The following is a 68,450-nucleotide window of genomic DNA, read 5'->3' as shown; positions in this document are numbered from 1 at the left end:
CAGCCACTAACACAGAGACTGCCAGGCGCAGTGGTGCACGCCTGTTACCCAGTGGCCTGGGAGTTGGGCCAGCTTCAGCAACTCAGTGAGCCCCTGATCAAATTAGTGAGACCCTGTCTCCAAATTAAAAACAAATAAGGGCTGGGGACGTGGCTTAGTAGTAAAGCACCCTGGGTTCAATCCCCAGTACCAAAAAAAAAATAATAATAATCCCACAGATGTGGACACCTCCCTCGCAGACCTTGCCCATAAGCCACGGCCCTGTGGAAAGTTTGCTGTTCATGGAAAATGCCCTCAGCCGCCTTGTGCTGGGGACTCTGGACAGACAGTGTTCCATGAGGCAGGACTTACTGCAGGTGACCTGGAGAGGTCCAGGGCTCAGAGAGGGGCCTCAAGGCCAGGGTGCAGCCTGCGCTGGACCCTGCTCTCCAAAACCCAACCTAACACTGCACCCTGCTTGCAGGGTCTGCGGGTCTGCCAGCTGCTGTGGGCCCCTCCCCAGGGTCCTGTACTGCATTTGTGAGCTGCCAGCTGTTTCAGGAACACACGGTGTGACTGCTTGGGCTCTGGGCAGGGCAGGACAAGGTGACACGGGGAGAGCACACCTGGTTTGTAGCAGGCACAGGTGCAGGCGCAGGCTGAGCATGGCAGGACTCCGGCCTCGCTGGTCTCACACTCTCACCGAGCTCTGGTCTGACCAGATTCGGTTCCTGCTTTGGGTCACAAACGGGTCAGGTGAACTCACTTCTGGTCAGTAAATTCCGGGGTGGGCCTACGCTCGTCGTGGGAAGTGGCCCACATGGTCATGTTGTTCTGGGTCTGCCAGGAGTGGGCACAGCGTACAATTCCAATGCCCGGCTCGCACTCGGGACCTTCAGTATTGTGCAGGGGTGAAACTTTGCTAAGCCCCCAGGTTGTCCTGAAATGACCCCAGTGTGTCCTGGCAATTTCTCCTGCTCAGAGCAGGCGGCACCTGGAGCCAGGCCGAGCAGCAGGTGGACCTAGCAGGGAGAGGCCAGGTGTGGATCCCTCAGAAAGGACTGATCCCACTGTGCCCTGGTGCCACACCTCTGTGCCTCCCAGCCTGCAGAACAGGACCCGCCACCATGCCATGCAAACCAAATGCCCACGTTGGCGTGTGGCTGAAGATCTGGAGGCTCGGTGGAGGAGGCTGGGGCATCCACAGGGACACAGCGGTCAGACTGCGTGGGGAGGAGGGGCCGCCTGCCGCACGGCTGCCCTGGCAGGCCTGGGCACAGTTCTCGAAGGTCCTTCTTACCTGAATAGCTCCGTCTCTTGTGAGAAGGGAGATCATGGTGGGTCTGTGGACATCAGGGGGCCGTCGTGGGGCTGCAGGCTTTTCTGAATTTGATACAAACAATTAAAAAGCCAGTCTGACTGACTCAGCCACATCCTGTGACGGGCCATGGTCTCCTCTAAACCTTAACCCACTGGGCAGCTCTGCCTGGGCCCTGGCTGGCGGCCTGCTTGCTAATGCACACGGTCTGTAGGTGACCCTACGGACAGGCTGACCCACCGACCCGCCCTGGGAAGTGGTGTCTCCCCCACACCCCAGAATGTGGCTGGACATCCTGGACAGGCCATCCCTTGGGCCTGTGTGGGCAGCCCCAGGGCATCTGTTCTCTGCAGGCCTCAGTAAGGGATGCAGAGACAGCTGGTGGCTGGGAATGTGGCCACTGCTCGGCCGTCAACCCTCCATAGCCACGGTCACTTTGTAGCACCCCCTCTGGAACCCTCCCTGAGCTGGTCAGTGTGGCCCTGCCTGGTCTGCACAGAGGGGCTCTTCCTCTTGGGGTCGTGGGGTCCCTGTCCCTGCGTGTGGGAACTGGGGCTTGCCTGTCTCCCCCTCTGCTGGCTTTGGGGCCCTCCCTGGGAACCTTCTCCACGGGGTCCTGGGGTGAGACTGCTTGGGCCCGACAGTGTTGGTTCCTCTTTTAGGCTCCTAAGGCAGACAGGAAGTCAGGACGTCATTTTAACTAAATGTCTGCTGCTTTTTCCTCTTAGAGGTCGGGTTCTGTCGCGGTTCTCCACGGGGCGGCTGGTGGGTGCTTGTCAAGGACCACTCTGGTCCACACGAATGTCCACCAAGGGTAAGGCCCACCGCAGAGCAGCCTCTGCCTCCCGGAGGCCCAGGACCACATTCCCCCAGCCCAGGACCCTGCCCCACAGGCAGACGGGTTGGTGCTCGTTCTTGAGTGGACAGCCCAGCTGTGCCGGGGACGAGGCAGCAGCCTGCCTGGAGCAGACCCACGTGAAACGCCAGGCAGGTGCCACGCTCATGGTGCTGAACTTCAGTCCTGACTCTTCATCATGAGAACCCAAGCCAACTCCCTACACAGGGCGTGGTGGCCTCCCTGTGACCCAAGCCTTGGCCCTGCCCCAGCCTGGCCTCCGTGACTGAGGCTCTTCAGTGTGCCTTCGGGGGCTCCTGCTGCCCCAGGGAGGCTCAGCAGGCCGTGACTCCGTCAGGAGTGGCGCCTGCCAGCCGTCCCCCGGCCGTGTGCTCCGACTGCCCACAGGAAGCTCCAGGCCTGGTGTTCCAGGGCCCAGCTGCACTCCACACACCCACTCTGTCCCCTTCCCTCCTGGTCCCTGCAGAGGACAAATTAAGGTAAAGACTTGGACTCGGTTCCCCTCTTCCTAAACAGGCGCCATGATGCAGGGGAAGCCTTTCTTTTCCTTTCAAATGAGGTAGTTTTACCAGAAAGCGAACAGAGAGGCTAAGCATTCATGAAAGCAAAAGCCCAGCCTTCGGGGACTTGATGAACCCGCAGGTGGAGACCGCGGCGTCACTGGAAGTCTGAGGTGCTGCATCCTGTGCCGATGGCCTGGCGGGACCTTGGCGAGGCAGCAGTGGGGGAGGGCACCATGGGAAAGTCCCCAGTCTCACACAGCAACACAGTAGCATCCAGTGACCCTCTCTCCCATAGCAGGTGGTCACAGCAGCCAGACCTGGACCTCCAGAGCTATGGCCCAGTCCACCAGAGCCACCAACCTGGTAGTCCTGGTTTCGGTGGTTGCCGTAGCATCCCAGGGTCACAGACCCGACACAGCACACCCCTGCCTTGTGGCCCCTAGGAGTGCAGCTCAGAGCCCCAAACACGGAAGCCCTCAGGCTCCGGGCCTCCAGGGCCCCGCAGCACACCTGCCCTCTTCCCAGGGGCTCCTCCCCGCACACCCGCCCTCCTCCAGGGGCTCCTCCTTGCACACCCGCCCTCCTCCAGGGACTCCTCCTTGCACACCCACCCTCCTCCAGGGGCTCCTCCCCGCACACCCGCCCTCCTCCAGGGGCTCCTCCCCGCACACCCGCCCTCCCCCAGGGGCTCCTCCCCGCACACCCGCCCTCCTCCAGGGGCTCCTCCCTGCACACCCTCCCTCCTCCAGGGGCTCCTCCCTGCACACCCTCCCTCCTCCAGGGGCTCCTCCCCGCACACCCGCCCTCCTCCAGGGACTCCTCCCCGCACACCCGCCCTCCTCCAGGGACTCCTCCCCGCACACCCGCCCTCCTCCAGGGACTCCTCCCCGCACACCCACACTCCCCCAGGGGCTCCTCCCCGCACACCCGCCCTCCTCCAGGGGCTCCTCTCCGCACACCCACACTCCTCCAGGGGCTCCTCCCCGCACACCCACACTCCTCCAGGGGCTCCTCCCTGCACACCCACACTCCCCCAGGGGCTCCTCCCCGCACACCCGCCCTCCTCCAGGGACTCCTCCCCGCACACCCGCCCTCCTCCAGGGGCTCCTCCCCGCACACCCGCCCTCCCCCAGGGGCTCCTCCCCGCACACCCGCCCTCCCCCAGGGGCTCCTCCCTGCACACCCGCCCTCCTCCAGGGGCTCCTCCCCGCACACCCTCCCTCCTCCAGGGGCTCCTCCCCGCACACCCGCCCTCCTCCAGGGACTCCTCCCCGCACACCCGCCCTCCTCCAGGGACTCCTCCCCGCACACCCGCCCTCCTCCAGGGACTCCTCCCTGCACACCCACACTCCCCCAGGGGCTCCTCCCCGCACACCCGCCCTCCTCCAGGGGCTCCTCTCCGCACACCCACACTCCTCCAGGGGCTCCTCCCCGCACACCCACACTCCTCCAGGGGCTCCTCCCTGCACACCCACACTCCCCCAGGGGCTCCTCCCCGCACACCCGCCCTCCTCCAGGGACTCCTTCCCGCACACCCGCCCTCCTCCAGGGGCTCCTCCCCACACACCCGCCCTCTTCCAGGGACTCCTCCCGGAGCCTGATTCCTAGGGTGCCTGGTACCGGTGTCTGTCCTGAGGGTCCTACTTCACTGACAAGAGTGGAGGGATGGTCAAATCAAGGCCCTGTCCTCCTTCAGTCCATGTTGCTCTGACAGTTGGTCTAATTTCCAAAGTGACCTTTTCTCTGAGGTCTACCAGGGGCTCTACGCCTAGGCTCTGCGGTCTGCAATCAAGTCTGCATCAGACTCTCCCTCGGGGCCAGGGCTGCTGACCCCTGTGGCCGGGGTGCAGGTGGCCTAAGGCTCCTTGCTGTTGCTGGTGTGGGGCTGTGGGGGTGGGTGGCCGTGGGTGGGAGGTGGTGGCATCGGGCAGAGCAGGGCTGGACGGGGCTGGGTGGGCCCTCTGGATCTGAGGCCGGAACCCAGCCGGGGGGCAGAGCTGGGAGCCTGCTGCACGCGGTATTCCCCAGCTGTTTCCTATGGATCGTGCCTGGTCAGTGTTTTTGCTGCTGTGACCAAGAGACCTGACAAGAACAGCTGTGGAGGAGGAAAGGCCCATTTAGGGGCTCAGGGTTTCAGAAGTCTCCGTCCACAGACAGCAGGCTCCATTCCGTGGGGCTCAAGATGAGGGGGACATCGTGGCCGCAGAGTGAGGTGGAGGGAAGGGGCTCACATGATGATCAGGAGCAGAGAGAGGCTCCGCTCGCCAGATACAAATCTATACCCGTGGCCCCCCGGGCCCTCCTCCTGCAGCCACACCCCTGCTCCAGTGACCACTCAGCGAGTCCCATCAGGGACCAATCACTGGTGGGGTCAGGCCCACAGCCCAGTCATCTCCCCCAGACCCTCCCACGTGTTTCACACACAAGCTTTTGAGGGACCCTCACATCAAACCATAACAGATTGATTGATTGATCATTGATACTGGGAAGTAAACCTCGGGGTACTTTACCCTGAGCCATGTCCCTCCCCCTGGCCCTTCTCAGTTCTGAGTCAGGGCCTCACTAATTTGCCTCACTCAGTTGCTGAGGCTGGCTTTGCACTCGCGATCCTGCCTCAGCCTCCAGAGCGGCTGGGGTCACAGGTGTGGGCCACAGCACCCGGACGCCATCTGTTTTAGTCGGCTTCTTCATCACGGTGACCCAAAGGCCCAGGAGGGCCCTGAAGGAGGGAGACGCGTCTCGGCTCACAGCGTCAGAGGTCTCCATGGTCGGCTGACTCCACGGCTTCGGGCCTGACCTCGTGGCAGAGGGTGTGGTGGGGACAGCAGCTCAGGACATGGCCACAGGGGACAGAGCGCTCTGCCCACCAGGGACAAAATACAAACCCCAGAGCACACCCCAGGGACTCTCCAGGACCCCACCTGCCTGCAGCGCCCACCCAGCAGGTCCTCTGGGGTAACCCGGGCGTCCCGCCCTGACGTCCTGCCCGGTCTCGCATGGGCTTCCGGGCAGCTCACAGCAGCACCACACCCCTCACGTTGCGTGGCCTTCGTGGCCAGCACTGGTGTAGCAGGCCTCGCTGCCTGTACTTCTCCCGCAGGGACTTTCCTCTGAACCTCAGCTGGCCACGTCCATCCTCCCTGGGATCAAAGAAATCTCCTCACAACTCTGCACTGTGGTTCATGTCCTCAGGGGGAGGCTGGCCCTGCAGGAGGCCTCCCCAGGGTGAGCACTTCCCCTCCCAAGGGGGGTGGTGGCAGGAGAACCCCCTCCCAGGCCTTGGCCCGCCCGTGGCACTGAAGACAAGCGGACCTGGAGAAGCAGCTGCTGGATTCTCGTACCACAGACCCGCCTCCACCACAGCTTCTCACCAGAGCCCAGTCGTCACTCCCCCGATGAAGACCACTGGGAGACTGTCCAGGAGGCGGCCAGCAGGGCACCTCCACAGCCACCCCAGGGACCCCAGGATTTGAGAGCTCGCTGTGGATGTCTACCCCAGGGGCAGGGCAGCAGGGATTTCTGACCCTTGGAGTTGGCACAGTGCTGACCAGAGTTCCACAAAAGGCCACAACCCTCGGCTCCTGGCATCGCTGGCTGATGGAGGTGGCCGGGGCGGGTACCAGGACAAGATCACTCCCTCATCCAGCAGCGCGGCCGCCTCCTCTTTAGCAGCCCTCTTGTTGAAGGACGGCCGGAGGGAGGTAAGGCAGGCCCAGAGTGATCCCCAGGGAGCCAACTGCGGGAGTCCCAGCCCACCTATGGGCAGAGTCAGGAGGGGCAGAGCCCTCTCTTGAGATGCCAGGCCTGGCCAGTGTATAGAACCACGGCTGCCCTCCCGGGGTGCAGCCTCTGTGCCCACACCCAGCTCCAGGACCCTGCTCCATGACACTGGTGGGTGGCACACTCAGGGCCATCAGGGCTGGCTCTGTCTTGCCCTGGGCTGGACCACCCTGGCCCGCCGTGGCGCCACCTTCCTACTGTGTGCTTCTGCACCCCTACTGTGGGCAGGGCAGTGCGGCTGGCGCAGGAACCATGGACGTCCTCCAGGGGTGGGGCTTTCCAAGGTAGAGGGCAGTGGAGGGCCCCGGGGCCAGCTTCTTTCTGAGCTCTACACGATGATGCCAGGGGCCCAGGCTCCAGGTTCCAGGCAGGTCCCAGGACGTTGCCTGTGCTCGGCTGTTAACCATGCCCCCTCCCCAGCCCCAGCGCTGGCTGTGGCAGGTCCTCTCCGCCAGGCCCCTGAGGCCGCAGGGCCTGCCTGCCCTGCCCACCCCGGCAAGGAGACCCGGGGAGCAGGGACTGTGCTGTCAGAAACAGTTGGGCTGCACCCCAGCTGCTGCCTCAGAGGCCAGCGACGTCCCCTGTGTGACCACCCACTGTCCCCTGGAGCAGAGCCTCAGTGCAGGGGCCAGGCCCTTGGAGCAGTCACAGGGACACAAGGCCGGCCCTGCCCAGATTCAAGACAGCTGGGCTGACAAACGCTGTGGGCGAGGGCACAGTTGGCACCTCGCATCCCTGGTGTGGGGTTTCTGGAGGTCAGGGCGCCGGGACCAGCCTGGCGACCCCAGAGGAGGCGCTAACAGCCATGTTGAGGCCCGGAGGGGCAAGGGTGGCCAGTGGCCTCTCACAGAGTGCTGGGCCATCCCCAGGCACCCTGGGGCAGCCCTCGGAAGATGAGAGGAGAGGGAGGGCTCAGGTGGCAGGGCCTGCGGGCAGCAGGGAGACGATGACCACTCTGCCCAGAGCCCAGGGTCCAGGCAGAATTCAGAGGCTCGGGCGAGAGCAGCCATCGGGGCCCAGCTTGCCATGGTGAGGAGGCAGGAACACCCGAAGCCAGACTCAGGCTCCCTGCTGACTGTCACCATCCTGTCCTTGGCCCTCAAGCCTCTCTAGGGACACCCGGGTCTCCTTCGGGACAGGCCAGCGGGGCTCAAGGCTGAAGGGAGGCCCAGCTTCCCAGAGCCCTCGGTCACGCCCAGCTCCCCACAGCCCTTCCACCCCCAGCAGCTCCTGTGCTTCAGCCCGGAGTCGACCTGCCATGATGAAGACATCGTCACCTCTTTTTGCAATACTGGGCAGGTGCTCTGCCCCGAGCTGCACCCCAGCCCGTTTTTATTTCATTTTGAGAGAGGGTCTCACTAAGTTTCTGGCCTGGAACTTGGGATCCTCCTGCTTCAGCCTCTGAGTCATGGAACTCAAGGCGTCCCACCGCACCCGGCTACCTTATTCTTTCACAGTGGACACACACTCCCTAATGCTTCTGGTGAAGTGTGGGTGGCTCTGTCACCATGCTCTGTGACAGGCTGCGAGCACAAGTGTGAGGTCTTGTTCTGCCTGGGTGAGAAGTGCACCCCTCACACACCTGTTAGCACCCGGCGACCGTGGACGTGACACACAGGCCCTGACCATGGGGACTGTTGGGGGGCTCTGGGCAGGAGAAGGGCGGGCATTTGCCCACAGCCAGGGGTCAGACCTGTGTCTCAGGGGAAGCCACGCCTGGCTCACCTGGAAGGGCACACGCACACACAGGTGTGCCCCCAGCAACAGCGGCCTGCTGTATCCATTCTTGACAGCCACACGGAGGCCGCCCTGGGAGGCTTGGCCAGGGCTGATGCCTGTCATGGAGTGGCCTGTCGGGCTGCAGAAACTGGCACTGGACAGGAGGCCTCACACTGTGGAGTCCTCGGGGGGGGGCGGGGGGACTCTGAGGGGATTGCTGCTGGAATGTGACAGACCTCGTGGCTGGCAGGGGACCTCGGCCTCCACTGGGCAGCCCCTCCTACAGGACTCTGATGGTCACTGGGGTGCAGCCCACATCTGCTGCTCGTGTGTTTTTAGTGCTGAGTGGGGAGAGGAGAGGGTCAGGTCCCTGTACCCAGCGTAGCAGCAGGTCCAGGAGGCTCCTCGTCCGGGCAGGTGGGCCCTGGAGCACACCACCTTTGTGTCTCTTGAGGAGAACGATGGCGCCTTTGACAAAACAGGCCAGATCCAGTGTGCTTTCTGCAGGGATCCCAGAGGAGAGCAAAGTCCAGTGGGTCTCCCGGGGCTTCCAGCATGGCCACTTCCCGCCCGCACGCACGCACACAGGTGTGCACACACAACGCACACTACACAGGAGATCCTGGCAGGGCGGCAGCTGGCAGGCCCTGGGTCAGGTCTCCTGCAAACAGCCTCAATGCTCCGGTGGCCACAGAGGTCATCCTGGAAGGGCAGGTGCGCGTTCCTCCTTCCAAACCAAACGCCCTTCCTTGGCTCTCAGGAACCCCTGTGCCCCGCGAGGCCTGTGCCTGGTTCCTGGTTTGGGAGGAGCCTGGTGCTGAAGCGCAGAGGCTCAGTGGGCTCCTGGGCACCTGTGCTGCTGCCCTGTTGGGAAGGACCTCGCTCTGGGTGGGGCAGTGTCTGAGGCGTCTCCCCAGGGTCAGCCTCCTGGGCCCCTCCTGGCCAGGTGGATCCTGTCCTGGCAGACAACATGGGCAGGTGGCTCACTGTCCCCTTTGTCACCAAGCTGTGTATGATGTCCACCCAGTGGCACCTGATAGAAGCCCTGTCCCCGTCCTGGGCAGTGAGTTCCTGTCAAACAGGGTCTTGGAGGGAAAGAGAAGAGAGGGACGTGAGGCGCTGGCACCTCCTTTGGTTTCTCGCAGTGCTGGGGACAGAACCCAGGGCTTCTACGAGCCAGGCAGGCACCCTGCCACCGACCCGGGCCCAGCCTTCCTTCTCCTCCTGGAGGCAAAGAGTCCCCAGGACCCAGGAAGACCCTGGAAACTGAGGACGGCTGCTTCAGGAGGCAGCTAACACCACGGGTGGCCCTAGAGTTCTAGCAAGTTCTGTTCCAAGATGACCTGGAGTTGCTTGGCACAGCCTGGGGTTCCCTGCAGAGCCAGCCATCACACAGCTCAGGTCCCTGGGCCCCGGGTAAGAGACCCAGGTCAGGAGACCTGCAGCCACCACCTCAGGTAGAGCCCCTGGCCCCTGGTCCAAGCTCCTGCCTGGGGCTGTAGCCCACGGCACCGAGCTCTTTCTAAGCCCGGAATCCACCTCTACTGCTGCTCCTGAGACCAGGGTCACCAGGTCCACAGGGCCACAGCGCTGCCTGCAGGCCACGGTCCCAGCTAGGGAGGGGCCAGGGACACACATACTCCAGGCAGTGCAGGGGGTAGGGAAGGACCCAGGGTCATTGGCTGGGCCCTGCCGTGTGTAGTTTGGAAGTTTCTGTCACGTGTGGTATCAGGAAGCGCACACAGGGACAGGTCCTGGCGCTGAGGGAGCCAACAGGAAATGCCAGGTGCACCTTTGGGATCTCCCCGCATTTCCAGGACCATCAGGCGCTAGGGCAAACAACTGAGGTTCTGAGTGCGTGAAGGTGCCCCAGCCGTGCCCGCCTGGCGGCCCCTCGAACTGTATTCTCTGGGGGCAACTCACCTGTGGGCTCTTCCTCCTACTGCACGAACCTTGCACCTGTGGGAGGAGTCAGAGAGACCCAGGTGGCGTGGAGGCCGGGCAGGCACTCTAAAGACCCCCGTGGCCCGAGCGCACAGCAGCCCCACCCTCTGCCCAGACATTGCCCCAGGTCTTGCCCTGGGCAGGGAGTAGACTCCCAGGTGAGGGGCTCCTAGGCCTCCTGCTTTTGAGGGAAGATGCTCTTTCAGGGCACGTGTGTGTCCTGGCTCAGGGGCCCTGTGACAGCCTGCCTGGGACAGCAGGGGGACTGTGGGCATGGAAAGTGTTTCGGGTGGCCACACACTGGGAACCCCTGGAAGCAGCTGCCAGGAGGCTCTTCCCTGGGGCTAATACTGGGCTCCACTAACCATCTCCCCTTCCTCTGCCCTCCTGGGCGAGCAGGCAGGGCCTCTACGTGGCCATCGGGGCAGTACTGTGGCCTGCAGCTTCTGCGACTCCATCTCACCCTCGGGATCTCTCCTCCTGCAGCACAGGACCCAGCCAGCCAGCCTGGCCAGTGACTTGGTAGCCGCGGTCAGCCTTCCCAGAAATCAACCCCATCGCAGTCTCTAACTTGGAATCCGTCATTCCCCATGCAGCTGGGAGGGGGCGGCTTCCAGGCTGCCCCTGGGGTTGGCCCTATCAGGAACACAGCCCCTGAGAGATGACCGGCCTCTCACCCACCTCCTGGGGGCTGGGTAATGCTTTTAAATGAAACCCACATTTCCGCATTCTGGAAGTGGACAGCTGGGCCTGGTGCGCACCTGTGTAGCTGCGACGGGGACACCTGGTTCTGCACAGGCAGCCTGTGGCCACAGCCACGATCACCATCACCAGCAGGATGGCAAGGGCGCTGAGGACGGCCGCACTCCCCGCCTGGTGGGGACGCGCTGGGCTGTCTGTCACCATGGCTGGGGGGTCCCAGAGGAGACACTAAGAGTGAGCCCTGCAGGGGAGTGCTCCCAGGGACCGGCACCGGGCGGTCAGCTGTTCCTTACAGTGGGGCTCCCCGGCAGGCCCAGCCCTGACACAGGGCCCTAGAGGGGCTTCTTAAATGGAGGTGAAATTCACGTTTCACGGACCCTTCCACAGTGGGCGGGTCAGTGCTGTCCAGTGCTCATGGCAGGGGGCAGCAGCCTTCCAAGGAAACCTGGTACCCACAGGCAGCCCCTCCTGCTTTCCCCTGTGCCCCACCCCTGGCCCCTCCACTCCCCTGACGGAGCACCACCTGCTCTGGGTCCTTTCTGTGAACGGACCATACCACGTGTGGCCTCTGCGGACCAGCTTTGGCCACTCGGGCACGATGTCCTCGGGGTTCACCACATGCAGCCTGTGTCAGCACCTCATCCTTTTGACAGCTAAGTGACACTCCGTCATGTGATGGCCACAGTGTCCAGCCAGCCATCTGTGGTGGGTGCTTGGGGCCCTGTGGCTGTTGTGAACATGCTGGGCATCCACAGGCACTCGCCTGAGTCCCTGTCCTGGGCAGATAGGAAATGGAACCGCTGGCCACCAGTCTGCCTTCGTCAGCAGTGCATGAGGCCCTGCCCGCCGTCCTGGCCCATCAGAGGGTGGTCCTCACAGGGAAGTCAGCCATGCCATCCAGGGGCGCTGGATACAGATGCCAGTGTGTCTCCAACACCAGAGATCAATGCCCTCAACCACAGGTTGCCCTGAATGTGACTCAGGGTCACCTAGAAGCTTTGTAACACTGTCTTAGTGGGGTGGCACACTCCTATAATCCTAAAGACGAGAGAGGCTGAGCAGGAGGGTGGCAAGTTTGAAGCCAGCCTGGGCAGCACCCTGTCTCACATTAAAAAATATAGTCTATAGTCCCAGCAGCTCAGGAGGCTGAGGCAGGAAGATCACGAGTTCAAAGCCAGTCTTAGCAACTTACCAAGTCCCTAAGCAACACAGTGAGATCCTGTCTCTAAATAAAATACAAAATCGGGCTGGGGATGGGGCTGGGTGGCAAAGCACCCCTGGGTTCAATGCTCAGGACTATAAACAAAACAAAACAAAAAAACATTGTCCTGCTGCCAGATGCCAGGGTCCGGGCTGGGCTCCAGGTGACCCACTGTGCAGCTGAAACTGAGCTTGCGAGAACCCTGGGCTCCACCTGCCCGGGCTGCCTGGCAGGAGGCAGCGGCCAGAAGCTCTTGGTGCTGCCCTCATCCTGCTCCAGGGGGGCCCAGACCGTGCGCATGAGGCCAGGGGCTGCAGCCGGATTCTGAGGGAGGAAGGAGGAGCCTGCTGGGTGCTGGTGGTCAGGGCCGCTCCACCAGCTTGGGCCTGGGCAGCCCAGGCCCCACTCAGCGGCCTGCACTGCTCTGACATTCACCTGCATTTCCACTTTCACTGATCCTGCAGGTTACGTAGCAGATCCTGTGGGTGGCACCCCTTTCCTGCAGCTGGCAGGGCCCACAGAGTCTAGGCTGCAGCATCTCCCACCTCCACCTTCTGTGTCCCATCTGACAGTGGTGACAGGGACACAGACTGGGAGAGCCTGCACTCCAAGCACAGGAGGACCTGGCCAGCAGCGAGGCCCAGCCCAATTCCCCGTGTGGGGGCTCATTCTTCTCAGGGGCCTCAGGGGCATGTGCCCGGGGCAGAGCGCTTGGGGCTGCACAGGGGTGGCTCCACCCTGGCCAGCTGCTGCCTAGTTTTGTGGCTTCTGAATTGTCACACAGTCCTTTCGGAGCCTCAGTCCCGCTGGCCACGCAGCTCTGCAGGTGAAGCTGAAGCTGGGGAGGACAGGGCAGCGTCCTCTGCTCTGAAACTGTGGGTTTCCCAGTCACCACCACCTGCCCTCACCTTCCTTCCTCTCAGCCACCTTTCTGACGCCACTGCACGGTCCCTGTAGGGCCTCTCCAGTCCCCACAACCCCCTGCCCGGGCCTCACCTGTCCCCGTGAGGTTCTGGTGCAGAAGCGCATTCTCTATGCAGCAGCCGACGTTCACGCTGGGCGCCCAAGGGATCCTCAGGACGCTGACCACATCGTACAAGCCCCGCTGGTTCAGGGAGACCGTGTCGTTATGCAGGGCCTTGTCCAGCTGGCTGTTGTCCGTCTTGTTGATCCAGTACACGCTGGGCCTCGGGTAGCCGTCTGTAGACACTCAGGTGAAGGTGAGCTCCTGCTCTGCAGAGGGGCGGCTAGGCGTGCTGACCACCGGCATGCTGTAGTTGGCTGCAGGGGAGGGAAGGGGGGTGAGGGAGGCCAGCTTCTGCACCTCAAGATGCGGAGGGTGCAGGTGCCAAGGGCCAGGGCCGGGGAAGGTGGCCCCTGTGGCCCACCCTGGTAGAGCGGCCAGATCAGGGCTGTGGTCTGAGCTGCCAGCACAGGCCTGCATGGACACCCAACTGGGGAGCCACTGAGCCTAGCAAGCAGTATCCTGTACCTAGGGCCAGTTCATACCCCTCATTGGATCTAGTATTTCTCACAAGTGACACTGCCGTCTCCTTGCTGAGCTGTGCCCTGACCGTGGTTATCTTTAAAATTTCCTTGAATTCTGCTGGACGTAGTGGCACATGTCTATAAGACCAGCAGTTTGGGAGGCTGAGACAGGAGGGTCACGAGTTCAAAACCAGCCTCAGCAACTTAGTGAGGCCCAAAGCAACTCAGTGAGACTGTCTCTAAATTTTATATACATATATAGAGAGTTCAGGGTTGTGACCAGGAGTTAAGCACCCCTGCGTTCAACCCCCCAAATCCTTAAATTCTCATCTCATTTTGTGTTTTATAGCACTGTCTTCTAATTCATTTTGAAAAATCTAGCTCGAGCTGAAGAGTTCAAGGCAGCTGGCAAGGCTGGGGGTTCTGTGAAACCAGGAGGTCTCAGGTTGAAGTCCTAAAACTGACCAAGTTTTCACCCACTGCCTCACAGGTGGGAGAAACCCAGTAACCAAGACAGGACTTTCTTCCCTGAAGGGAGCAGGCTGCTGGGCCAGGGCTGGGTTCTGGGAGCACCTTCTCCAGGACGAGGTGGGTGAGACCTGCGCTCTGCTTTGCAGCCTCACCTGCCACGTGCAGTGTGACCACGGCTTCCAAGATCCTTCCCAGCTCTAAGGACTTCCTAAACACCAGGCACTTGAACTTCTGCTCGTCCTGGGGGGTGACATTGCGCAGGTGCAGGGAGAAGTCCCCCTGCTGCATGCTGTCCAGTGACAGGTGTGCCCTGTTTTTGTAGTGGCTGTCCTCGAGGCCTGTGGAGCTGTTCTCGGGGAGGTAGTAGGTCACCACTGCGTTTGACTCGCTGACTTGCCAGTAGACAAACAGGTCGTCTAGGTCGAAACGATCTGTTCCCGGGTAGACGCAGCTGAGTTTGACGTCACTGCCCACCAGGGCCCTGACTTCCTCTGCTTCAATAACTGCAAGAGTCCAAAGATGAGATGGATATTCTGAGGGTGACTCCCAGCCCATGGAGTCACCCAGACTTCTGGGTTACAAGGCTCAGACACTGATCCTGACACATTCAAGCAGAAAAGGAATGTGTTGATAAGCTCCACCCAGGAGGGCCAGGGGCCCAGGTGGCAGCTCAGATGCTGGCTCCGACAGGGCACAGCTGGCATGCAAAGCCACCACTGGGGGAAGCCAGGAGGGTGCCTGGGCTGCTCTGCACTATTTCTAAAATCTGGCATGCAAAACAGAACGATTTCTCGACATTATAAAGTCATTGTGCTCATGACAAAAGTTCACGCGACATATAGAGGTGCTACCATTTGCACAATCACTTAACTGCCTGGCTTAGACTGGAAGGCTTGGTGGGCCTCGGCTCTCTGCTGCAGGGCCACATCATTGCTTCTGGCTCTTTTCAAACCTCAGAAAGGCTGACTGGGACAGAGAGGCTGGGGGACAAGAAGCCCCTGAGTCAAAGGAACTGCATCTACCTACCCTGAGCATGAAATCAAAGAACTATGGCCTTTGGAAAGGCAGTGTCCTCTGTGGCCTTCTGTCCTGCACCAGCCTAGGTGTGAGGCCCAGAGGACCCTGGCAGGAGGTGGTGAGGACCTCCCGAGGCCCTGGGTGTGAGGCTCTCACAGCTCTACATGAGGTCTGGAGGCTGGGTAAGGCTTGGCTGGGTAGAGCACCCTGCATTAAGCACTGACTCACCAGCTTGCAGGCCACTGAGGAGGAGCAACAGCAGGCCAGGACTGGAACAGAAACGAGGGAAGGCAGGTGAGCTGCAGGTCTCCGCTTCTCCTTCCCAGGAGCAGGGGTCCGCCCCCGGGAGGCCCTGGCTCCGTCACAGAAATGTGAATTCGCTGTCTGGAGAGGTCCTGGGCTTCCCTGCACGGGGAGCTCAGGGAGAGGGGCCTGGACCACACCTCCCTGCCCCGCAGAGCAAGACCTCAGGGCTTCCAGCCCAGATCCCCCAGACCACCATGACAGTGAGTAAAGAAGGCTTGGGAGCCGCGGCCAGGTCCAGGCTTCTGCCTCCGGAGCCGCCTTGCTGGGGAACCACAAGAAACCGCGGAAGGCCGAGCGAAGCTGCTGCCGTCCCGGCTCCCACCGCCCCCTGCTGCGCGGCCCGCAGCACCCCCTTCCCTGGTTTGGAACTGTTAACGCGGAGGGGGGGTCCCAGGTGTGTGGGGAGAGGCCGTGTCACTAAACAGTGGGCACTTGCTGGCCTCCGAGGTGTCACAGGGTGTCACATCCTCCCTCCTTCTGGGAAATCAGCGGAGCAGCGGAGAAGGGCGGCTCGCGGTGCCCGCGCCGGGGTGCGCCTCCCGCTCTGCGCGCAGCCTACTCGGTCCCTGCCTCCGCACAGCCGCCTGGCACGCCCACGCCCCGCCCGCGCGCCGGTGCCCGCCGCCGGCCCAAGCCGCCCCCTGCCGTCTACACCGCAGGTGCCCGCACTTCCCTCCTGGGCCTGCAGGTGAGCCCGCGAGCCCCGTGGGAGCCGCCCGGAGCTGGGGACGCGCGGGACCGCTGCCTTCGGGGCGCTGTCGGCCCCACTTCGGGCGGGGACACCGCGCCCTGCCCGCGCTCCCTTCCCCGCACCGCAGGGCGCGGCCGTAGGGGGGCTCACCTCAGCAGCATGGTGGGCACCGAGACCTGGGGCGCCGAGACCTCGGGCGCCGAGACCTGGGGCCGCGGAGACCTGGGGCCGCGGAGACCGGCTCTAACTGCGTTCCCAGTTCCCAGGGCGCTGCGGAGGCTCTGAGCGCCAGCGCGCGGCCGCCTGGGTGCAGCCCTGGTCCCCGCCCCCGGCCCGGCCCTCCCGGACCGTGACCGCCCCCGGGAGGAGGCGGGGCGCGGCGGAGAGGAAGGTCGCCCTCTGGCTCCACAAAGTTAATCTCTACCCAGGCCCGCGTTCCAGTCGGCCCAGTGCTGGACAGGGCCAGGTCCTCCAGGTCACGGGGACACGGGCCAGGGCTGTAGGTGCCCGGGGAAGTCCCGGGAGAGTCCCGGGAGGGTAGCTGGGAAAGAGCGGCCAGAGATGTGGCGGTTGGGCCCTAGGACACTGAGCTTTCCCCACCGCTGCGCTGCCCAGACTGGTTCACACCCTGGCCCCCACCCTGGCCCAATGTTCTAGCCCTGCCTTCCCTGAGGGTGAGTTATGAGAAGCCCCAGATCTGAGCCAGGGGCCCAAAGTAGACTTCTCCAGGTGGACAGTAGGTGAACCACACCCAATGACTGTTTAGGACTGGACCAAAGGTGCCGCAGTCTTGGCTGGGCACAGAATCACGAGCCAATCAAGCAGGAACAAAACTTTATTTTGAAAAAGCCGCTAACACTCTCAGCGCCAGCAAGTCAAAAACCGGTCCTCCCACGAGGGTGTCCGACCGGAACCGCGCGCCGACCGGAACCCCCGGGGTCCCCCCCGGACCTCCCCCGGAATTTCCTCCCACCTCCTCCGGAATTCCCTCCTACTATCCTTCCCCAACCAATGGGAACTCTCCAGCAGTCCCGTAAAGTCCCGTAACTTGAGTCCGGTAGCAGGCCAAGGTGAACAGCGGGAGTCCAGTTTGCATATGAATGTAAATTTTAACATAATCATCTCAGTGGCTAGCTGGCGTCACTTTACAACCAAAGGTGCCATACATCGTATATATGCTTGTGGCTCCTAGCATCTGCCCCCTTCTGTTTAATTAAGCAACAAGCAATGTGGCTAGGGACCGTGCCTGGTAGGTTGTCCAATTTAACATATGGTTCTTACCCGTCATGGGAGAACTGACCTTTAGGCGTCAGCTTCCTGTCTTAGGTTGAATCCACTGTAATCAGAGCAACCCGTCGCTGACTACCGGTCCAGCATTCAGCCATGCTTGTGGATAGGCCTATGCACCAGTGGGGGGGTGAGGTTCTTGCCTCACCTCTGTTGGCCCCCAAATTTAGCCTTGGTGCCAGTGGGGGGGTGAGGTTCTTTGCCTCACCTCTGTTGGCCCCCAAATTTAGACCATCACTAGTAGAAGGGAGGAGGATACAGAAATGCCACGACACCAAGCCAATTGACGGCTCCTTTGGAAAAATTGCGTCACTGGTGACACCATCAGCAAAGATATGCCAGTATTACCACAATAAACATGGGGTGAGCTGGCAAGGGAATTGCATCACTGGTGACACCATCAGCAAAAATATGCCAGCAGTACCACAATTCGGTGCACCAGATGATATTTCACAATGTATGCAACTGATATATAGTCCAGGCAAGTTCTGCAAGCAGTTCAAATTGGAGGAGTCTATCAATATGTCCATATCCTCCCAAAGTAAATCAAGTCCTTGATAGCATTACTTGTTGAGTTATATTCATTGATGCATCAGTTTATACAGTTTACTGTGATAGCTATCATAGAAGCTGTAGTTTGGTTTTATCTCAGTCTTCACTGGAATTGGGATGGAGATGGAAATTCTGGCAATGATGGTAAAGAGACATTATCCTGAACAGAATTATTAAATATAATAAAAAGAAAAGGTGAAAGTAAACAAACAGATCTGTTAAACTCCTTTAAAAACAATCCTTAACAGCCGTTTACCAAATTTAAATTAGTAAACAAACAGATCTGTTAACCATCTTTAACAACAATCATAAACAGCTGTTCACCTAATTTAAATTAAACCATATAAATCACGTGAATAAAGAAAAAATTCGGATCCATTTTTTCATGAGCGCTCCTCATATAAGAAATATGGACATACACACATACAGACATACAACACAAAACAGAAGTGTGCACACAACATACAACACATAAGACAATAGTAAATAAAGGCCTTGTAACTATACTTAGGTGAAATCTCCATTGCAATGTTTAAAAACTCCACAGTCAAAAAAAAAAAAAAATAAATAAATAAATAAATAAATAAATAAATAAAAAATAAAACACAGTCAAAAAATAAAACTGATCAGAAAAACATTAACCTAGGTTTGTATGAGCTCAAAAATAAAATAGAACTTTATGATGTGGAAAAATGCAATAATAAAATAGATACTGAAAAAAAAAACCTTGGTTAATCACTGTCGCAGATGTAAGAATAGCCAAGCTGGAGCTCTGGATGTCAGCTGTTATGGATTTGAGTCAAATCATCTTCTTTTTCTGTAGAAATTGTTTTAGTTAATCTCTCTGGAATCCAAATTGGTTGCTGTTCATCCTGTGGGAAAACACAGACAGCGCCCCGATTCCAGACTATCACTGGATCCGGGCCTTTCCATTGTCCTGTTAGAATATCTTTCCAAAGTACCTTAGGCTTATGTACATTTTTGGGGTACAAATGTCTTTCCGCAGCACTAAGTCCCGATGAATCTAAATTTAAAAAGTTTAGAGTAAAAAGGGTTATTTTAAGTTTATCTTTGGGGGATATATACCCCTTTCCAATTCCCTCCTTTTGTTTTAATAAGTACATTTTAATAGTTTGATGAGCTCTTTCAACTATGCCTTGTCCTTGTGGATTGTATGGAATTCCTGTTATGTGAGTAATACCAAATGATGAGCAAAATTGTTTAAAAGAGGAGGAAGTATAACCAGGACCGTTGTCCGTTTTTAACTGTTTTGGAACGCCCACAGTGGCAAAATTTTGTAAGCAATGAGCTATAACATCTTTAGTTTTTTCTCCGGCATGAAGGGAGCCCATCAAAAATCCGGAAGAGGTATCAACTGTAACATGTAAATATTTTAATTTTCCAAATTCTGGCAAGTGTGTGACGTCCATCTGCCAAATATGGTTAGGTATTAGTCCTCTAGGATTGACTCCAAGATTAACTTGTGGTAAAAATGTCACACAATTTTGACATTGTTTTATTATATGTCTGGCCTGTTCTTTAGTTATTTTAAAACGCTTTTGTAAAGTATTAGCATTGACATGGAACCTTTTATGAAAATTTATAGCTTCTTCTATTGTGGAGAAAATATGTATGTCATGTGTAGATTTATCTGCTAGTTCATTGCCCATACTAAGGGCTCCAGGCAATCCTGTATGTGCCCTGATATGACCTATGAAGAATGGATCTTTTCGGTCCCAGATTAGACTTTGTATATCGGAAAACAAAGAGAAAACAGTAGAGGAAGGGGAAATCCTACCAGCATCTTCAAGGGAATTAATAGCATTAACTACATACTGACTATCAGAAAATAAATTAAATACAGAATCTTTAAACATCATAAAAGCTTGTAATACTGCATTAAGCTCTACCTTTTGAGCTGATTGTTTGGGTACTAAAAATGTAAAAGTTTGATCAGGAGTAACTACTGCTGCTGTACCATTGTTTGACCCATCAGTGAATATATTTGGAGCATTTATGATAGGGGTTTTTCTTGTCATTTTTGGAAAAACTACAGGATGCTTAGACCAAAAAGACAACAAAGGATTAGATGGTAAGTGATTATCAAATGAAACACTAGTTTTACACAGGATTATTGCCCAAGTATTTAACTCATTAGCTAACTCATCAATTTGATCCATAGTATATGGAGTAATAATTTTATTGGGAGAAATCCCAAACACTCCCTTAGCTGCTTTTATTCCTTTGAGTATTAATTGTCCTACAGCCTCAGGATATCTAGTAAGAATAGTGTTAGGGGAATAAGATAAATGTATCCACAATAATGGACCTTCTTGCCAAAATACTCCTGTAGGAATATTTTTTGTTGGTAGTACAATAAATAATAAAGGCAAACTTATATCAATTCTATCCAAATGCATATTTTCCATATATGTTTCAATGATTTTTAATACTTTTCTTGCTTCAGGCGTTAACATGCGGGGTGAATTTGGATCTGATGGACCTTTTAGAATATCAAATAAAGGTCCTAACTCTCCTGTTGGTATGCCTAGATAAGGCCTTATCCAATTTATGTCTCCCAATAACTTTTGAAAGTCATTAAGTGATTTGAGTTGATCTACTCGTATTTGAATTTTTGGTGGACGGACCATGGTTGAGGATAATAGAACTCCTAAATAATTAATTGGAAGATTTAATTGTACTTTATCTATTGCTATCTCTAGATTATAATTTTTCAATAAATTTGTAAGTGTGGCATAACATTCTAGTAATGTGTTTTTATCTTTATGTGCCAGTAACACATCATCCATATAGTGAAATATTTGTAGTTCAGGATTTTGGTTTCTAAGTGGCTGGATTGCTTTATTAACATAAATTTGACACATAGTTGGGCTGTTAGCCATCCCTTGAGGGAGTACTTTCCATTCATATCTCTGATCAGGACCTTCATGATTCAGTGCAGGGATAGTAAATGCAAAATGTGGACTATCCTCGGGATGAATTGGAATTGAAAAGAAACAATCTTTAATATCTATAACTAAAACATGCCAGGTTTTTGGTAAAGCAGACAATTGAGGAATCCCTGATTGAGCAGGTCCCATAATAACCATCTCATTATTAATGGCTCTTAAATCTTGTAATAATCTCCATTTACCAGATTTCTTTTTAATGACAAAAATGGGAGTATTATAGGGGGATACGGAAGGTTGTATATGTCCTTCCGCTAACTGTTGTCTGACCAAGTCATGGGCTACTTGTATCTTTTCTTTAGTCAAGGGCCACTGAGGAACCCACACTGGTCTTTCTGATTTCCAAGTAATTTTGATTGTCTCAGTGGCCCTTTCTGAAAACCCAATTCATGTCTATTTATTTCTTGATCTATTTGAATAGGTGCTGTCATACCTTGTTCTTGTTCTCTTAATCTTTTTTCTTTCCTAAAGCCTTGTTTAGCCCTAGTAGTGGGCGCGTTAGGATTGATGTTATTTGTTAATGTCAATCCTAATTGATCTAGGACATCTCGTCCCCATAAATTTACAGGAAGATGATCCAATACATAGGGCTGTATAGTTCCTTCACATCCTTCAGGATCCCTCCAATCTAATACCATAGCACTTCTATGGGGATTTGTTGCCACTCCTAGGCCTCGAAGCGTTTGAGTGGCTTGTTGTAATGGCCAATGTTTTGGCCATTCTTGACGAGATATGATGCTGAGGTCAGCTCCTGTGTCCAGCAGCCCATTAAAGTCATGTCCTTGAATTTTTAATTTTAGCATTGGGCGAGAATCTAAATTTAAAGACAGCATAGCCCAATCTACACCTGTGGAGCCTAATCCCTTGGAACCTCTTTCTACATTACAACTGGAAAATTTATCATGCAGGCTGGGTATTATTAATAACTGTGCTATTCTATCTCCTGGTGAAATTACTGATATACCTCTTGGAGAACTAGCTATAATTTTTATTTCACCTTCATAATCGGGATCAATTACCCCAGGACTTATCATAAGTCCTTTTAGTGTAGAAGAACTGCGTCCCAATAATAAGCCTACTGTTCCCTGGGGAAGAGGTCCTTTTACTCCTGTGGGAATGATTTGAATTCCCATCTCTGGGGTTAGTACTGCTCTGGCAGAGGCGCAGATGTCCAGCCCTGCGCTCCCTCTAGTTTGTCTGATGAGGGATTTAATGGATAATGCGTCCTGGGCACTACCTTGATGGGGCTGTTGGGTTCCTCCATTGCCCCATATATTTGTGGTTTGGGGCCCCGGGGCATTGGGCCCTCTAGTCCGTTTTTTGGCAATGGAGCTTGATACCTTTCTCCACGATATCGTGGGTAAACACTTGGTCCTTGTTCGTTTTTTGATAACGGAATACCCTCTATGGTGGTTTGAGAACGGCATTCATTAGCCCAATGTCTCCCTCTACGGCATCGTGGGCAAATACCTGGTATTCTATTCCTTTGATATCCAGCTTTGTTAAACCCTCCTCTTATGGGGCAACTCCTTTTAAAATGTCCTGTTTGATTACAATTATAGCATGTTCTTGGCCTGGCATCTAAAGCCTGTTGTACTGCTGCTAAGACTTGCCCCTGTTCATTAATGTCTCTACATAATTTAATATATGTGTTTAAATCCTCATGTCTCCATGGTCTAATGACCTCTCTGCAGCAACGATTTGCTTGGTCATAAGCCAGTTGTTTTATAAATGGCATTACCTGTTCTGTATTTCCAAATATCCTAGAGGCTGACTGAATAAGTCTATCTACAAATTCAGCATAAGGTTCATTAGTTCCTTGTATTACCTTAGATAATTGACCTTGTAAGTCTCCATGCCCCTGTAAAGTTTTCCATGCCCTAACTGCATCTACAGCAATTTGTGCGTACACACCAGGGTCATATTCAATTTGTTGTCTTTGACCCTCATAAGGTCCCTTCCCCAAAAGCATTTCTATATTTCTTTGAGGATAACCAGCTTCTGCATTTCGCCTAGCTGTCTCCATGCAAAATTCCTCATTGGCAACCTTCCATAACAAATATTGTCCTCCGTTTAGCACAGATCGACACATGTTAGCCCAATCTGCTGGTGTCATGTCCAAGTTGGTAACAGATTCGACCATGCTTATTGTGAAGGGAGCTTGCGGCCCATAGGTCGTTACAGCCTCCTTTAATTGCTTTATTGTTTTGAAATCTAAAGCACGGTGAATTCGTTGCCCTCCTGCCTGCTCAAGTACAGGGCATGCTAATCTTTGGGGTCCTGCCTCAGAATTCCGTCCATCAACTACGGGAATTGAGGGCCGCTCAGCGGTAGATGGAGCTGTTGGCTGAGTTACGCCCTCTGGTGATAGAACGGAGTTGGTAGTAACCTCCTGTTGTAATTCTCCACCTGATGGCTGCTTGTCCTCTAAGCTTGCTTTTTTTAAATTTTCCTCTGTCTGACTAGCTTGAGAGACCTTCTCTTTTGCTTGACCTAGCGTTTTTTCTACCATAGTCTGGACCTCTAACAATTTACTTAACAGTTTTTCGGTTTGTTTTTTATTGGATTCTAATCTACTATAACCTAACCCAATAAGGTAGGATAAAACAAAGCCGAAGCAGAATGAAACAAAGACGGAGCAGACAATGGTTGTATCAATTTTCTCTTTCTCAGGGCTGAATAACTTCAAACCTTGAGCCAACCATTTTTTCCAGTTCGCCTGAGAAAATTCTAGGGCTAGGGAGCTCGAAATGAAAACAAAATAAATCAAAACAAGAACACATTGTTTTCTGAGAAGGTCATCCATCCTGTCGCCTTCCCTCAGGGGCGAGCAATTTACTCACCTCTAAGCTTCAGGCGTTCCCCGCACGGGCCGCCAAATGCCGCAGTCTTGGCTGGGCACAGAATCACGAGCCAATCAAGCAGGAACAAAACTTTATTTTGAAAAAGCCGCTAACACTCTCAGCGCCAGCAAGTCAAAAACCGGTCCTCCCACGAGGGTGTCCGACCGGAACCGCGCGCCGACCGGAACCCCCGGGGTCCCCCCCGGACCTCCCCCGGAATTTCCTCCCACCTCCTCCGGAATTCCCTCCTACTATCCTTCCCCAACCAATGGGAACTCTCCAGCAGTCCCGTAAAGTCCCGTAACTTGAGTCCGGTAGCAGGCCAAGGTGAACAGCGGGAGTCCAGTTTGCATATGAATGTAAATTTTAACATAATCATCTCAGTGGCTAGCTGGCGTCACTTTACAACCAAAGGTGCCATACATCGTATATATGCTTGTGGCTCCTAGCACAAAGGTAGGGAGGGCAGGCCTGAACTGACACCCCCTGCACACCCAGTTTGTTCCCCGAACCTTTGTGGGGTCTGATGGGGCCCCTGGTACAGCATCTTTGCATACGAGAGGCTCTGAGAAGCCCACTGCTTGGACCTGGGTAAACCTTGAACTCCTGTGTTGGCCAGTGTTGTCTGGCACCTGGTCTGCGGGAGACTGCTGAGCTCTGGGCTGTGGTGGAGCCCACTTGCTCCCCGCCCCCCGCCCCCAACACACAGTACTGGGCCCTCCTCTCTGCTGACTCAGTGCTCCCTCCTCCTTCCCAGGCCAGGTACAGAGGTACTGCCAGACTGGTGAGGAGGTGGGCCAGGAGGGGACAGGGTTCCCTCCCTGTAGGTGGCAGGTCTGGAGGTCCTGATCTCCTGGGAGCAGCCTCTCTATTCAGTTCTGCCCCACCCCAGGCCTGCTGCCCAGGCTGATGGTGGAGCAGGGGCAGCCTTTGTGAAGGCAGAAAGCTGGGAGCCTGTCCCTGTGCCATTGTGCAAGGGGAGCTCCCGGAGCCCAGTCCCCATGCAGATTTCATTCATTCAACGAAGACCCGATGAGCACCCAGCACTGGCTAGTTCTCAGAGAGCACGCGGTAAAGAAGGCTCTAGTCTCTGCCAGCTGGACGCGGACAACCCATGCAGCTGTGGGACAACCAAGTGAAGACAGCCAAAAGGTGAGTGCCAGGTGGTGACGGAAGTTCCCGAGGAAAAGAGCAGGGACAGTGAGCATGTGGTCCCGAAGTCCCCAAGTCGGGAGTGGAGTGGGCATTTAGAGGCACTTCTTCAGGGAGGGGCCATCTTCCCTTTTGGTCAGGAAGCTCAGGGACTAGAGGACCCCTGCCCATGTTCAAGGGTCCAATGAAGGGGTCTGCTCTTGGGGTGGGGATGGGGAGCCAGAGAAGTGTCCTGAAGGAAAGGTGAATGTTGTCCCTGGACAGCAGGGTGCCCGCATAAACCAGATCGTGTGCCTTGGGATGGGTCCAGCTCCAGGAGCCAGGAACCAGTGTGGGCTGGAACACACGTGGCCAGGGCCTCTTCAGGGGCACACGGTCCACACACCCAGCATAGAGAGGTACATGATGTTGGTGGCCTCAGTCCCCTCCCCCGCCCCAGCTCGGCTCCAGCTAGCAGAAGACTGAGTTTGGGGAGAACCAGCCCAGCATCACTGGCCGGATGAGCAGAGCGGTCAGCCGGGCTGGGCAGCTGGCACCACCCATGCCTTCTCCTCCCAGGCCAGACTGCTGCCACTCCCCTCCCCTTGGTTAGGTGAGTCCCTGAGGCCCACACAGGGCTGTCTCTGATTGGGCAGGCCTGGGCTGGGTGCCCACCTCTGGGCCTATCACTGAGGCCCAGGGGCCTGCACTGTACTGATTGGCTGATGCCTGGGTTGGGGCAACGCCCCTTTTAGCACTACCCAGATCCCCCTCCACCCTGCAGCTCTCCAAGCCAGGCCTGGGCGCTGTGCTGCCTCACGGCAGTGGGGCAGTGGTAGAAGATGCTCGGGTGGCACAAGCATGGCTGGCAAAGGGGTAGGGGCTAGAGCTCACAGAGGTCTCAGAAACCACTTACTGCTGCTGGACCCACTAAACAGCAGAGACTCTGGATGGAGGGGCCTATTGTTCCTTGGGCACAGTAGGGAAGTGACACGGAATGCAGCTGGACTACAGGGGGCACCGTTGGGCAGCACCCGGGCGCTGTGGGGGAGGGGAACCAAGACCAGAGATGGTAAGCTCACGATGGGTTGAAATCCCAGCCTTGGAACTGTGCATCACCAGGCAAGTTAGTCAGCCCCTCTGTGCCTGTGTTTCCCATCTGTGAAGTGCAGATAATCACACCCTTGTGGCTCAGTGACCAGGTAATGCCTGCGAGTACAGTTGTGCGACTGTCCTAAATTAATGCACACCCTACAGGCAAAGGGTTCCAAACAGGACTCTGAGATGAAGGAGACATAGGAAACCCTTTGGGAGGCTTCCTTCCTGTGGCTGTGGCTCCCTTGACCAGGACTGCAGGCGGGCAGGGAAGCTCGGTGCTGGGGTGGGACAGGCCCAGGCCATCAGGACTGGGAACCAGAGGAACTGCAGTCCTGCAGCCTGGATCCGAGGTTCCCGGGCAAGGTTTGGAATCGCCTGGATGCCCCAATCTGCCCCCTGAACCCCAGCTGCACCCAGGAGCAGCAGGGCTCTGGGCCCCAAGTCCCACTGATGGGGGGGCCTGCCGCCACCTAATTTCAGGTCTTTCCCCCACACAGGAAGCACAGTCCCCTGAGAGTCACAGCACAGTGTGCCTCTGACATCCCAGATGACACTCAGAACCTGACTCCGGGCTGGGGAAGCCGATCTTTTCTCTTGGGGGTCTGCTCATTTCCTGAGTCTGCTGCAAGGAGTCAACGCAGACTTGGGGGCTTAAAAACAGCAGGGGCATCGTTTTTCCACAGTCCTGGAGGCCAAAGTCGGAGGTCACTGCTTCACCTGGAGGCTGAAGGGAGACGCCTCCCTGCCTCCACCCCCTGGGGTGCCCCTTAGCTGAGCTGCAGTTCTGGAGCCTCTCTGCCTCTCTGGTCAATGGCCGTCCCCTCTGCATGTGGCCAAGACTGCCTCTGCCCCACTCTGATTGCAAATGGGCCCACCTGGGTAACCCAGGAGGCATGTCGACTCAGGCAGTGGGGTCCTTCTCTGCCGTGTGAGGTAACACCCACAGCTCTGGGAGTCGGTCATGGGCATCTTTTGGGGGGTGATTTACAGCCGACTCCAGGGATCATGAATGGGGCCTTTGGGGAGGGTTAGAGTACACAGGAGGAGCTCCAGGTGGGGACGATTCTGTGTGCACGTTTGAGAGTGCGGAGAGGACGCGGAGCGTGTCTGGAGACCTGAAGCCTGGCTCTCCTCCTTGCTCTAAAGCAGGTGGAGAGCAGGCCCTGGTTTTCTCTCTGCCCGTGCCACCAGTTATCTGGGTGGACGCAGCCTGGCCGCTACCAGCCCTGCACAGTGCTGTCATCCCCCACTGGGCAGCTGTGGTCACAGGTTCATGTGCACGGCTCAGCCAGCTTTCGGGATCAGTGTGGGCTGCAGAGCCTAGGCTACCAGGAGGGGTCTGTCTGCCCCTGGCTGAGCCCAGCTCTGCTCTCCTGCGGTGTCTCTGGCCCTCTAGCCTGGTTCTATCACAGCCCTCCTGAGTCAGCCCTGGACACGATACCAGTGCTGTCCATGTGCAGGGCTGTCCTCCTGGACGGAGAAAGTGCCCTGTTACACTGATCCAAGGGTGACCTCACTCTACTTCAAGGTGTTTCCAAGGATCTTCAACAGATCCAGTTTGAACCCCCCTTTCTTCCTCAAAGCATTGTACAGACCACGGAAAGTGTCCCCAAGTCCCAGTTGTGGAGTCCAGGACAATCTGACTCTGTTTAGTTGCTGTGTCTGGACTCAGGGGATGGGATGGTTCTAGCTACCTGAGAAACAGTCCTGTGAGATTCCTCACTCATGTGAGGCTGGGTCCAGTCGATGCCCTCCGTTGGGTTAAACTCCTCTGGGATGGGCACTGCCCAGGGCCCTGGGGAATCCTGCTTCAGCAAGCCATGCCATCTGGGTTAGGAGCCCAAAGGTCACAGACTTTGCAGGTAGATCTGGGTGGGCCCGAGCACCCTTGGCTCCGCTGGCTCTGGCTTTTCTACCAAGTGGGAATGTTCTATACTGGGGCGCTCGGGGCAGCCTGATAGGTGAGTGATTTCAACCATCAAACCAACGAAAATCCCATCTACGGGGGTGCACAGGGTGGGCACCTGGTACCTGGGGGGCTTTGCTTACACACAGAACACCAAAATATGACCAGCAGTCCTCCAGTGACACATCTATTGAACTTCTCAGTGGGAACACAGGTGTGCTCTCGGTGCCCTGTCACATCAGGATCCCATCACCACACAGGGCACCTGGCTCCTCTCCCCAAACCCAGAATGGAGCCCAGGAGAGCCTGCGACTCGAACCAAACAGGAGGTGGGTCTGTAGCATCACAGGACATCCAGAGCCAAGCAAGTGAGAGTAACTGGAGAACACAGGTAGAAGAGGGGAGTTCCAGGAGAGCCCTTTGTCATTGTATAACGGCTCATTTATAAAGAGGAAGTGCGTTCTGAGAGAAATACTTAAAATATTCTCGTAGGGGAAGAAAGCAGTTCTTCACGAGCGCAGATGGGCCCTGGGCAGGCAGTGTCCCTCGCTGTCCATCTTGAGCCAGCAGCAGGAGCTCCTCTTCTGAAGCCAGGGCCGAGTGCCTGCTGCCAGGGAGAGGGGCACAGTGAAGGCCAGACCCAGAGGGGCCCGTGGTGCCTGGCTCAGGAAGGGGCCAGGCTGGGCCCAGGAGGGAGGGAGCTGTGTGTCCATGGCAAAGCCTGGCAGGCGCCTCTGGACAGCTTGGGAAGGGGGCCAAATGCCGCAGGTTGTGGGCCAGGGTCAGGAGCACCTGCCATAGGTTACTTCTGTTTTGTGGCGGGCTGGTTTTCCGTTTGGGTCGTCCTGTGTTCAGTTGGTAGTGGGAGGGACTGAACCAGGCCTCAAGCCTGCTGGGAAAGAGCTCCACCCCTGAGCCACATCCCCAGACCTTTCTACTTTTAATATTGAGACAGTGTCTTGCTAAGTTGCCCAGGCTGACCTGGAACTCGCAATCCTCCTGTCTCAGCCTGACTTCCGAGTCACTGGGGCTACGGGCGTGTGCCACCATGCCTGGCCACATGTGACTTCTAAGGTGTCATTCCTACCCCACTGCTGCTCCCTGGGTGAGCGGCTGGCGAGGAGTGCAGCCTGGCTCCCCCTGCAGGCCATTCTGGGCCCGAGCGATGCCCGTGCCCTGCTGCTGGACTTGGACCCACAAAGTCACACAGATACCAGGGAGGGACCTTCTCGGCCACCACCAGATATTGATGTGGTGTGGTGGACGGCATGCAGGCGGGGCTGTAGTCAGCAGGCTCCCGAAGAAAAATTAGTTTAAAAAAGTGGCTCACCTCACTTTGGCACCAAGCCAGGGAGGGCCAGGAGGGCGTGGGGTGGGGAGGGGCCACAAGCACCTCCCTTGACAGGCACGGGCCCTGGGGCTGTGCAGGGGCTGGGAGCCAGGAGAATGCTGAGGCTGGAGGGGAGTGGGGAGAAGTTCCCAGAAACTCACTCCTGGGCAGAAAAGAATGACTTAGCAGTCCTAGGAGGTGTGGTCCCATTGGCTGAGCACGTTTGAGCCTGCGTGAGTGTGCAGGTGTGCAGGCTGGTCCACCAGGAGCACGTGTGAGCCTGAGTGTGCAGGTGTGCAGGCCAGTCCACCAGGAGCGTGTGTCTGTGAGCCTGCGTGAGTGTGCAGGTGTGCAGGCCCGTCCACCAGGAGCGTGTGTCTGTGAGCCTGCGTGAGTGTACAGGTGTGCAGGCCGGTCCACCAGGAACATGTGTCTGTGAGCCTGCGTGAGTGTGCAGGTGTGCAGGCCAATCCACCAGGAGCGTGTGTCTCTGAGCCTGTGTGAGTGTGCAGGTATGCAGGCTGGTCCACCAGGAGTGCGTGTGAGCCTGTGAGTGTGCAGGTGTGTGTGTCTGAGCATGCACAGGTGTCCTGGGGGTGGTGCAGGGTGCGGGGCTTCAGAATGCGGGGCCACATGGGGCACATTCTCGAGGATGAAGCAAGTGCTCTGCCCAGTATCAGGCTTTGCTCTGGGGCCCGGGCACCACCTTGAGGTCCTGAGGCAAGACCCTGGGAAGTGCTGGGGTAGAGAGAGACTTCAGCCTGCGGAGACCACCCAGTGGCTTGGGCGTGTGAGGTTTGCAGGTGGCCCCAGGCCTGGCTAGACTCAGCCTGACGCCCCAGGGCTGCTCAGCTTGGCTCTGCTGGTAACCCACTGACTCCAAGCCCGCGTCCCCCGTGAGCCCTGTGCCGGCTGTGTCCCTCCAGCCTGGAAGCCTCACGGCCCAGGAAGTACCTCTTCACAGCGGGGATGTTGGTCCACACACGCACGGCATTCTGCAGGGTGCTCCCGCGGACGTCCTGGAGGATCACGGGCTCTGTCTAAGGGACGGAGGGCGACACCAGTCAGCCTGACAGCCAGTAACCTCCTCCCCGTGGGTCCCCACGGTCTGCAGGTCTAGGCTAGCAGTCTGCCCAGTGCGTCCTCTACCTGACAGACCTTTGTCCTTACAAACTGCCCTCTGAGAAGAGAAGCAGGGTCATCGTGTTCTTAACCGGCAGATGTTTGGTCCCACGGGCCAGTGGCCTGCAGTCCCTCAGGGATCAGGAGGCTTTGCTGGCCAACAAGGGCTCCCCAAAGCGTGTCCACCCTCCTATTCTTGGCAGCAGTCCCACAGGCTGTCTCTAAGGCTGGTCACGGTCTCTGCAGAAGCCCAGAGAGGGGGAGGCAGAGCCGGCATGTGCCACAGTGCGGGGGAGCCAAAGAAGGGAGAATCGGAGGCGGGAGGCCCTTCTGGGTGACCTGACTCCACCCCCCTGATCCGACAGCTCCCCCGGGGAGCAAGCAGCCCACCAGGGTCATAAGGGTGCACAAGCTGGCCAGAGCCACACTTAGGTTTCTTGCCCTCAGCAGAATAAGGCCCACGGCCGGATGGGGATGGCAGACGACCCAGGACTTTCCTTCCGTGCTACTTTGGAGTTGGGACCAATTAACTCTGAACTCCCAACCTGTGTGCCAAACAAGGGAAAGCGGTATTGTTGCAGCCCTCTGTCTGTCCTGACGGGTGCCTGGCTTAGCAACGTGGTGTTTCAGTTGGGCCCACAATTACTGACGGCAGGAATAGGGATTTTTTTTTTTTTTTTTGGTAAAACAATGCAATGAACCAATCTGATCCCAACTGCTGATATGTGACATTATGTTGTTGTTTTTTTAAATGCTCAGCTTTCCTAATAAAGAAGAAAGCAAGCAACAGGGTCGTGAGGCCACTTTGCTTAACTCTGTAGAAATAACCTAAAAGTTTAAATGGATCATATTCTAGGAAACGTGACCTCCCGACACTGACTGCTGAGACAGGAGATCTCCACGGACCGTTCGCACAGCAGCTGTAGCTGTGGCACAGAACGCCGTCTGCCTCAGTTATTTTAGGGAGCAGGTCCCACATAGAGACCACAGCCCGCCAGGGGCCAGGGGACAAGGGAACCGCCACGACCCCTTTCCCGATGTGGGTGGAACCCTGACGGCGTGCCCTCCCACAGTGCAGGCGCTCACCACTAGGAGTCTGCTCTACACTGTGTCCTCTCAGTCACTCTCGTGGATAAGACTCCCCAGGTAACCCACAGACACCCGAGACCACCGTTGATAAAAACGCCTCAACCAGCGAGAATCAGCAGAAACTCCCCTCAGCCTCCAGCACGCTGCGCCTCGGCCTCAGAGCCAGGGTCCCTGCCCTGTGGAGGGCAGGGGGACACGGGGTATCCCCATCACGGCCAAGGTCCCCGAGACTGGCAGCTCCATGAGAGAAGAGAAAGAGATCGCAGGTTTAGGACCAGGAGAAACACTGTCACCGTCACTGTCTGAACACACACAGCAAGTCTCACTGAATCGAATGAAAACCCTCAGCCCACGCGGCCATCCAGCCACCGGGCAGTGGGGGCCATCAGCACAGAGGCCAGTTCCACGTGTATAGACCAAGCCAGTTGGAGGCCCAAGAGGGAGGTGGCCGCCAGGAGCAGCAGGCAGGAGATCCCGGGGTACGCTAAGGACTGAGGGAGCGCTCCCACACCGTGCCCACTGCTGAGGGACCGCTCCACGAGGGTGGTCGGTGACACATGTGGCAGCCACCTTCACCCTCTGACCAGAGAGCCCCTCTGGAGTTGGCCACGGACGGCCCCTCTGTCAGAGCCAGAGGCAGGAAGTGCCTGGTCACCCACCCACAGGGAGCGGCCACATGCGCCCACCACCCCAGGAACCCACGCAGCACAGGGACAAGACGGAGGGGTGCTGCTGCCAGGGAAGGCCACTGCAGCTGGAGGCCAGGTGCCAGCAGCAGGGCGCTACAGGGGGCTTTTCCTATCGTGTTGGACCTTGGACGAGGGCAGGCGCCCTGTGAGAGGAGCACCAGGCTGGCCAGGCTGACCCGTGAGGAGGGGTCCACGGGAGGGTCCGGGTGTTAAAATCCCCACTAAAGCCACACCTTCAACTTGAGTCTGTGCTTCTGCACATCCTCCCCCTGCCCCAGCCGAAGCCCCAACACTGGGCGCCCCTCCCTGCCTGCCTGGCTCACCCTCAAGTCACCCGCGAAACCCCCGGCAGTGGGGGCTGCCCTCGCTGCACCCGTGGCTGGCCACACTGTCCCCACCCCGTCGCGTCCCTTCTGGGATCGGGAGCATGAACTCCTTCCTGGGGGAGGTCAGGTGGCCGCGACTCCACTGCACTTCCCCTGCCAGAGCCATTCCCAGAGCTCCGCCACGTCTGGCCGCGTGGGCTCCGCCACAGCCCACGGGGCTGCTCTGGTGGTGCCAATTCAGACGCGTGGACAGAGGAGCAAGGCCGTGGTGCCCCTGCCTGTGTGGGTGTGTGGGGTGAGCACGTGTATGAGGCACAGAGGGAGCATGTGTGTGGCATGTAGTATGTGGCACGTGTGAGTCCTGGTGTGTGTGTATGTGTGCAATTGTGTGTGTGAGTCCTGGTGTGTGTGTGTGTGTGTGTTTTGTGCAGTGTGTGTGTGAGTCCTGCTGTGTGTGCGCTGTGTGTGTGATTCCTGGTGTGTGTGTGCAGTGTGTGTGTGTGAATCCTGCTGTGTGTGTTGTTTTAGTGTGAGTGTGTGAGAGTCCTGGTGTGTGTGTGTATATGCAGTGTGTGTGTGTGAGTCCTGCTGTGTGTGTTGTTTTAGTGTGAGTGTGTGAGCGTCCTGGTGTGTGTGTGTGTGTGTCCTGCTGTGTGTGTTGTTTTAGTGTGTGAGAGAGTCCTGGTGTGTGTGTGTGTGCAGTGTGTGTGTGAGTGTCCTGGGGGGTGTGTGTGTGTGCAGTGTGTGTGTGTGAGTCCTGGTGTGTGTGTGTGTAATGTGTGAGTGTCCTGGTGTGTGTGTAATGTGGGTGTGTGTGAGTCCTGTTGTGTGTGTTGTTTTAGTGTGAGTGTGTGAGAGTCCTGGTGTGTGTGTGCAGTGTGTGTGTGTGTGAGTCCTAGTGTGTGTGTAATGTGTGTGAGTGTGTGAGAGTCCTGGGGTGTGTGTGTGTAATGTGTGTGAGTCCTGGTGTGTGTGTAATGTGTGTGTGTGTGAGTCCTGTTGTGTGTGTTGTTTTAGTGTGAGTGTGTGAGAGTCCTGGTGTGTGTGTGTGTGTAATGTGTGAGAGTCCTGGGGTGTGTGTGTGTGTGCAGTGTGAGTGTGTGTGAGTCCTGGTGTGTGTGTAATGTGTGTGAGTCCTGCTGTGTTATTTTAGTGTGAGAGTCCTGGTGTGTGTGTGTGTGTGCGGTGTGTATGTGTGAGTCCTGGTGTGTGTGTGTGTAATGTGTGTGAGTCCTGGTGTGTGTGTAATGTGTGTGTGTGTGAGTCCTGCTGTGTGTGTTGTTTTAGTGTGAGTGTGTGAGAGTCCTGGTGTGTGTGTGTGTGTGCAGTGTGTGTGTGTGTGAGTCCTGCTGTGTGTGTTGTTTTAGTGTGTGTGAGAGTCCTGGTGTGTGTGTGTGTGTGCAGTGTGTATGTGTGAGTCCTGGTGTGTGTGTGTGTAATGTGTGTGAGTCCTGGTGTGTGTGTAATGTGTGTGTGTGTGTGAGTCCTGCTGTGTGTGTTGTTTTAGTGTGTGTGAGAGTCCTGGTGTGTGTGTGTGTGTGCAGTGTGTATGTGTGAGTCCTGGTGTGTGTGTGTGTAATGTGTGTGAGTCCTGGTGTGTGTGTAATGTGTGTGTGTGTGTGAGTCCTGCTGTGTGTGTTGTTTTAGTGTGTGTGAGAGTCCTGGTGTGTGTGTGTGTGCAGTGTGTGTGTGTGTGAGTCCTGCTGTGTGTGTTGTTTTAGTGTGAGTGTGTGAGAGTCCTGGTGTGTGTGTGCAGTGTGTGTGTGTGTGAGTCCTGCTGTGTTATTTTAGTGTGAGTGTGTGAGAGTCCTGGTGTGTGTGTGTGTAATGTGTGAGAGTCCTGGTGTGTGTGTGTATGTGCAGTGTGTGTGTGTGTGAGTCCTGCTGTGTGTGTTGTTTTAGTGTGTGTGAGAGTCCTGGTGTGTGTGTGTGCAGTGTGTGTGTGTGTGAGTCCTGCTGTGTGTGTTGTTTTAGTGTGTGTGAGAGTCCTGGTGTGTGTGTGTGCAGTGTGTGTGTGAGAGTCCTGGGGTGTGTGTGTGTGTGTGCAGTGTGTGTGTGTATGAGTCCTGCTGTGTGTGTGCAGTGTGTGTGTGTGAGTCCTGGTGTGTGTGTGTGTAATGTGTGTGAGTCCTGGTGTGTGTGTAATGTGGGTGTGTGTGAGTCCTGTTGTGTGTGTTATTTTAGTGTGAGTGTGTGAGAGTCCTGCTGTGTGTGTTGTTTTAGTGTGTGTGAGAGTCCTGGTGTGTGTGTGTGTAATGTGTGTGAGTCCTGGTGTGTGTGTGTGTAGGTACCAGTGTGTCCCATGTGCCCGCTGGGAGGCAGGGCAGGAGGTGGCACCCCGGGGGCACGTGCAGAGAGCGCGGTGGTGGCGTGGGGTGGGGTCCAGCTCCTGTCTGCGCCTCTGTGCGTGGCCCCCGGGGAGGCCGGGCCGGGAGCTGGGTGGACGTGAGCCCCTGGAAGCCGGCACGTACCTCCAGGAAGCGAGCGGCTATGGCCTGCTCGTCCCCAGTCAGCAGCAGGTTGTCCACAAACATCCAGAAGAAGGTCTGCGCGCTGCCCGGCCGCGGCCGCGCGTACAGCAGGAGGCGGTGGAACTGGAACAGGTACCACCCTGCGGGGGGCGGTTTGGCTGTGAGGTGGGCGAGGGCTGAGGGCCTGGGTGTCCCCACCCCTTACACTTCTGTCCCCCTCCCAGGAGCAGCACCTGGCCAGGGCCGCAGAGGCTCACAGGTCCCGACCTTATCCAGAGAGGCCAAGGTTCAGCAAGGACAGGGACAGGGGCCCACACTGACCACTGACCCTGCCTTCCGCCTCGGACTCCAGAGCCTGCATGACCTGGAGGCCACCTGGTGGGCTGGAGGGCCTAGAGCGGGGCACGAAGCGGCCTTCGGGGTGACGGTAACCACTCTCTTGTCATGGCAAGGCAGGTGACCCACTGTACGTGCTAAGGGACGTGCTATGGGACCTGCCATGCGTCAGTGACAGCCCTCCACTGTTTAAACACACCACCGTTCCCGCCCTCCCTAAGGCGCTGCAGTGGGTGGGAGAGAGGAGAGGTGACAGGGCTGGGGACAGACGCCCTGGTGAGTGGAGCAGACCCAGCCCTTGAGGGCATCTTACCAGGAGAGTGGTCACAGGCGTGGCCCAGGGCGGGCGTCGAGCCGTACACGAGGTCGAAGGGGCCCCATTCCTCCACCTACAGGACACGGCAGGACACGGCTCGCTGGAGAATGTCCTTATTTAGTGGGACGCTGGTCACTGTGAGCCCCAGCGCTCAGCCCTGGGGCCGAGATGCCCTGTCCAATAGGATGTGGTGACTCCTCCCAGGATCCCTGGGGGCAGAGGAGCCCACAGAGCTGAGTCATCAGCAGCCACCATGCCCTCTGGGGCACACCCGGCACAGGGGCCATCTGAGAATGGCCACTGCTCCTGGGTGGAACCTTGGGCCCCTGGGACCATGGACTCCCCGCCACGGGTTGGTGTGCTGCCTGGGAAGCGGCCAGTCCACACAACCCCAGCACCCCGACAGTCAAGCCAGCCACATTCCTGCCCCCTCGGGGACGAAGGAGCTCTTCAACACCCACAGCCCCAGACGCCTCGGCACCCAGAGGGCCACCCACGGTCAGCGACAACCCAGCCCCGGGTCATTCTCCTAGAAGTTCAAGAGACACCGGATACTGGACCCCACTTTCGATAGCCCAATCCAGAGTGGACCCTGAGCTGGGGCTCAGCTCAGCAGTGAAGCGTTTGGGGCAACAGGTGGGGTTCAATCCCGGCACCCCCAAGCAAACAGGAAGACGCTCCGGCAGCTCTGGGCAGCAGGGAGACCTGAGCCCGCCCTCCTGCTCCTCTTGCCTCTGTCCTGGGCCCCGCCTGGTGGCTGGGGTGTGAACAGAGGAGGGCAGGGAGGCGGGACAGCTGGGTCTGCTGTGGCACCCGGCTCTGTGGCAGGAGGCTGTGCCCTCCTTTAACGACCGCCCAGCAGGATGGGGTGGAAGGGACTCAGCTCTGGGGAGCAGCCGCCAGCACAGAGTGGGACTCACCCGGAGAGAAGCCCCTGCGTGGACGCCCAGGTCCCACCGCCCATGGGAGGTTTTCAAATGATGGGCGGCCGTCGGGTCCCAGACCCTGCCTCTTTTAGAGGGTGGAGGGGGGGTCAGGCCCCCTGGCTGGGCAGCACCCCATCATGGGGCAGAAATGAGCCACTGGATTTTAGGATGTCTGGCCGGCTGCCCGGCTCTGTGCTGAGGGCAGTGCAGGCCCACGGAGCCAGGGAGCACCGTTCACTGGGCCCCAAGCCCTCGCTGGCCTGGAGGCCCCAGAGTGGCATCCAGGAGGCTCCCCTGACCCTGGCCTTCCCCACCCCCTACCTGGCCCTGTTGTCCCTGGCCTCAGTCCCCTGTCCTCCCTGAGCCGGGGTCTGGGAGCGCAGAGCCTACTCACATCTCTGCGCACAATGTTGGTGACGTCCTCCAGGTGCCTCAGTCTTCCCGCCTTGCAGCCAGGTTCCAGAAACCCCAGACTGGTTAGCTCTGGAGTGGGACAGACAAGGGCACAGAGGAGCTGCAAGGAGCCAAGTGGGCCAAGGTCCCACCAGGATGTTCCCCTCAGCCCAGCCACGTTGTTTCCATCGGCGGGCACCAGGAGAGGAGGGATCTCTCCTGTTTGGTGACCGCGGAAAACAAGCAGGCCTCAGAGTACCGAGTTCAAGGCCAGTCTGCCGCAGAACCAGGCACTTCTGCCACGCTGTCACTTCCTGGGCAGCGTGTCCACACGGCACCACTAGGCCAGCCAGTAACCCTGGGAGCAGGCCCAGCTCCTGTGGCCCCACCAGCAGCGAGAGCCTGGGCCAGCCAAGCCACTGCTGGTCTGTCTCAGGTGCCTGTCCCCAAGGTCAGTGACAGGATCACCGCCAGGGCACAGGCCTCCGCGGCATCTGTGCTGCTCCTGTCCTAGGGGCACCCACCCACCACGACCCTCTCTGGGGCTCTCCCGCACCTGCCAGGTGGGACTTCAAAGGGCACCCGCTGGGGGGTTGGCAGAGCTGCAGCCAGAGGGGCACACCCTGACGAGGGCGGGCGGGAGGGCTCGGAGGAGAGTGCAGCGAGGGTCCCACGAGGCTGGCTGATGGGGCCTCTGGGTGGCAGGCTGGCCGTCTGCCGCTGGGCGCACTGCTCATCACAGCACTGGGCATCCGTCATGCTCTGCCAGCCGCCTCTGTCCCCGCACCCTCCCTCCCCACCTGCCTCCACCTCCTCCTGGGTGGGCGCCCTATCTGGCCCTGCTGTCCCTGGCCTCCTGACCCCTGTCTGGCCTCCCTCCTGGCCTCCTGACCCCTGTCTGGCCTCCCTCCTGGCCTCCTGACCCCTGTCTGGCCTCCCACCTGGCTTCTTGACCGCTGCCCCCACTGGAGGCCTCCCCTTCCTTTGCTCAGGGCGTCCAGGAATGCGGCAGGCTGGGCGCTGCTGGTCACGCCACCTCCCCCACCCCCCCCACCTCCCCCCACTTCTGCAGGTCAGGGCACTCACCTTTCCCGATGTCCCCAAAGAGGGAGAGCACCCGCACGGGCTCCCTTTTCCAGGCTGGCACGGTTTTATAGATCTCCTGGGGACTCGCCTGGTAGAAAGGCCGTCATTCAGCCCCTGGTCCCAGAGCCTCGAGCCACAGGCTCCGGGTGGAGGAGCCCCCTGAGACGCACCTGCCAGGTGGAGGCCGGCCCCAGGAAGGCCTCCCCTGCCGCAGGCCTGGTCCTGCCCCCTCGGTGGGGGAAGCAGGCCTGCGGGGCTGTCCCTACCTCAGAGGAGGGGGCTGGGATCCCAGCAGAGATGGCTCTGACTCTGAGGCTCCAAGACCCGGGAGAGTGCACAGCAGTGGGGACTCCGGGCCAGAAAGCCCTCGGAGGGCTGGGCAGTGTGACAGCTGCCCGAGGTGAGGGGTTCCCCAGGCCCAGACCTGCTGCCTGTGATCTGTGGAGCTGAGAACTGGCACCCTGAGTCCAGACGCAGAAGAGCCATGCTGGGGACCCAGGACACAGACGTCTCTAAACTCTGTGTGTGGTATGTGGGGCACAAGGCCTGCCCACCCCTTCCAGGATGCCAGCCAGAGACGGACAGGGCCAGTGGAGACACCTGGCCAAGGTCAAGTGCACGACTCTCAGGGACAGGATGGAGCAGGGACCAGGGGCTCGTGTTGGGACATCCAGGAATGCGGACATCCGATCAGGCAGGAAGTAGGCAGTGGGGGTCTGGCTGCCCTTGGAGGAGGAGGGGCGGCCGGGGCCAGGGTCCCGGCTCAGCTCTGTGTCTGCACACACAGCTGTGGCAGCGGCTGGGACCCTGGAGGAAGGGAAGGCCTGGGGGCCTGCCCCCTCTGCCCAGGGTTGACCCCAGGAGCCACCTCCGCCTTTCCCTGGCTCCACGCCCTAGGTGGCATTTCATCACACTTCTGAAGGTCACTTCGTCTGTGTGTGTGTGTGTGTGTGTGTGTAATCCCTCCTGCAGCCTTGGAGCCCAGGGGTCTCCATCGTAGGGACAGGAAAGCTTTCTACTCTCAAGGTACCAAAGGGGGGCTCCATAAGGCACACGCTGGCCTTGCTTTCTGAAAAGCACCTAAGACACCTGCTCACCACTACGAGCAAGGCACACCTGCATCCACATGGCGTCTGTGAGACTGGAACATGTGTGCCACTGGTGTGCACGCACGTGGGCACGGCACAGGGCAGCTGGCACCTGCAGAGCCTGGTCTCAGCTGGACAGCTTCAAGACCCTCGCAGAAAAGAGCCCCAAGGCCAGAGTGGCCCCTGAGAGGAGGACCCCAGGGGAGGCAAGGCCACCCCGAATCAGGGTACATCCCTCCTGGCCTATGGCACCCCAGCCCACCAGCGAGCCTGAGGCTGGGCAGGGAGATGGCGACGCCAGCCTGGGGCTGCTCCCAGGAGCCCCTGCTCCCTGTCTCTTCCATAGGATGCGCCTGGCGGGCAAGCAAAGGCGGCCTCAACCCCGAGGAGCAGGAATGAGGACCCGAGGTCGGTCGAGCAGCTGGACGGCACCCCGCTCTCTGCTGGCTCCCCGCGAGACTTTCGCCCCTTCCAGGGAAGCTTCTGAGGGCCAGCAACAAACCAGGACAGACTGCAGGAACACAGCTCAGCAGGGAGTCCTGCTCAAGGTCCCAGTGGGGCTGGCTCCCCCTGGAGGCTGGAGGGAGGGGCACCGTAGCCCCCACCTCTGCTTCAGGAGGCTGCAGTGGCCCTGGGCACACCTGGGCCACGGACACGGGCACCCGCCTCTGCCTCAACCTCACGGGGCCTCTTCCTGTCTCTTCATCTCTGGAATCTCCCTCCCCTTTAAGACATCATCAGTCTATGCGTTTGGGGCCTCCTTGAATCCACAAGGGTCTCATCCTCAGATCCTTCCCCAGACGTCATTCCCTATTTCTGAATAAGGCTGCGTTCAAGGCACCCAGTTTAGGACTTTGAGGACATAAGTCTGCACCTTCCATGAGCCCATGGTCCTGTCTGCTTGGTGTCTCTGGCCTCAGCTGTGGGAAGTGCTGTGTCTGACTCGCTGTCCTGGTTGGACCAGGAGCCCACGTTGGCCCAGAGCTGGCAGCCACTGTGGGGCTCAGAGACTGCAGAGGGCTGCCAGTTGGCTCTCTGGGTCCCTCCTTCGTGACTGTTGATGAGCAAGGCTCATCCTTGCTTGTAAGAAACAAAATCACCATGCTTCACTGATTCTGAAGAAATGGCCCGTCTGGTGGCACAAAGCCTGAGCCCTGTCCCTGTCCCTGTCCCAACCGATGGGCACCGTGGAGCCAGTGGAAGCCACAGCGGCCTGCTCCTTACCACCTCGCGATCCTGGAAGGCCTTCAGCCGCTCACGCCACTTCCTCCTGCGCTGCAGCAGGCCACTGCGCGAGAAGGGCAGGCACAGGAAGCACACCCAGCTGCTCATGGCGTGGATTCTGCCCGCAGTCCCGGGGCCCACCAGGGTGTCCACACACTCCAGACAGTAGCACCTACAGAAAGCAGAAAACCAAGGTGACCCGGTGACCCTGCCCCCGAGGGCCTTGGAGGGACCTCCCTCCACTCATCTGAGAAAACAAACGGCCCTGCCCTTGTGTGCTGCGTGGGGGAGGTGAGGCCACAGGCTAGAAGGGACCCTGGTAAAGGACGGCAAGGTCCAGAGATGACGACAGTTATCTGAGGATCCCCTAAGCCGCCTGGCCTCCCCAAACTCTGCAGGAGCAGCCGCCGGAGCAGAACTCAGGGCCAGCCTCTGAAGAGCACCCCGCGGACCCGAGTGGGGAGCAGTGGATGCAGCCCAGGCTGGAAGGGCAGGGGTGAGCATGCCCCTGTGCGGCCCTGGTCATGACCCTCTAGACGGTCAGTGGAGGAGCAGCAGTGTCTTGTCTGGGACAGAGGCCTCCGGACACCAGTCCACGTGCCACGGCTGCTCGCCATGGAGGTGTCTGAGAGGGACATGAGGGGGGGAAGCATTGTTTTGGGAGGCCCCATCCCCCCACGGGAATAGTGGAGAAGAACAGGTGCCACCCCCGGGCCAGCCTCACCGCGGGCAGTCCGGGTTCTCGCAGATGAGCAGCGTCTCCCCCGAGCCGCAGATGGAGCAGGAGGACTGGTAGCCGTCCTGGTCGTACTGGAACAGGGCCTCCAGGAACCTGTCCTGGGCAGGCAGAGGTGGCTGTTGGCATCCCCCTCCTCCCAGAGGTGGGGCCCCTGCTGGACCCCCGCTTACCTTGCACGGGGCACAGATTCCCCCCTCAAACAGGGGGTGCTGAGTGTGCACCTGGAAGCTTCCACAGCAGAGGCAGATGTCTAAAGAGAAACAGAGCGAGGGGCTCGGCCCTCGGCAGAGTGAGGACTCGACAGGGTAGAGAAAGAGCTGTGGCGCCCGGTCAGGGGGAGGGACGGCAGGCCCGGGGGAGGGCAACCGTGTTCATGGATCGGACACCTTAATGTCACAAAGAGGCCAGGTGGGAGCCCGTCTCAAAACCCCAGCTGGCTGCGCCGCAGAGTTTGACACCTGATCCTGAAATGTGTACGGAAATGCAGGAAATCTGCAATCGGCCAATCCACAAGGCCAGAGGTGCCGGGGACAGGGAGGGGACAGGGAGCGGGGACAGGTTTTCTTTGGGGATGATGAAGATGCTCTAAGATTAGGCAGTGGGGAGGCTGCAGGACCCTGCTCTGTCAGCACCCTCAGAACCACTCCACTGTGCGCCTTCACGAGGCGCGGGAGTTGGGGGGCAGGTGGGGGAAGCACGCAGCACCCGCAGAGCGCCCAGCCTTCTTCCGGAGGCCCCAGAGGCCGAAGCCGCCTTTCTCCATCCTCCCTGCGGCCCGCGGCAGGCGGTGGGGAGCTCACCTTCTATGTTCCCCTGGTTCACAGTGATTTCATAGGCAATGAGATCTGCAAAGAAGGCAAGAGTGGCCCTCCCTCCTCCTACCTCCTATGGGGTACCGCCACAAAGGAATGCCACTAATGTGTCCTGAAGTCACAGGGGCTGGGGACCTCACCCCCTCCCCTGCCTGACTGTGGCCACCTCGCCCCCTCCCCTGCCTGACTGTGGCCTGGCCCGCCCAGCTGGGTGGAGGAACCACAAGTGGATATTCCAGATGGTCCAGGCCTGAGGGCAGCACCCTATGGGGAGGGTCCAGTAGGTGGACGAGAGCTCTCACCTCTGCCCAGCTGGACTGAAGAGGGGGATGACCGCCCGTCGGAGCCCACCAGGATGGCATCCATGCTGTGCTCAGCCTCCAGGACTGGGGCCACCGTGGGGAGGGACACAGGACGCCAGGCAGAAGGAGAAAGCCATCAGCTGTGAGCCTCTGACGGGAGCCCAGTGGGCCTGGCCCAGCAGTAGGGAGACAGAGCACCAGCCATGCCAGCCACCCCCACTCCGTGACCCCTACCCACCCAGCCAGCCAGCTGGGTGGCCCCTGGGTGCCCCTCACTGGCCCAGTTGGGCCAATTCCTCACAAGGGACCAAGGGACCAAGGCACCAACGTCCCCTGCAGCCCCGGGCTGCCTCTGACCCCTCAGGGACCCCACGCTCCTGCCTCCCAGTGTCCCCACGCCCCAGCCAGGGGCCCCTGGGACAGTCCTCCCAGCCTGCACCCAGGCCTGATGGCCGCCGGGAGGAAGAAGGGCCCGCTGGTCTCACAGGGCTGCTGCCACTGCGCCCCGTCCAGGAGTCTGTCTGGGTCCAGGTCAGAGCCCAGGCTGTCTGCAGTCAGGGTCCCAGAGGGGGAGAGGGCCATGAGGTCGGGCCACAGCGCCTCCCAGTAAGTGGGGGACTGTCCAGGACCCAGGTCCAGGGGCGGTGGGCAGCTGAGAAGAGGTGTGAGGAGTAGGCTCTGGCCTGATGCGGCTGGGGTATGGGGAGGGGTGAGGGGCTTCTGCAGGGCACAGAGGACCCCGTGGGGAATTAGGGGGCAGGAGAGATTCCTGGGGGGAGGGGTCTCCAGAGTGGGTGGGATTAAGAGCTCAAGAAGAGCGGCTGGAGAATGGGGGTCCCGGGCAGGATGGGGGTGATGGTGGGGGCGGGGTGCTCAGGGGCTGGGCGCTGGGGGCGGGGCTTGGGCAGCTCAGTGCGTGGGAGTGCTCCAGGGCAGGGTGGGCTGGGGTGGCGGCAGCATGGGGGTGGAGCTCCGGGAGCAGGGCTCAGAGCTGGGTGGAGGTGGGGGGCTAGGGGAGGGGCGGGAGGGGGTCCGCAGTGGGGGCTGTGGAGTGGGGGTTGGAGCTGGGGTGGTGCTGGGGGTGGGTTAAGTTGGACTGGGGCCAGGACAGGGGAGCAAGGGGCGGGGGCTGGGCGAGTGGAGGGAGGCCTTGGGAGGGGCCTCGATGGGTCCGGGATGGGGGTCAGCCCGGCCAGAGCACCACTTGGTGGTAGCCGCAGGTAACTGAAGTGGCCCTGCAGTGGGGGAAGGTCCCGGCAGCCTAGCGCCCACCTGAGGAGGGCTGAGCCGTGACTCCCACCCGGTACCCATGGGCGTCAGGGTACAGTGAGGCCCTGGCAGCTCCTGGTGAGAAGGCCTGTGTGGGGTGTGAGAGGGGGCCCCTCCCTGGTGGGCCTCCCCACAGCCCTGTCCCCCGCCAGTCCTGAGAAAAGCTCGAAAATCCCAGTGAGGGTCCTTTGAAGCCAAGGTCCCTGACACAAACGCGTCTGAGCAGCAGCCCCAGCCAGGAGCAGCCACACGGAGACCTGGCAGGTCGGGTGGGTCCGGGAGGGGACGTTAGGGGGAACCAGGAAGTCCACGTGAAATCGTGACCGTGACAAAGCGAGTGAAGAGATACTGCTTCCAGAGGGCGTCTCCGACAAGAACCCAGTGCCACCCTCAACGACGTCCCCCTCTCCTGGCTGGGATGGGACTGCTGCCCTGGGCGGGACCCGGGATGCAGCTGTACAAAGGCCCTTCCCACCGCTGGCCACCTGCAGCTGCCCCAGGCTGGGGCGCCATCAGACCGACTGGAGGCGCCTTGCTGAAGCCCCGAGAATCCTGCCACCACCCCTCATGAGGGAACCCAACCAGAGCCTACCGGGGCGACCTTCCTGGTACATTTCACCAGCACCAGGTGGGGCTGTTCTGTGAAAGGCCAGTTTCATTATTTGAGTTACACCATTCCATAGTCCAATAATCAAAACTGGGAAAGTAGAGCCCTAGAGATGGTGTTGGATTCCAGCCCCCGAGCCTCTGCGCTGTGGCATACAGTCAAGTCTCCAACTAGGTGGTGCCCACCTGCGATCCCAGCTACTGGGAGGCCAAGGGCGGAGGACGCAAGTTCGAGGCAAGCCTGGGCCACGTAGAAAGACCTGTCTCAGGCCAGGCACAGGGGCGCAGGCCTGTAATCCCAGCAGCTCTGGAGCCTGAGGCAGGGGGATGGCGAGTTCAAAGCCAACCTCAGCAAAAGCGAGGCCCTAAGCAACTCAGTGAGACCCTGTCTCTAAATACAGAATAGGGCTGGGGATGTGGCTCCGTGGTTGAGTGCCCCTGAGTTCAATCCCCAGTGCCCCCCAAAAAATAAAAAATTAAAAGGACTGGGGATCAGTAGAATAAACCGGACAAAACTTTCCTATGTTCATATATGAATACACATTGTGTACAGCGAGAATGGGAAGTTATACTCCAGTACGTATAATAAGTCAAAATATGGGCTGGGCTGGGGCTCAGCGGTAGAGCGCTTGCCTAACATGTGCGAGGCCTTGGGTTTGATCCTCAGCACCACATGAAAGTAAAATAAAGATATTGTGTCCATCTGCAACTAGAAAATAAAATATTTATAAATAATAAGTCAAAATACACTCTACTGTCATGCATATCTGGAAAGAACAAGTAAAAAATAATTTTACTGAGTGGTACAGCACCCCTGGTTCAATACCCAGCAAAAACCAAACACACATAAACTAAATCTCTCTTGTCTATTTCTTTTTCTTTTTAAGCCCTGAGTATTTGTCTTTTTTTTTATTGATTTGAAAGTGCTCTTTATGTAGTAAAGACACTAAGACATGTAGTCCTGACATCCGTGTCACCAATACTTCCTTCAGCTTGTCAGCCCTTTAATGTCTTGTTTAAATGGACGTATGCCTCGTGTTGCTCTTCGCTCCCATGGTTTCCACCCTTCCTGTCAGATGGAAGAAGCTTCTCTCCACCCCGAGGTAATGGGCGCACTCACCTTGGGTCAGCTTGGGTCAGAGACCTGTCTCAGCGCCCTTCCCGCTGCGCTTGCCTGCTCTGTGCTGCATCGGGCTATCTGGTGCAGTTTTCCCCAAGAATGAGAGAATCACATGCTAAGACAAAAGTGTCCTTGTTGATTTGATTGGAATTGCATTTGCTGTCTAGTTAGTTAAGAAATAACCTGTGTTTTGAGAAGCTAAGTCCAGGACTGTGGTATTTCCTTCTTCTTTTATAAAAACGTGAGTGCTTGGCCTGGTGAGGCTTGGGGCTGAGGGCAGGATGGCTTGAGTCCAGGAGTTTAAGACCAGTCTGAGCAACATAGTGCCTTAGACACATCCCAGGGATTCAGGAGGCTGAGAGAGGAGGATGCCAAGTTTGAGGCCAGCCTCACCAACTTAGTGAGACTCTGATTCAAGATAAAATAAAAGCCAAGCACAGTGGCACAAACCTGTAATCCCAGTGGCTTGGGAGGCTGAGGCAGGAGGATCACAAGTTCAAAGCCAGTCTCAACAGTGGCGAGACACTAAGCAACTCAGTGAGACCCTGTCTCTAAATACAATTCCAAATAGGGCTGGGGTGTGGCTCAGTGGTGAGTGCCCCTGAGTTCAATCCCCAGTACCAGGAAGAGAGAGAGGGAGAGGGAGAGGGAGGGAGAGAGAGAGAGGGAGAGGGAGAGATAGAAGGGTTGGGTTGTAGTTTGGTGCCAAAGTCTGCCTGGGTTCAATCCCAGTACTTCAGGAAAAAGAAAAAGAGCCCTGCAGATTTCTTTTTATCTTTATTCCTAGTTATTCTGTTTTGATTGGCATTATAATATTTTCCTATTTTTTTTCCTTTTTTTAGTACTTATTTTTCGTTTTAGGTGGACACAATATCTTTATTTTACGTTTATGTGGTACTGAGTTTCGAATCCAGTGCCTCATGCATGGTAGGCGAGCGCTCTACCACTGAGCCACAACCCAACCCTTATTTCCTATTTTTAACCTGAAGTTAGTATACATGTTGTTGACGTTCACACCCTACTTTGTGTACAGATTAAGGTGCCCGTCGCGAGAGAAGAGGCCAACCTGGCCTCCTCCCTGCCTCCTCCCTGGCCTCCACCCTGGCCTCCACCCTGCCTCCTCTCTGCCTGCTCCCTGCCTGTTCCCTGCTTCCTCCCTGCCTGTTCCCTGCCTGCTCCCTGCCTGTTCCCTGCCTGCTCCCTGCCTGCTCCCTGCCTGTTCCCTGCTTCCTCTCTGCCTCCTCTCTGCCTGCTCCCTGCCTGCTCCCTGCCTGCTCCCTGCCTGCTCCCTGCCTGCTCCCTGCCTGTTCCCTGCTTCCTCTCTGCCTGCTCCCTGCCTGCTCCCTGCCTGTTCCCTGCCTCCTCTCTGCCTGCTCCCTGCCTGCTCCCTGCCTGCTCCCTGCCTGCTCCCTGCCTGCTCCCTGCCTGTTCCCTGCTTCCTCTCTGCCTGTTCCCTGCCTCCTCTCTGCCTGCTCCCTGCCTGCTCCCTGCCTGTTCCCTGCCTCCTCTCTGCCTGCTCCCTGCTTCCTCTCTGCCTGTTCCCTGCTTCCTCTCTGCCTGTTCCCTGCCTCCTCTCTGCCTGCTCCCTGCCTGCTCCCTGCCTCCTCTCTGCCTGCTCCCTGCCTGCTCCCTGCCTGTTCCCTGCTTCCTCTCTGCCTGTTCCCTGCCTCCTCTCTGCCTGCTCCCTGCCTGCTCCCTGCCTGTTCCCTGCCTCCTCTCTGCCTGCTCCCTGCCTGCTCCCTGCCTGCTCCCTGCCTGTTCCCTGCTTCCTCTCTGCCTGTTCCCTGCCTCCTCTCTGCCTGTTCCCTGCCTCCTCTCTGCCTGCTCCCTGCCTCCTCTCTGCCTGTTCCCTGCCTCCTCTCTGCCTGCTCCCTGCCTCCTCTCTGCCTGTTCCCTGCCTCCTCTCTGCCTGTTCCCTGCCTCCTCTCTGCCTGCTCCCTGCCTGCTCCCTGCCTGCTCCCTGCCTGCTCCCTGCCTGCTCCCAGGGGTGTTTTGGTGCTTTCCACCCCAACCCTCAGGACCTCAGGGCCTTCCCTTCCAGCCCTGAAGCCCTTCTTTGTTTTCCTGTCTTCATGGGACAAGAGCAGGTGGGATCTCCCGTCCCTTCATGCTGTCCCCTCTCCCCCAGGTGAGGAAATGGAGGCTCTCATTGTAGCCCACCTGCTCTGGGGCCTCTCAGAAGACCTGAGGCCCCATCCCACGGAGGCCTCGTCCCATGGAGGCCCCGTCCCATGGAGGCCCCGGGCGTGTGCCGGCTGTGGTCTGGGTCACGAGGCCTCCTCCCCACGGCCTTGGAGGCTTCCAGTCCTGCCGTTAGGGCTGGCGGAAACCCCCACAGGGGAGTGGAAAGTCCAGAATTCTACAGGGGCCGCTTGCTGACCCCCACCGGAGGCCAGGTGGCACCTGCCCACTAAAATAGGCTCCAGGCCCGGCCGCCGCACCTGCAGGGGCCAGGGCTTCCCAGAGAGCCAAGGCAGACTGGACTTGCGGCAGTTTCCAGTTCTCCTGTCTGCTCCTCTGGCTGGGGCGTCCTCACCTGGGAGGGAAACTCCACCAGGCTGAAGGGTGGCCTTGGGGGTGCTGGTGCTCGCCGGGGGCCGGGCCGAGCCCGCCGAGTCCCGTGGTGCCTTCCTGTGTGAGGTCTGGGGCCCATGGGCCCAGGGATCCCATTAGTGAGCTTCGCTGTGGCCAGACCTGGGCACACACTCCAGGAAGTGAGCAGAAAGTCCCAGATGGGCAGGAGTCACAGGCCACGGGGGTCTGAGTGGCCTCAGCGCATGCTGGAACCCTTTAACCCAGTGTGCCCAGAGGAGAGGGCAGGAAAGGCCAGCAGGCAGCAGCCTCCGCCCCGGCTGGGGAGGAGAACCTGGCTCTCGGAGGGGCAGCCCAGGTGGGCCACGGCCAAGCGTCCCCGGGTGTCTGCGGCAGGCACAGTGCAGGGTGTCACCCAGCTCCACACCACAACCCAGAGCACTGGCCTTGGGCTCAGAGCCCTGAGGTGGGCGGCAAAGGGCCTGTTCCCAGCCCAGACTCCGGAAGGTTCTCTGGCTCCAGCCCTCCCTCCCTCCTTCCTTCCTCCTCCTTCCTCCTTCCACCTTCTTCCTCCCTCCCTCCCTCCTTCTTTCCTCCTCCTTCCTCCTTCCACCTTCTTCCTCCCTCCCTCCCTCCTTCCTCCCTCCCTCCCTCCTTCCTCCATCCTCCCTCCCTCTCTCCTCCCTCCTCCCTCCCTCCCTTTCTCCCTCCTTCCTTCCTCCTCCTTCCTCCTCCTCCCTTCCTTCCTCCCTCCCCCTCCCTCCCTCCTCCCTCCCTCCTCCCTCCCTCCCCCTCCCTCCTCCCTCCCTCCTCCCTTCCTCCCTCCCTCACTCCTCCTCCCTCTCTCCCTCCTTCCTCCTCCTCCCTCCCTCCTTCCTCCTCCTCCCTCCTCCTCCCTCCCTCCTCCCTCCCTCCCTCACTCCTCCTCCCTCTCTCCCTCCTTCCTCCTCCTCCCTCCCTCCTTCCTTCCTCATCCCTCCTCCCTCCCTCACTCACTCCTCCTCCCTCTCTCCCTCCCTCCCTCCTTCCTCCCTCCTCCCTTCCTCCTTTGTTCTCTCCCTTCACTGAGGACAGGAAACATCTTCTAACTTGCTGAGGTTCACTGACGTCAAACCTGCGATCCTCTGGACCCAGCCTCCCAGTCGCTGGGATTGCAGGAGGGTGGCCTGTGTCCACCCTCTTGTTTCTTCAGGATTGCTGCTCAGAGAAGGAGTGGACTATGCCCGGAGTCACCCCAGGGAGGGTGAAGCTCAAAAGCCCATCCCACTCCTCCATCAAACTGGGGCCCTCCACCTGATCCCCACAGCCCCAGATCTGGAACACTGAGGAGGGACCCTCCATCAAGTGTGCAGGTCCCCCAGGGGCCAGTGCCCCCATCTAGCACCAACCCCTGTGGACGTTTCTCATTAGTGCCACTTGGAGGTGCCACCATGTCTGGCCAGCTCAGAAGAGGCTAGGGGCACTGTCCTGACTTCTCACCCAGGACAGAAGGGGGAAGCCGGAGCCCTCCCCTGAGCTCCTCTGCTGCACCGGGCCCCAAGGCAGTAGCCCTGGGGGTCAGTAGGTCCAGGGCTTGGCCTGCAGCTCTCCAGGGAGAGGAGGAGGCGGGGCAGGCTGGCTGCCTAGGGCACCTTCCCTTATCACAGGCCAATTTGCAATCCTTGCAGCAAAAGCCCCTGCCCTGATTGGCTCCTGGGCAGTGGCCTTTGCCCTTCCCAGGGTGGGCCAGTATAACAGAGCCCCTGGGCCGGGCCTGCCAGGCTCTCTGGAGCTGGCAGCTCTCCCTGCCTGACCACAGGGGCTTCTCGGCAGGGAGCGCAGGCGGGGCACGCAGACGCCTCTGACAGCCCAGGAGCTCAGAGGGACTCCAAGGCAGAGGGACCCTGAAGTGGAGGGACACTGTGGTGGGGAGCGGGGCTGCCAGCCTCCCAGCCCTGGGACCCCCACCCAGCCCTATGGCCTGCGAGACTCGGGCTGCTGGGGACTCGGCGCTGCGCCGCCTCCTGAGACTGTACCGCACCGAGATTGCCGTCGCTGTGGACAGCGCCTTTCCGCTGCTGCATGCGCTGGCCGACCATGACGTGGTCCCTGAGGACAAGTTCCAGGTGGGCCCCGCCCACAGGCCAGCGGATGACCCCAGGACTAGTGCCCAGGATCGCTGTCCTAGCCCTCCCAGCCTCCCCTTCCCCTGCCCACAAGCCAGGTGTGGACCCGGCCACAGCCCTCCTGCCACCTCCCCCAGGAGCCGGGAGCTCTCTAGGACTAGGTGCAGGTGGCCCTGCCTCTCACCCTGCTGCCCCCGTACCACCATCCCCGGGAACCGGGGGAGGGGCCCAGGGGACCAGGCCTCCTGCAGTCGGTGGCTGCCTCCCAGCTTGGTGGGAGAAGCCACCACTCAGAGGCCCCACCTGGCTGTTGCTGCAGGAGACCCTTCGTCTGAAGGAGAAGGAGGGCTGCTCCCAGGCCTTCCACGCCCTCCTGTCCTGGCTCCTGACCCAGGACGCTGCGGCCATCCTGGACTTCTGGAGGGTTCTCTTCAAGGACTACAACCTAGAGCGCTATGGTCGACTGCGGCCCATCCTGGACAGCTTCCCCAAAGGTGTGCCCGGCCCTGGGCTGGGCTCCTGGTTGGGTTCAGCCTTGTTGGGGGATTGGGGCAGCTGGTGTGAGGTGGAAGGTGTGTGTCGGGGCGTCTGGGGAGGCCCCTGGTGACCCCCCAGGACTCTTGGATTCTAAGAGGCAAAGGGCAGAGGACTTGTCCACCTTGCTCTGAGGATGTCCAGTCCTATCCTCCATACCAAGGAAAGGCTCTAAGGCCCTGCTCCTGCCCATGAGCTGCAGATGTGGACCTCAGCCAGCCCCGGAAGGGGAGGAAGCCTCCTGCGAGCCCCAAAGTCTCAGTACTGCCACCCAGACCCCCCGCCAAGAGGAAGGCCCCGGAGGAGCCTCGAGCCGCCCCATCAGCAGCCCTGACCCTAAGGGGCACCTCCAGCCCAGGTATCCAGTGGGAGATGGCCATGGTCACAGTCTCCCCTAGGAGTCCCACCCCCCTCCCTTTCTGGCTCCAGGGTGTCTGTCCCACCTGCCTGGGCACAGAAGCAGCCTGTCCAGGCTGCAGAGGCCTCTGGGTACTGAGAGCGATACCCTGGACAGGTCTGTCTGAGTTTTTAAGTGGTAAAGGGGCAGGAGGGTCCCATTTTCCTTTCTACTGCTGAGGAAACCAGAGCCCAGTACCACGAAGGAGCCCACAGGGAGTCAGGGCCAGCACCTGACTCCACCTGCTGCCCTCCCACCTGGCCACCAGCATTGTCCCCCCCGCCCCTGTGGAAGCCCCCTGCCCCCAGCTCTCCCTTCCAGGTTCCCACGTGAAAGCCAAGCCAAAGAAGGCAGAGGGCCACGTGGAGCCACAGCGCCTCCCGCTGGGGAACGGTGAGAAGGCCAGGCCCAGGGAGCTGGGGACACAGGGAGCTGGGAACACAGGAGCTGGGGACACAGGGAGCTGGGGACACAGGGAGCTGGGGACACAGGGGGCAGGGGACACAGGGAGCCGGGGACACAGGGAGCCGGGGACACAGGAGCTGGGGACACAGGAGCTGGGGACACAGGGGGCAGGGGACACAGGGAGCTGGGGACACAGGAGCTGGGGACACAGGAGCTGGGGACACAGGGAGCTGGGGATACAGGGGGCCGGGGGCCGGGGCTGGATGGAAGGGCTCACACCCGTGGAGGGCTGACTTGGGAGCAGGGCCAGGCTGGCCTGACTTCTCGCCCCACGGGCCAACCTGTGCAGGCACATGTCGAGAGAGGGGATGCCTGGGGTTTTAGTGTGACCTCCAGGGACTCCACACTGTCCTGCACTGGGACCTCTTCAGCCCCCTCTGCCCTCCTGTGATCCCGGCCCCAAGGCCCAGGCCATGTGTGAGGGAAGCATCCTGCTCCTCACTGGCGCAGCCTACACTGCTCTCCCACTGCCCAGGACACCGGCCCACAGACGCCCTGCGCTCAGAGCTGCCCAGGACGGAGTGGGGCTCAGGAGCCATCTTCCCAGGCGACAACCCCCATTTGGGTGGTCCCTTCCCCAGGAATCCAGACCCTGTCTGCTTCAGTCCAGAGAACTGTGGCTGTGTCCTCTGGGGACGTCCCAGGAGCCCACGGGGCCGTGGAGGGGATCCTCATCCAGCAGGTGTTTGGGTCAGGTAGATGCACGGGGTGGGGAGAGGGTGGCAATGGGGACCCTCCCCTCTGCTCCCTGGTGGTCCCAGAGTGGAGGCAGCCAGCTTCCTGCACTGGCTCCGTGGGCTTTGGAGGGGCTGAGACACTGAACTTCCCTGAGTGGGAGGGACTTCTGCCCAGCCAGCGGTCCAGGCCACCCCAGCACAGGATGCCCGTCGCCCCAGGTCACCTGCTCTCCACAGATGGGACGGCTGGGACACAGGTCACACCCTCTGTTTACCCCACTCTCCACTGGGGATGGCCTGCAGCCTCGTGTCCTGCTGCCCCCGGTTCCATCCCTGCTCTGGTGCCGCCGGTGACGAGGTGTCCAGTCCCCCTCCCCCACCCTGGCCAGGCCCTTCTCCTGAGCCCCAGGAAGCTAGCCAGTGACCTACCTACCAGGTAGCCAGTCTCTGACTATCGGGAGCCAGTGTGTCATCTGACCAGGACCCAGCAGGGCCTACTGGTGGCAGACCACCAGCCATTGCATCATCCACTCCACTGTCCCTGCCACAGAGTTCTCTCTGAGCTGGACACGGACTACACCAAGGATGGCCAGAGTGGGCCTGGGAGCAGATGCCAGCCCTGGTCTCCCCATCAGGGGTGGTCCCCAGGGCCCTGTATGAGTGAGCTAGGGCTGCTACCATGACCGCCAGACTGGTGGCCTCAACAGACCCCCAGGGGAGGTGTGGGCAGGGCCATACCCTCTGCAGGCTCTGGGAGGTCCCTCCTGTCTGGGGCTGCCCGTACTCCTGGGCTGTGGTGGCCTCACCCCAGGTTTTGCCTGTCTCACATGGCCTCTCCACACCAGTCATTGGGTTTAGGGTCCAGGGTGACCTCATGTTATCAATTACATCTACAAAGACCCTATTTCCAGATGGGGTTCTATTGTGAGGTTCTGGGGGCGAGTGGATTTGGGGTCCTGTCCAGTGTGGCACAGTGCCTGGCACCTGGACCTGCCTTGGCTGGGATGGGAGGGGGGTGACAGAGGGGCAGCAAGTCACAGCTCTGCAGCCCGTCTCTGCCACACACCCCACCCCAGTAGTGGCTGGGGCTGTGGGAGGCTGTGAGCCCAGGACAGCTGGCATCTCCTCCCAGGGGGCTCCAAGAAGTGCATCCAGGTTGGGGGGGAGTTTTACACTCCCAGCAAGTTTGAAGACCCTGGCGGAGGTGGCAAGAGCAAGACGCGCAGCGGTGGGGGTCTGAAGCCTCTGGTCCGAGCCAAGGGAGCCCAGGGCGCTGTCCCAGTAAGCACTGCCTTGACCCCCTGAGGAAGGCTGGGCCCTGGGGAGGCTGGGGTGGAACCCCTCCCCCTCCCCACCTGGCAACTGTGCTGCCCTGGGGCCTGGGCTCTGCTAGGAAGCTGGGGGCTGCTGTCAAGACGCACCTGGTGCCAGTGGCCACAGGTGCCCCTTAGTGCCCAGGGTCCCTCCACTTGGCCCTCTTCTCCCTTGCAGGGTGGAGGTGAGCAGAGGATTATCCAGCAAGACAGGATCCCAGTCCTTCCAGCCCTCCCGGGTGAGCCCCAACTGCACCAGGTAACGCCCTAGGCCGTGAGAGGAGACCACCTCCCCTGGCCCCAGGCAGGTCTTTCTGAGGCCTCTGCGCTTGTCCTGGGCACTTAGGTGCCTGAAGCACAGAGGCCAGAGCTCCTGCCCAGGCCAAGCATCTCCTCCCCCTGCCCCTCCCCTTCCCGGCTGCATGTTTTTCTGATAAAACACAAGTTTCAAATGAGTCTGAAAAGTGAGATCCTCTTGGACTTTTTAAATCAGTGTTGGTCCAGGCTGAGTGAGCGTCTCTCGGCTAGGGGGTGGCGGGGACTGCTGCCAGGCAGAGCTGGAGGATCCTCAGGGATGTCCAGCTGTCCTTGGCTCCCAGCACTACCTCTTGGTGAGGTGGACAGTGTCTGCCATCCTTGGTTACAAATCCCAGCACTTGGTTCCAGGCGCTCTGCTGGCCTTGGGCACCCAGGGTGGATAGTCCTGTCCTGCTCTGTAGCAGTGTCCTGGCTGTCCCATGCCATGAATATTGCCTTGAGTGTGAAGGTCACTGCAGGACCCGCTTGGTGGCCTGGTGCTCCTGGAGGATGTGCTGTCCCGACTCCTGGCTACAGGATGCTCACTACCCAGGCAGAGGCCCGGGAGGGTGGAGGCCCAGGGGAGGGAGCAGCAGGTGCCTGGGGCTGATAGGAGACTCCTGGGGGCCCCTCCTCAGGGGCTGCCTGAGGGTGGAGTACAGGCCAGGGGGCCACCAGGAACCCAGGGGCCACGAGTGAAAGGGCTTCTTCTATGAGGGATGGCCTGGCAGGTCTGTGTCAGAGCTAGAACCCTAGAGGTGGACAGGCTGTGGGCCAGCAAGAAGGCTGGGAGGGCCCTGGGAGTCCAGGTCCCCAGAGATGAGGCGCTGCAGGAGGGGCCATTGCAGGGGAGGGGCTCTCGGGGAGGGTGCCCCCTCCAGGGTCTGCATGGTTCACTCTTGCCTGCGCCAGAAGAACGAGGACGAGTGTGCCATGTGCCGGGACGGCGGGGAGCTGATCTGCTGTGACGGCTGCCCCCGGGCCTTCCACCTGGCCTGCCTGTCCCCTCCACTGCGGGAAATTCCCAGGTGAGCGCGTTGCCTGGCATCATGGAGGCTGCCATCCACTGACCCTGAATGAGAAGACACCCAGAAGACTCTGGATCCAAGGGGGGAGTTGAGGCCCTTCTGGGGGGCTTTGGTTCAGGGGCTGGCTGTGAGCGGGGCCTGGGTTCTCACCCCAGGTCACCTGCCTCCTTGCTTGTCCACATAGTTTACCCAGGTCCACAGGACCCCTGAGGGCAGCAATGCCCCAAGCACAGAGGCCCAAGGCAAAGGTGGCCATCCCATGCCCTCTGGCCTTAGGGACATCCACCCCCTTCCTAGGCACCCCAGAGTCCTGCTCCCAGGTGGGCTGGGGGACACAGAGGCCACAGAGCCCCAGTCCCCAAGGGCTGACACCACCTCCAAGGGCTGGGGTCACTGACCATGCCGTGAGACCCTGACCTCGGTGGGGTGTGAAGCCTTCTCAGTCCACGTCTGAGCAGGGCAGTCTGTGGGAGGGGTGGCCGAGGGGACCCAGACCCGTTCTGCCCTGCGCTCCCGCTGGGTCTCATCTCTCTGAGCCCCTCTGACTCTGGAAGGAAGGTCCAGCCAGGCCCTCCCTCCACCCCTCTGGTGCTCACATTCTTCCTCTCCCCTTTGCCCTGACCGTCACCTAGTCCTGGGCATCATTCCCTTGTGGAAACGTGGGTGGACCAGCTGAGGGGGGCCCACCAGCTGAGCACCCTGTGACAGACAGGCACAGACCACTGCAGGGTACTGGGCACTGGAAAGTATGGGGGTTCATCCGAGAAGCACTCGTAGGGCACCCTGACCACGCTGGCCAAGGCTGTCCCACTAGGGGTCAATATCCCACGTCTGGGCTCTCCTGCTCCACTTCCCCACCTAGAAAAGGACATGGTGGCTTGCAGAGGGCCAGGCCTCCCTTGCCTGTGGATCTGGGAGTCCATCTATAGTCTCTGCTTTGTCTTGCATGCTTCTGACTGGTGGCCACATGAGCAGCGGCACCTGGAGATGCGCATGCTGCCTCCAGGGGAGAGTCCAGCAGGGCCTGCCCCAGGCTGAGGAGCCCCGGCCCCCAGAGCCACCTGCAGAGCCCACGGTATGCCCAGGCCTGCCCCCAGGCTGGGTGACCTTCCTGTGTCCTGCCCCTCTGGAGTCCTACCTCCTGGCCACCCCTGCATTGGGCCTGCCCCAGGGTAGAACTGTGCCCATCCCCTGCCTGATCAACTTGACCCTGTAGTCGGAACTCTCCATGAACATCCTGCAGGGTCCAGGGCGTGGGAAACTACCCTTACCCTGCTCTGACGGGGGGCCTCAGCTCTGTCCCCCAGCACCCTTGGGGCTTCACTGTGACCACTGATAACACTCTCCAAAGGTGCTCGGAGCCTTCTGTTGCAGCAAAGTCCTAAGGCTATGACCGTGCCCTGTGCATGCCCAGTGTTTTCTCTGGGGCCCTAAGGCTACGGGGCACCCTGTTCTCAGGTGGGGAAAGGGCCAAAGACCTTGTGGAGGGCCCCGGAACCGGGACTTGCATCCAGGTCTCTACATCCCAGAACCCACTATGGGGTTCTTCCCACCACGTCACCCCTTCCCCAGGCCCAAGTTCCAAGGTCCCTCTGGTCACTGACTCCAGGAGGGGCTGAGCAATGTCTTGCAGCCCCTTGGAGTGCTGACTCTGGGGTTCCAGGCCCCCCTGGGACTGCGGCCAGCAGGAGAGGAGGTGAGAGGCCTGCCCAGGGAGCCACTCCCTGCTGTGGACACCACTTTCGCCCACACACACCTGCTTGCCCCGACTCCCATAGTCACCCTGCCAGTGCTGGACCCTCCTGCCCTGTGCCCCTCCCTGATGAGTGCCAACCCAGAGGGGCAGCAGGTGAGTGAAGGGGCAGCACTGGGGGCAGGGCACTGTCTTGGGGGGGCTAGGAACCTTCAGGGCCCTCGGGTGAACCTGAAATAGGAGAGCCGATTATGCCAACAGTGAAGCCAACCCTCCACACCTGAGAGAACTGGAGTAGGAATCAGAGGGGTTCAGGGTTTGGGGAGGAAGGAGGAAGCAGAGCGGCTAGGGGAGGACGATGGAGGAGGCTGCTGGGATGTGGAAGAGGGGGTACAGCAGGGGCGACACATTCCCTGCTTCCAAACACCCAACCCGGGAGCCGGGGCATCACCACCTTGAGCCCTCTGAAGGCAAGACAGTAAGGACCCCATGGCTTCTCCCCGCCGCAGCCCCTCTGGCACCCCCCCCCCCCAGGGGCTCTGGGCCAGCTCAGGGGCTCTGTGTCTGCAGGGCACAGCCTGAAGGTGCTGAGGTGTTCCTGCGCTCTGGGGACTTGGGAGCCATCGAACTCACTATCTTCCAGCTGCCTCTCGCAGCCTTGCAGTTTCCCTTGGGTGCCCCGGTCCCCTGGGGACTGACCTGCCATCTAACCCTGAGGTGGTCCCGAGGCAGGGTGCGGAGGGCCCGGGTTCCCAGCCACCCCGCTCTATCGCTCTTGTGCAGGGTCCCGCGCTCGGCGCGCGGTGCGGAGTATGCGGGGACGGGACCGACGCGCTTCGGTGCGCGCACTGCGCCGCCGCCTTCCACTGGCGCTGCCACTTTCCGGCTGGGGCCGCCGGGCCGGGGTGAGTTGGCGTGAGTGGCGCGGCCGGCCCGGACGCGAGGGTTGGGGAGGGAGGGCCGGTGTCCCCACCGCAGAGGGCGCTCCGGATCCCACCCAGGCCTCTCCGCCCCTCCGCCAGCACCCGCCTGCACTGCAAATCCTGCTCCGGAGACCCAGGCCCCGCCGCCGCCGCCGGGGAGGGAGCGCCAGCCCCCAGCCCCGCCTGCCCGCCCGCTGGGCCGGCCAAGGTCAGTGGGTACCGGGGCGGATCTGGGGGGGCGGTACCTTGCGGGGAGCGCATCTCAGCGGAGACTGTACCCACTGACCGTGTGTTAAGTTATTTTCATAAAGTATTTTTCATATAAATCGACTCTTTTGATAATTTAAATCTACTTAAAAAGGAAACGTCCTAAAAAATAGCAATTTTGAAGTCCTTGGATGCAGAGCTCGCCCATGGGCCTGAGGAGCCCCCGGACAGAGGGAGGAGGTCGTGGGTTGGGGCTGAAACAGGCCGCGAATCCGGTGCTGACCCCGGTCCTCCACGGAATCAGAACGTGGGGCCTTTTGTAGCCAGGGCGCTCAGAGGGCACAGTACCCGAGGTCCCAGCCAGCAGCTCTTTCTTCCAGTCCCCATGCCCCGCGTGATGTCAGACGCGCAAGGAGGCCTACACAGGAGCCTGCAGTGCTTCTGCCTCTGACCAGACACCTGGGGCATCAGAGCAGGACTGCCCTGACCCCCAGGGGCTCCAGTGGAACCCCGGCCTGGGCCAGCTCCCTGCTGTTTTACAAGTCTCTCCTGTCCCACGGGTGGGTGCTGGTGTATTCAGGGACACCACAGAGCCTGCTGGGCCCTTGCTTCCTGGTCCTCTCCCACAGGGGAAAGCAGCAGCACCCACAGTCCCCAGGCAGACCCCTGGGTTGCTCCTGCTCCACCACCCAGGGCCAGCCCCACCTCTGGGGCCTGTATGCCCAGACCAGACCAGACAGTGTGGAAGACCTGAGATTCAGCGATTTTGAGCTACAAACCCAGCAATTTCATGTGATTCAGCATCATGTGGGGCCCTCTCCTGCCCCACCCATAAGCCTGGGGATGGCTGGGGCCTCATCCCCGCGGGCCTGGCATGCTCGTAGGCCACTGACCGGCTGGCGCCAGACCCCACCTTCTCTCTCTGGGCCTTGGGTCTCCTGGCCACTTCTCAAAGTCCCAGAGGCCTGTGGAACCCTTGGGGGCAGGCAGCCCTGAGCTCACTTCTGCCCACCCTGCCGCATGCTGCTGCCCCAAGGGTTCAGCATTAGAATATGCTCTTGTGCCCGCCGGCGGCAGCGCCCCAGGCCCCCAGGCCTGCCAACTCTCTGAGGAAGCCTGTTTCTGTGTTCCCAGCAAAGCTGCAGGGTGGGGTTGACTCTTCCCTCTCTCGGTTCCAGGCGGGAGATGACTCTGCAGGTCAGGAGCCAGTTCTACACAGGGATGACCTGGAGTCCCTCCTGAGTGAGGTAATGGTCACCTGGCCTGGGAGATGCCCACTCCTCCTCCACTGCCCCCACCTCAGCCAGGACCTCAGTCCCCACGTGGGCAGTAGGAGCACTGCAGGCAACAGGGCTCCTCAGAGGGGAGGTCAGGGCCGTCCCTGCCCCTGCAGCTGCTCCTCCAGGAGGGTGCTGGCCCTGCCATGCCCACACAAGAGCCCCAGGGCTGCCACCCCACACTGAGCCCCTCCCACTTCCAGCAGGCACACTAGGTCATCAGAGCCAGGACCCCAGAGGCCCAGGGCCCACGGGCTCTCAGCACCAGCTCACAGTGCTGCAGCCCACCCTGTTCCCCAGGGGCACTGGGGTAGGTTGGACCCAGCGCCTCTGTCCCTCTCTCTCCCCTCAGCCCACTGCTTCCTAGGAGGAGCAGGTAGGTTTCCTGGGAAGAGCATCTGTTTTTCAGGTGCCTCATTGTTTTACAGGAGGACAAAGTCCTCTAGTTGCTCCCACGCCACAAGTGGCCAACCTGGCCTCCTCAGTGTCAGCCTGCTCCTTCAGGTTTCCACCACCCACCTGCCCTGTGTGGTGGGTCAGATACAGGCAGACCCCCAACACTGCAGATGTCTGGAGACTCCAGGTCCTGAGAGGGACAGGTGACTCAGGCCCTGGATGAGGGAGTCATAGTTCTGAGGCGGGGCAGGTATTTGGGTCACTGGAGGCCTCCCCGGACTCCCCAGTCCTGTTGGAGCATCAGACCCCTGAGCGGAATGAGGAGGGACTGGCCCCGCCTCACCACAGGGAAGAAGCCACCCAAGAGGCAGAAGAGCCGTGGAGGCCCTGCTCTGAGCTCAGCGAGGAGCACTGGACAAGGAGTCTCCTGCTGCGGGCAGTGGTCCTCCTCCCTCCCCTTGACCCCAGGGTCAGAGGGTGTGACTCGGGTGGGGCGGGGCGGGCAGTCCTCTCTGAGGACCCACCAGGGCCTGTTGTCTTGCAGCACTCTTTCGAGGGCATCTTGCAGTGGGCCATACAGAGCATGTCCCGCCCGCTGGCCGAGGCGCCCCCGTTCTCCTGATCCAGGGAGGCCCAGGACCCCGACACCACGTGGCGGATGATCTGAGCCTGCACTCACACCGTGGGGCTCTTCTCAGAGGACAGAGGGGCACATGTGCAGGCCGGGCTGGGGCCAAGAAGAACTGGAGAGCTCCAAGTGCTGGCCGTGCTGGCCTATGGGGGACACAAGACCATCACGTGTCCTGAAATTAAAACCGCTTCTGTGGGGCTTGGAGGTGCTGCCCTGCCTTGGTTTGTGGGGTGGATTCCTGCTCCTGCAGTGCGGGCCCTGCGGCTGGAAAGTCCCAGCAGAAGCCCACAGGGAAGGGAACAGCTCCTGTGTCCCTGCAGCAACGTCAGGCCCTGTGTGGCCCCCAAGGCCCGTGGGGCCTGTCACACCTCTACCTCACCCCCAGCACCCTCCCGGTGCCCCAGGCCTCCCTCCTAAACTCGGATGGCCAAGCTCAGAGCAGCCGGGGAGGTGGTGTGTGTGTGTGTGTGTGTGTGTGGCGCTGCTCTCCGCAGGGTCTCCTCCCTTGGGGCTTGCTCGCTGGCTCACTCGTGCGAGAGGCCTGTGTGCACACCTTCTATGTGCAGAACGCTTCCCAGGCCTTGGGGTCCCAGAGGGGGTTCCGGTGGAGGGCAGTGACCTCACCCGGGGTGACTGCTGTGAAGCACAGACCAGGGCAGGGCCAGAGAGGACGGGGAGCACAGCCAGGAGGGGGCCTGCCCTGCTGGAGCCAGCATGGCCTGTCTGCAGGACAGACATGAGGTCATGGGTTGGGCCCAGCCCGCCACCATGGGGGCGGGGACAAGGGGCCCGTGCTGTGCCTTATTTTATCACAGTGCCTGCCCTGGCACTTGACTTCCGTCCTGGTTCTGACTGACTCCTGCTGGGAATGTGGCTTGGGACAGGACCTCGCCCAGTTCCTGGACACATCCCAGGTGGAGGTGATGACAGGACCTTGGTAACATCCCACCTGCAGACCCTGTGACAGAATGCCCAGATGGGGATCAAAGACCCTGGGAGGGACGGGAGAGCCTGCAGGCCTCGCTGTGCATGGCCTGCAGGGCTGGGACACGTGCCCTGACGTGGGCCACATGGCTTGTGTCCTCGTGCCTGCCCTGGAAGGGCTCAGGAAGGGAGCCCCAGCTAGAGGTGAGAGCAAGGACACTCAGTCCCTGAGTGAGCAAGGTCTCTCAGTCCGCCACCCCCAGGGGCCACCTCTCTTCACAAGCCTTGGGGGCGAGATGGAGAGGCCATGGAGAAGGTCGGAGCTATGTAGTCCTGTCCACCAGTGTCCGCACTACCCTCCCTGGCCCAGGAGACCCTCCAGCCCGTTCCCAGGAGTGCCTGGCCCTCCTCTCAGCTCAGGGAGTGCTGGCTCCACTGGGGCTCACTTGGGGGCCCTGGGGACACCAGAGAGCTGGCTCCCCGAGTTCCTCTGTAGGTGGGGGCTAGGTGGGCCTCCCCGGGCCCAGTGCTCCCCTTTCTTGGGGCTGCTGGTTCCGTGCGCCTGCGCTGTCTCCTCCATGCAGTCTGCTGCTCTAGGGGACCAGCAGAGTCCCAGCCTCTCTGAGTCCCACCGCAGTGGGCTCCGCGGGCCAGCTGGGGTTCCCCACCAGCACTGTTCAGTCCTGTGAGAAACCCCAAGAGTCCTGCTCAGGGTAGGCGTGGGGGGAGGTGCAGGATGACCCCCGCCCCTCTGGATCCTGGGCCAAGGAGGCTGCAGTGGGCCTCTCATGGACTTCGCTGCTCTTGGAAGTTCCCTACTGCTGGTGGCCAGTGTGCCTCATTTCATAATAGTGTCACCTTAGCACTTTAAGAAGAAACAAAAATTGCCAAGCGTCCTGAGGGAGCAGCTCAGCAGCAGAGCACTGGCTAACATCTGCAAGGGCCTGGGTTTTCATCCCCAGCACTGGAAAAAGGAAAAGAGAAATCAAAGCCCCCACCCCCAAGCCTCCTGACTCTGAGGCAGGACCGCGGCTGGGCAGCCCTGGCTCGCTCTCCACGCTGCAGCCCCTGGTGTCCGGAGTCTACTTGTCCTGCCTGTCCGTCCACCATCCAGAGCCCAGAAGGAGGTCTGCTCGTGACAGCCCCCGGTGTCTGCGACTGAGCCCTGGGCAGGTGCCGACGTGGTGGAACCAGCTGGACCTGCAGGCTGTCCATCTCAGAGCCACCCCCCACCTGTGGCTGGGCCCACTGTGTTGAGCTGCCCAGGGCCTCAGGGCCTCGGGTCCCAGGTGCCCATCTCTCTCCATTCTGGAGGCTGCACTCGGAAATCAAGGTGGGGGGGCGGCCTCTCTTCCTTGGCTTGGAGATGGCGTTGTCCCCCTGTGCCCCCACAGGATTGTCCTTTCTGTGTCCTGATCTGTTCTTAAAAGGCCTCCGATTGGATTAGGGCCCACCTGGTGACTTCATTTTATCTTACTCACATCTTCCATAGTTGCATTCTGAGGGGCTGCAGGACTCTCTTGGACCACACCTGAGTCAGGTGAGTTCTTGTGAGTTCTTGACTTGGCCTTGATCTTGGGCTCTGTCCTTGGCCCTGTAGTCCAGTTTTAGCGAGAGCTCTGCACAGTCAGTGTGGAGTCTGTCACCAGGAATTTGATCCCCCTCGTCCACAGCTGATCACCCAGCTGCCTTCTGCAGGGGCTGTCAAGTGAGCGTGGTCAGAACCCTGCCCTTGAGTCTCTGCTAAGCGAGCTCCCGCCACGCCCCCTGCTGCTGGGCGGAGAGTCCTTGCTGGTCCTTGGTGTTTGGAGCTGAGGGTCCTCCCCTGCCTCTGTGGCAGACACCACTGCAGTAGTCCCAGGGCTTGCAGCCCTCATCATAGGAGAAATGCCTGATCAGAGCAGCGTAGAAGAGGAAAGATCTGATTTGGGTCAAGGTTCAGTTCATGGTTGGCTGGTGCATTGCTTTGAGGGGAGGCAGAGCTTCAGGGTGGAAGGTGCAGAAGGAAGCAGCTCACTGTGGGCTGAAGGGGGTGGGGGGAGGAGGCAGAGGTGAGCTACCTCCAGGTCTCACCTCCACACAGTTTCCACTCCTCCCCAGATGCCATCAAATCATGATCCATCAATGGATCACTCCATCCATGAGGTCGGAGCCTCAAGACCCACACTTCCCAAGAGCCCCCTCTGCACGCTGCTGCCATGGGGACCAGCTTTCGACACACCGGCCTTTGGGGATCTTCCAGACCCCAACCATAGTATCCCTCTAGGAAAAAGTCTGCCTGGTCCAGCACTGTGAGTGCTTGTGTAGCAGTGGACACAGTTCAGCCCACGAGGCCTACAGGACTCCTCTCACCCCAGGAGACCCCTGTGAGCTAGGCCACGGGCCCTCAGCTGTCTCAACCCAGAGGTGTCAGTAATCTATGAGCAATTGTCATCCTGCCCAAGACACCGTGTGGGACCGTCAGGTTCTGGGTTTGGAGAATCTGGAGGATGTCAGCGAGCCTATCGGGCTCAAGGAAACTCACTTATTTCTGGAGATCATTAGAGTCAAGATGGCAAAGCAGGGCCGGACTCTTGGCTAAGAAGGTTGGCTGCACTGAAAGCATCCCTGTCAGCCCCGCCCTGTAACTGAGCTCCCAAATCCTCAGTCTGTTAACCTTAAGGCTGTTTTGAAAGAGGCCTCGGCCAGGTCTGCCGATTCCAAGCCTCTCAGGACCAGGGCCCCCAGGGGGCAGACTGAGCCTCAGGTTCTCATGTCCATCTGAGTTTTCCCTACACTGCCCACCCGCACCCTGGCTCTGAGCTGCAGGGTGGGCAGAGCCACTGGCCCACAGCGAGGCGGCCCAGGTGAAGGTCATCCTTGGCCCTACCCTGAGGAAGTCCCCAACAGGGTCACCCATTCTCTGGACGCTGGCCTGAGGAAGCGCTCCCAGGTGACCCCCGTCCCGCCATCTTTCATAGTGTCCCCCACTGTTGTGGGGTCCTGCAGGGGCCTTCACAGGTGCTGGGTGGGGAGGGGCCCTGAGCCCTCTTGGGTCCTGCTCGACTTGGGCACACAGGTGACCTTCTCCAGAGCAAAAGGAAAGACAGCCAAGAACGAAAACAAACCTGGGTGTGGGCGTTTCCATGTTGCAGGGGGAAGGGCAGAATCCCTAAGGCGCTCACAGCCCCATCCGGCTCCTCCCCTCAGCAGAGCCCTGCCCGACTCTGCCTGTCCTCCAGTGTCCCCACCAGACCACGAGCCAGGGGCATGAGGGCAGGTTATCATGGGCCCCCGAGAGGGCGTTCCTGGTGGATGAGAAGCTGGTACACAGGACATGTCCCAGTCGCAGGCCAAGCTGGGTAGAAGGCCGAGGTGCCCAGTCAGCACTGGGAGGCAGACCCCCACATGAGGCACTAGGTTGTGTGCCGCAGTCTGGCTGGGCACAAAATCACGAGCCACTCACACCTTGTAGATTCAAACAGCAACTCTTTATTCTCGAACTGTCACCGGCACTCCACACACAGGTTCTGAGGAAAAATCACGTTCTGCCAAATCCACGTATTCCACCAGGCTTTGAATCCCCAAATACTCTCTGAATCCCACGAGAAAATCCCACGAGAACTCAACGGGAACTCAAGGATCAGGCGTGCCTGAGGCAGCAGGATACGCCCTATTCCCAGCAGGGTACACCTTAAACCTGGAACCGCCCTAAACCCAAGGATGGGATACTCCCTAAAACCTGATCTGCCCTAAACCCGGATCCACCCTGGTCCTTGAGCAGGGTCACCTTTCTCAAACATACATGCAATGTCACAGCAAATGTCCAAGGCAAGTCCATTTCCACGAGTCCTTCCTCTAAGCAACATGGGGTACGCTGGCAAGGAAATTTCGATGCATCATTCCTACTTGGCTATGGCTCTCAGCAGTTGTGGGGTTCACACATTCTGAAAAGTTGGTTCTGCCACTTATTGAAAAAATTTTTTTTGATACTAGGGATGGCTCCCAGGAGTGCTAAACCACTAAGGCACATCCTCACCCCTTTTTATTTTTTATTTAGAGACCAGGTTTCAGTAGGTTGCTTAAGGACTTGCTAAATTGCTGAGGCTAGCTTTGACCTTGGAATCCTCCTGCCTCAGCCTCCTGAGTTGCTGGGATTACGGGTGTGCGCCACTACACCCAGAGGTTCTGCCTCTTTTGGAAAGGAACATCAAGTTGTGTGCCAAAGCCTGGGGATGGCTGTGACTCTCAACAGCAAGACTGCAAGCAAGGGGAGGGAGGCGGAGCCCTCGCCTCTCTGCAGGCCAACATGCCCAACTTGAAGGTCTGCGAGCAAGCATCAGGGTGCAGTCAGGCAGGGTTTTTAAAAAATGCTCCCGCCAGGGGGCTGCTGAGTTGTGCGGCCCAAACCTGGAGCCCTGACTGTGAGCTGCAGGGAGGAAAGGGTGGTGCTGGGGTTCCACAGAGAGGCTGTGCACGCACCGGGCAGGGCCAGGTCCACCCTGGGCAGCAAGCCTCAGGGCACTGAGGTCCAGGGCTCTTCCACATTCCAGCTTTTGTTCTTCTTCTACACCTGAGGTTGGGAGTGGCCCAGATTCTTATCTGACTCTGACAGAAGTTCCTTTTCTACCTGTCCTGCTGTGTGGTGAGGACAGCTGGGCTCTGGCCACCTCCTGGAGCTGGGTGGTCCTTAGCTGCTAGGAAGCTGGAGGTGCAGGACAGCGGCTCCCAAGTGAGCCCACCTGATGCGTGGCCTGCGTCTGTGGGGTTGAACCCTAGGAAGGCCCGGCTCAGTCAGAGTGACTCTGACGTGACTCTTGTTCTACAATGGAGGACGTGTTTCAGATTAGAATTGCCTGTCAGAATTAATATTGTCCAAATGGCCATACTACCAAAAGCACTATACAGATTTAATGCATTTCCTATAGAGGTTCCAACGATGTTCTTCATAGAGATAGAAAAAGCCATCATGAAATCCATTTGGAAAAATGAGAGGCCCAGAATAGCCAAAGCAATTCTCAGCAAGAAAAGTGAATCACAAGAACAGACTTTAAACTACACTACAGAGCTATAGTAACAAAAACAGCATGGTATTGGCACCAAAACAGACATGTAGACCAATGGAATAGAAGACACAGAGACAAACTTACACAAATACAGTTATCTCATACTAGACAAAGGTGCCATTAACATATATATGTCACAAAATGAAATCAAACCCCTATCTCTCACTCTGCACAAAAATCAACTCAAAATGGATCAAGGACCTAGGCATTAGACCAGAGATCCTGCACCTACTAGAGGAAAATGCAGGCCCAAATCTCCATAATGTCAGGTTAGGAACTGACTTCCTCCTCAACAAGACTCCTAAAGTGCAAGAAGTAAAATCAAGAATCACTAAACAGGATAGTATCAAACTAAGGAGCTTCACAGTCAAGGAAACAGAGCAGAAGAGAGAGCCTACAAAATGGGAGCACGTCTTTGGCACCTGCACCTCAGATACAGCATTATCTCCAGGAGACATGAAGAACTCAAAAAACTCAACACCAGGGCTGCGGTTGTAGCTCAGTGGTTGAGCGCTTGCCTTGCATGCATGAGGCACTGGGTTTGATGCATAGCACCATAAAAATAAATAAAAATAAAACAAAGATATTGTGTCCATCTACATCGAAAAAAATAAAAATTAAAAAAAAAACCAAAACCCAATCTATAAATGGACTAAGGAATTGAACAAACACTTCACAGAAGAAACATGAATGGTGAACAGATATATGAAAAAGTGTTCAACATTTCCAGCAATCAGAAAAATGCAAATTAAAACCACACTGAGATTCCATCTCACTCCAGTCAGAATGGCAACAATCACGCATACAAGTAACAATAAATGCTGGTGAGGACAATAAATGCGGAAAAGGCACACCCATACACTGCTGGTGGGACTGAAAATTGATGCAACCACTCTGGAAAGCAGTATGGAGAGTCCTCAGAAAGCTTGGAATGGAACCACCATTTGACCCAGTTATCCCACTCCTCAATTTATACATAAACGACTTAAAATCAGCACACTGCAGTGACGCAGCCACATCGATGTTCACAGCAGCTCAGTTCACAGTAGTTAAACTGTGGAACCGACCCAGGTGCCCTTCAACAGATGGCCGGGTGAAGAACATGTGGTGTACCCACGTGATGGGATGTTACTCAGTGATGATGACTATGACTTTTGCTGGTAAATAGATGGATCTGGAGACAACTATGTTAAGGAAATAAGCCAATCCCCCCGAACCAAAGGCCGAATGTTCTCTCGGATAGGGGCTGCTAACACACAACCGCGGTGGGAGGGGAGATGGAAGTTCAGTGAATTAGACCAAGGGGAATGAAGGGAAGGGAGGTGTTGTGTTACTGAAAGCTCGTCCTGGTCCCTGACGCCAACCCAGTAACGAGGACACAGTGTTGAGAAAAGTGAAAAAGAAATCTTTATTGCTTTGCTAGCAAAGGAGAAACACAGGGGACTCCTGACCCATAGGTGGGATTCTGCCCCTCAGCAGGAGCAGGGGCTGTTAGAGAGGTGACTCAGGCTACCTTCCACGCGCTCTCTGTTGGAGTGTGACTCACTCCTTAACTCGGGAAATAGTCTTTTCTGAGATCTTTTGGTGCCATCCCCAAACCTGGATGACTTCAATCTCATGGGGGTGTGTGCTCAGGGACAGATATTCTGCCTAGGGTGGGGAAGGTCACCCTGTTTCCCCTGACATCCAGGAGGAGCAGGGAGAGAGGGAGAGGAAGAAATGACCTAGGGATGTGGCTCAGGCGGTAGTGCGCTCGCCTGGCATGCGTGCAGCCGGGGTTTGATCCTTAGCACCACATACAAAGATGCTGTGTCCGCCGAAAACTAAAAAATAAATATTAAAGTTCTCTCTCTCTCTCACAAAAAAAAAAAAAAAAAGAAAAGAAAAAGAAAAAAGTTGCAGTGGCCAAACAGCAAGGGCTAATTCAAAGCCTAAAATAGACCCCTGTTACAGAGGGGGACAGGAATAGGAAGACAGTGGAATGAATGTGACATAAGTTTTCTATGTACATATGTGAATGTACCACAGTGACTCTTCATAGCATGCACAACAAGACTGGGATCCTAATAAAACATATTCCATGTTTGTAAAAAATTTGTCAAAATTGGGTTGGGGATGTGGCTCAAGCGGTAGTGCGCTCGCCTGGCATGCGTGCGGCCCGGGTTCGATCCTCAGCACCACATACCAACAAAGATGTTGTGTCCGCCGAGAACTAAAAAATAAATATTAAAAATTCTCTCTCTCTCTCTCTCTCTCTCTCTCTCTCTCTCTCTCTCTCCCTCTCCCCTCTCTCACTCTCTCTTTAAAAAAAAAATTTGTCAAAATATACTCTGTTGTCAGGCTGGGGCTGGGGCTCAGTGGTAGAGCACTCACCTAGCGAGTGTGAGGCCCTGGGTTTGAGCTTCAGCACCACATAAAAATAAATAAAGAAAACAAAGGTACTGTCTCCAATTACAACTAAAAAAATAGATATTTAAAAAAATATACTCTGTTGTCATGTATAGTTAAAAAGAACAAATTTTAAAAGTGAATGCTATCTTCAAAATAACACTGGAAAAGGAAAAACACAAAACAAAATGGCTTATGTGTGTCAAGTTCTTCATGACGGTAATGAAGGACATGGAGAGGGAAGCTGGCCACTTCCTGTGTCTCCAGTCTTTAGGTGGGTCAAGGCAGAATGTTAAGTAAAAGAATGTGCTTACCAACTGGGCACGGTGGCGCAGGCCTGTGATCCTAGCAATTTAGGAGGCTGAGGAAAGGGGATTGAAGTTTGAGGCTAGACTCAGCAACTTATGATGCCCTATTTAAAAAAGAAAAGAAAAGGGCTGGGAATGCAGCTCCGTGGTGAGTCATTGCCCTGCACGCACCAGGCAAACAGGCCCTAGGACTTCAGAGCTCCGGAGTAAATAAATACATAATAAACAGAAATATGCACTGCACACATTGTAGATCAGCCAACAGTTCTCATTAACGCTGCATGTAATCATCACCCAGAGGCAAC

General features: G+C 58.6%; 3 protein-coding genes across 4 annotated transcripts; 1 reads left to right on the top strand and 2 right to left on the bottom strand.

The window, feature by feature from the left end:
* Window positions 1-11,107: 11,107 nt before the first annotated feature.
* On the bottom strand, window positions 11,108-16,329 carry LOC308649840 (ICOS ligand-like). Of its 2 annotated transcripts, XM_081295692.1 has the most exons (5): window positions 16,126-16,329; window positions 15,207-15,247; window positions 14,114-14,464; window positions 12,999-13,202; window positions 11,108-12,869 (listed from the first exon to the last, which is right to left on the bottom strand). In XM_081295692.1, exons 1-5 carry the CDS (start codon window positions 16,134-16,136, stop codon window positions 12,409-12,411), a joined length of 1,068 nt encoding a protein of 355 aa, XP_081151818.1. In that variant the 5' UTR covers window positions 16,137-16,329; the 3' UTR covers window positions 11,108-12,408. The 2 variants fall into 2 exon arrangements, with proteins under 2 accessions (XP_081151818.1, XP_081151819.1); XM_081295693.1 differs by lacking the exon at window positions 11,108-12,869 and having other exon boundaries at window positions 13,049-13,283; window positions 16,126-16,311.
* Window positions 16,330-28,203: 11,874 nt separating this feature from the next.
* On the bottom strand, window positions 28,204-42,074 carry LOC308639906 (DNA (cytosine-5)-methyltransferase 3-like; the record flags this gene model as incomplete). Its single annotated transcript, XM_081278286.1, is given in 12 exon segments — window positions 28,204-28,226; window positions 28,229-28,368; window positions 30,046-30,131; window positions 34,789-34,928; window positions 35,438-35,513; window positions 36,761-36,849; window positions 37,846-37,933; window positions 40,158-40,329; window positions 40,882-40,994; window positions 41,067-41,146; window positions 41,697-41,741; window positions 42,011-42,074. Coding segments are annotated over 12 exon segments (1,116 nt in total).
* A 7,418-nt stretch (window positions 42,075-49,492) lies between these two features.
* LOC308653770 (autoimmune regulator-like) lies at window positions 49,493-59,581 on the top strand (the record flags this gene model as incomplete). The annotated part of the gene is made up of 14 exons (XM_081302449.1): window positions 49,493-49,642; window positions 49,962-50,136; window positions 50,379-50,534; window positions 50,895-50,966; window positions 51,620-51,733; window positions 52,848-52,996; window positions 53,207-53,287; window positions 54,238-54,353; window positions 55,329-55,428; window positions 56,017-56,202; window positions 56,830-56,951; window positions 57,069-57,177; window positions 58,361-58,423; window positions 59,394-59,581. The coding sequence occupies 14 exons, from the start codon at window positions 49,493-49,495 to the stop codon at window positions 59,469-59,471; spliced, it is 1,671 nt and encodes a 556-aa protein (XP_081158575.1). The 3' UTR covers window positions 59,472-59,581.
* Between the last annotated feature and the right edge of the window lie 8,869 nt (window positions 59,582-68,450).

This window comes from Spermophilus citellus, assembly GCF_964194105.1.
Source record: "Spermophilus citellus genome assembly, chromosome: 1".
In the NCBI taxonomy this organism is placed as follows: Eukaryota; Metazoa; Chordata; class Mammalia; order Rodentia; family Sciuridae; genus Spermophilus; species Spermophilus citellus.
The sequence above is the reverse complement of the archived record's forward strand: the minus strand, read 5'-3'. Positions and strand labels throughout refer to the sequence as shown.

What these genes read in the sequence shown, in the direction of transcription:
- LOC308649840 (XM_081295692.1), bottom strand. An exon ending in CCTCAGTGGCCTGCAAGCTG is followed by an intron (nt 14,465 to 15,206) that starts GTGAGTCAGTGC and finishes GGACTCTTGCAG; the next exon opens with TTATTGAAGCAGAGGAAGTC. An exon ending in GGTCACACTGCACGTGGCAG is followed by an intron (nt 13,203 to 14,113) that starts GTGAGGCTGCAA and finishes GAGTGTCTACAG; the next exon opens with ACGGCTACCCGAGGCCCAGC.